Source organism: Helianthus annuus, chromosome 15 (genome assembly GCF_002127325.2).
Source record: "Helianthus annuus cultivar XRQ/B chromosome 15, HanXRQr2.0-SUNRISE, whole genome shotgun sequence".
Classification (NCBI taxonomy): Eukaryota; Viridiplantae; Streptophyta; class Magnoliopsida; order Asterales; family Asteraceae; genus Helianthus; species Helianthus annuus.
In genome coordinates, this window is record NC_035447.2 from 120,795,996 (window position 1) to 120,868,084 (window position 72,089).

General features: G+C 39.3%; 2 protein-coding genes and 1 long non-coding RNA gene across 5 annotated transcripts; 2 read left to right on the forward strand and 1 right to left on the reverse strand.

Annotated features, from left to right (window-relative positions):
* Positions 1-2,072: 2,072 nt before the first annotated feature.
* LOC110912309 lies at positions 2,073-4,801 on the reverse strand. Of its 3 annotated transcripts, XR_002577829.2 has the most exons (7): positions 4,626-4,801; positions 4,446-4,489; positions 3,300-3,395; positions 3,121-3,215; positions 2,681-3,022; positions 2,280-2,522; positions 2,073-2,198 (listed from the first exon to the last, which is right to left on the reverse strand). It is a non-coding gene; the product is annotated as an uncharacterized LOC110912309 (long non-coding RNA). The 3 variants fall into 3 exon arrangements; XR_004880947.1 differs by having other exon boundaries at positions 2,073-2,522; XR_004880948.1 differs by lacking the exon at positions 4,446-4,489 and having other exon boundaries at positions 2,073-2,522.
* Positions 4,802-23,969: 19,168 nt separating this feature from the next.
* LOC110914106 lies at positions 23,970-24,884 on the forward strand. The gene has a single exon (XM_022158927.1). The coding sequence runs from the start codon at positions 23,970-23,972 to the stop codon at positions 24,882-24,884; it is 915 nt and encodes a 304-aa protein (XP_022014619.1).
* Positions 24,885-28,964: 4,080 nt separating this feature from the next.
* LOC110914107 lies at positions 28,965-29,627 on the forward strand. Its single transcript, XM_022158928.1, has one exon. It carries the CDS (start codon positions 28,965-28,967, stop codon positions 29,625-29,627), a length of 663 nt encoding a protein of 220 aa, XP_022014620.1.
* Positions 29,628-72,089: the final 42,462 nt, after the last annotated feature.

Genomic DNA, 72,089 nt, shown 5'->3' on the forward strand with positions numbered 1-72,089 from the left:
AGTTATACAGGAAACAAATGCCAACATATTACTAAAACACACAAGTGTTCCAAAAACAAAACATAAATAATAAACGTTCAAGATGAGCAACGAGTACAAGGTCTAAATGAGACCGAAGTGTCTAATGGAGTTAGAACACTTGTAGGTTGACTCACGTTTGGAAACTCGTTGCTAGAATATCCCTCTCAAGAGCGCAAAGCTGTGAGTTCATGTCCCCCTTTTCTCTTAACTGTTTTCGAATTTATAACTCTCGGAGGGTAGAATACATGTCTCAATGGTATGATTTAGCTAGGGAATGAACTGTTAGATCATGTGAGTGAATAGTAATCTCTCTTAAGTGCCATTAATCTTGTATAAGACCGAAGACAAAAGTGGTAGATCTATTGGGTGTAACGAGCCCCACTCTTTGGTCCTTGTGTGGCCCATGTAGTGCTTTTGTTGTTCTGACCGGGTAGACCGGAGGAAATTCACTAGGGTTGAGTGCTTCCTATGTCGCCACACATATTAATGTCCTTGCAAAACATTTATGATCTGTTCATAGACGCTACACATACCTGTTTGTTTTAAAAGATCTCTCACATGTTTAAAGGTTTAATTGGAACTCACTCAAAACACATGAACTCGCTCAACTTTTGTTGATGTTTTCAAACTTACATGTATTTCAGGAAACTAGTGGGATCTTGGTACCGGTGTTTACTATGAAGCTTCTGGATTAACAAGTTATCGATGTCATCCTGTTGTAGGGTTTGGTCCATATATCTCATCTTCAATGAGATATAGGACGCAAAGCCTTACGTTTTAGAACTTATGTCGTACTAGTTTGTTGTAAAAACTGAAACTTATGTTGGTTTGTATCTTAAGCAACTAATGATGTGTGGTATTTTAAATTATGTTAATGGATGAACATCGTATGTTTTAATCATGTAGTTGGTTACTATTATCGTATGCAATGAAAACTAATCAAGTTCACACCGCACACTTCCGCTAATGAATGGGTGTGACAGAGGAACCATGACCTGTGGGAAGGTGAGCGCTTGGCGGATTCAAATTGCTCGTTCAATTCAATCGAACGTATTTATTTACGTTTAATATTTTGTTTATTATGTAGGGTATTTCTAAGTTTATGTAGTTTTTTTAGGTTAATATTGTGTAGGTTTTTTTGTTGTGTGTTGTTTATTAATTATTATATTATTTATGTGAGTTTTTAAATTAATATATTACATCATTGGTGTGAATTTTTTTTATTTTAAGAATAAACCGTTTAAAGGGGCCTAGTTGCTCGTCTGATGCTAGTTTGGAAATTTGGACTTGGCAACCAAACTTTGGAGTCGGACGAGGGTCCACTACAAGAAAACTGGGTTTTTAGTACGCGCAAAAGCGTCCTAAAATGCTATTTTATAGGACCTTTCATTTAATAGGACCAACGGGGAAAGCGTTTCATGTAAAGGGGTCGTAATAAGTCACGGAACTAAAAAAGCGTCCTAACATCTCAAATAAGATTATGAAACCAATTTTATGGTCGCATAATATGTCTTTGAACAACCAAAACAGTGTCCTAATAAAAACATATTAGGACACTTTTACGATGTTCTAACATGTGCTTCCATACTTTTAATCTTTTGATACACTTATAAGCGTCCTTATAAATTAATTAATAGGACCCTTATGATGTAACATTATAGCTAATTTAGTACCAAGAAAATGGTCCTAATATACCAAATAAGATTATGAAACCAATTTTATGGTCGCATAATATGTCTATAGACAACTTAAATAGCGTCCTAAAAAGAACATATTAGGACACTTTTACAATGTTCCAATATGTGATTACCTACTTTTAATCTTTTGATACACATCCAAGCGTCCTTAAAAATTAATTTATAGGACCCTTATGATGTAACGTTATAGCTAATTTAATATCAAGAAAATGGTCCTAACATCCCAGATAAGATTATAAAACCAATTTTATAAACAGACAATCAACATATAACATCCTAATAGTTATTGTATAACATCAACTAATGAAAGAATCATTATATTTCAAATAAGCATGTTCATAACAAAAATACTAATCATAAATAAGTTATAACATTATCTAACATAAAGTCTTAACATTTAACAAAGAAATTAAAAGTAATTAAAGAAATAAGAAGCATAAAATCTTGAGTCATCAAGCGTCCTCAATCCTCATGTACTACCTACAAATAAACCATCCATGTATAAGCATTAAGTTTCATGATATTAAAATTATTTGTATCACAAGGTTAACAAATACATACCGAGATGAATGGATAGGGCCATGCAATTGATGTACCAATACAATCTTGAATTGTAGAAAATAAACTATATGGTCTTACCAAGTTTTCATCTTTTTTTATTGGTACTTGAACGTTTACCTTACACCATTCTGGTCTAATCTCTGTACCACCAACTAGATCATTTGGGTCCAAGCTCTGGACCCTTCCTCTTGCTACAGTCTCGGTAGAGTTTAGAAAGCTTTTGAGGAGAACTTTATCTCCGACCTAGATATTAGTTTTCAACAAATATTTATTAAACTCTAGTCATAATAGTGCAAAAAATCATTTTACAAAAAAATTAATAAAGTTTTACATTAGCAGGCTAACATTTTTATAGAAAAACTAAGGAAAATTGGTTTTTAAAGATTTATATAGAAAAATACCCGTAAACGTTGATGTCCATTGGTTACATTGGGGAAATGTTGTGATGCAAGAGGTTGAACACTGGAACCACCCCTCGACCCTTCCATCTCTGATACTTGGGGTCGTATCTGGACCACAGTACTAGTAAGTTCTTCACATTAAGACTTCAATTGGATGTTTTCTCTATGACATACCGAACGACTTGGTATTACACCCCAAACATCAGCAGCGTGAACACCCAGACCATACATAACCGCATCACCATTTCGATCATTACCCATTACCTTAGAAAAAAAATCATCTGGTCCAGGCTTATCGATCGAGCACTCGGGAAGATTAGAACTAAGTTGTTGCATTTGTGCCTATATTACTCATAGTAACAAAAATAAGGTATGTATTTTTAACAGCATCAAGAACACATAGAAAAATATGTGTATGAATATATGAGCATATTACTTACAATTGCATTTGAAGCTTCCAAATTTTTGGTAGTTCCATCTTTGGATAATATGCACGAAACATTTCCAATCGACTTGGATCTTGTCCCTTAGATGCCTGTTTGAAAAAAAAAAAGAAAATAAGTATTAACAATGAATATCGACAGGTTACATTAACAATTGCACTAACTCATACAATCACCTTTAGCTCTTCACGAACTCGAGCATAACTTTTTTTACCCGTTACTTGAACCATCTTCTTCTTTGCTCGATTCGCCATGTTTTTTTCGCTTACTAGCTTTAGTAGACAAGTGAAATTTCAGAATGGGAAATAAACTAATGTTATTTAAAATGAATTTTAAAAATTAAACCCCAAAAAGGCCAAAAACCGGCCTTATCAAGGATCGAACTCGTGACCTTCGTTACGTGTGCACACAGCTCGACCAATTGGGCTATGTGTCTAACCTGTTCGTTTCATGATTTTAATTATACATATATAGAATCCAAGTTGTTTCATGTTCTGGTTTTAATACAAAAGGTTATAATGTGCAGCGACAAGTATGGGACGGGACTCGAACCCGAGCCCTTTGTGTATTGTATCAGCATCAAACAACCACTATGCCAAGATGGCAGACGTGGTTTACTTTGCTTTTTTTTTTAATTCATTTTAGCACAATAATAGTTTGCCATCTTCAAACAACATAAAAGGAATACAAGCATGCGACTGTTTGATCCTTAATCACCAACATACGTGGTAACGGCATTATCATCCTCGCTTGAACTCTATATGTCAATACATTCACCTAGAAGCTTAATATCATAAAGAATTCTACTTCTGCACGAACTGTAACATGAAGATTCATTTTTCTTATTAATGGATTCAGACCTTCAACATCACATACAAACAACTAACTGTAACATAAACTGAAGTACTGAACACACAATCGATCTGAAAGCTTGTAAATCCCTAAGGTACTTGCCTAACTAGCTAATCATGAACTGAACACACAGTCGAGTTATTAAATTAACAAAATCATCACAAACAACCTACATATTTTCAACCTATTACCATATATATCTAGATTTTGAGAAGAAATTTGGAAGAGCATACATATTTCACCGGTCTCTGTGCATGTAGAAACAAGTACTCATCAAAACCCTAGGTTATACAACAACTAAATCTCATAATTATGATGTTACACTTCACTTCCAATTATAAATTTCTTCTACAACATAAGTATTACCGGTGACTAATGCCCACCAGACCATACATAACATTTTTAACAACCAGAGCTTGAAGTTCAATAGCGATATCAGTAACCATTCTTAGGTTAAAAAAGTAACCTACCTACTGCAAGATCCTTTCAGCAATAACAGGTACTCACCAAAACCCTAGGTTACATAACAACAAAACCACATAAAAACACAGTAGGACCAAGATCAATAAAAGGATTATAAAATTAGTTAAATGAATCAAAGCAACTAAATCTATATGATAGAATCCAAAACAAATTGAAAACTTAGAAACCTGCACAAAGCTTTAAATTTATTGAATAGCTTCTATTGAACCACTTGTAACTGGCGATTGAATAATCCGGCGATTGAATCACAAATAATCACCGAAAGCTAGATAAACGCCGTTAGTGGTGGAATTGAGTTTATGCGGTTTGAGAGTGGAGAGGGAAACTCAAAATTTTAGGGCAGTTGCCGCTAATCTCAAGTCTGATATACATTATTATTTTTATTTTTTTTTCAAATATTACATAAACTATATGAGACACTACCATAAATAGGGATGACAATCAAACCCGAACCCGCTGAGTAAACCCGAAACCTGATACATTTGGAACGGGTTTGGGGTCGGTTAATCGGGTTTGGGAATAGTTTTTATTTTTTTCACGGGTTTGGGACGGGTTTGGGATTCAGTGATATACCCATTTACCCGATAAAGTGTATCCGTTTACCCGATTGTATACCCGATATGATTTCTTTTATATTAATAAATATGTATATATATGATACATCCATTTTTTACACATATAGGTATTCTATTCCATATACATTGTAGTTATTTAATATTTATAATGACAATACAATATGTAATCGGTTAGTAGTTACCCGATAGATACCCAATGGGTTTTGAGATGAGGATACCCAACGAGTAATCTTTTTGAATTAATGGGTTTACCCGAAACCCACGGGTATACCCGATACCCGATGGGTATTTACCCGCTAGAAACCCGACGGGTTTTGGGACGAGTTTAGGACAAGCTTATCTAACTGGGTTTGAGTTTGAGATTACCTAAAACCGTCCCAAACCCGACCAATTGTCATCCCTAACCATAAACTTTGTATTACAATAATAATTTATTATAACAAATTCATTTAAGTCATATAAGGCTCCACGAAGGCTCCACGGTGTGGGCAACCCCCCTCCGTCCCAGTGCGGCGGCGCCGCCCCCCATTTCGCCCCCCACCACCGTCGTCCTAAACGTCGAGTTGGAGACGGGCCTCCCCCTCTTTCACACACCTATACATACAATATATACATATATATTTTAGCCCCATCCAACAATTCCTTACCTCCATCCTCTTTGTCCCATCCTCACACCCGATCTACGTGGCGCCTACGTGACGGATCATCCTCCAAGGGAGGACCATCACCATACCGCATAGCCTAATGGTCGATAATAGTGAAATATGGTTAAACACGGTAAAAATTGCCACACATGAGTATAGGACCCATTAATTAGTCGATATAATTGTCAAGCACGTGTTGTTTTCTGGTGTATTCTCACCCTTAAATAATAATATTAAATAGTAATTTTCATTATACATGTTATTAGAATAGAATTATATATATATATATATATAGGGTAGGGTTCATACGAGAACCAATATGAACACAACCAAAATAAACCCACTCTACCATCACCCAAAAATTTAAACACCCACTCCCTCCCCACCACAAACCAAAAACCTATCCCCCCTCCAAAAAAGAAAAAAACACCTAGGTAGTGTTTGGTATGCAGGAATGAGAGATGGAATGAAACGGATGATTACGAGGGAATGAAGAAAAGGGTGTTTGGTTGGTCAATGGAATGGAATCACCCATTGCAAAAGGCATTCCATTCCCTCAAAATCATTCCTTCCACCCCTCATGTTTTTTTTCCATTCCAATCCCCTCTTGCACCATTCATCAACAATACCATTACCCACCACCTTCGCCACAACATACCACCACCACCATCCATCACTGACGCCATCGCCGCCACCCGCCACCACCTCACCCTGACAGCCACCGCCGCCGCCGCCACCCACTCGCCACCGTTATCACCCACAGCTGTGACCAACCGCCAGCGCCACTCGTCGCCGCCGCCCACCACCTTCGTCGACGCCACCACCGCCACCACTAATCGTCGTCGCCGCCACCAACCACCACCTCTGCTGCCACCCACCACCAACGACCACCTTGCCGCCACCACCACTCGTCGTCACCGCCGCACCACCACTTGCCGCCGCCACCACCACCCATCGCCGCCGTCGACACCCACCACCGCCACCTATAACCACCCACAATCACTACCTTCGACCACCACCACCACTCACCGCTGCTTTTATTACTCCGTTTTTCTTGCCTAGCGAATAATACACAATAATCATTTATTTCATTAACACATGTTAACCAAACAAGACATGGAATGGTAATGATCCATTGCATTCTCTCGTCCATTCCATTACCTTTTCACATTCATTTCCTTCGTTCATTCATTTCATTACCCCATACCAAACAGACCCCTAATCCCCATCCCACCCCCAAAAAACCTAAACTCCACATCCCAAAAACCTAAACCCTAAAGCTAAACACAAAACTAAATGCTAACGTTTAAATTACAAAACTAGTTATTTGAATAACATGTATCGAATAAATTTATTATTAGTAATATAATTTATAAATTTATTATTAACAATAATAACTAACAAAGTTACTTATTTAGCAACACACTAGGATTATACTAAGTTATTTATGAAGTTAAATCGATAACATTAACTAATACAAAAACGGATGACATGTTAGGTTTGAAAAGGCAATGAAATATAGTTATTTTGAAATCATATCCTTTATCATTTTCCCTAATTGTTTTGAAGATTTCCAATTTATCATTATCCAATGAAGCCACCTCTCTTTTCTTTTTTTCTTTTCTATAGATTTTGAATAAATTCTACCTTAACGTTATTTTCAATGACAATTCTACGATATCTCAAACCATTTGAGCAACGGTAACCTTAATTAAACAGCAATGACTCTAAAATTAACCAATAATAATAATTGTAATTAACCAATAATGACCCTAACTCTAGATAACCATGACCAATAATGATCCTAACTTAACTCCAATAACGATAAGCATGTGATTTGATGTAGATTCTAATGGCAAAAAAAGAATAAAAAAACTGGTACCATATATAAAGTGTCATTAAAAACCTATTTTAGTGGCATAGAAACTAAATGCCACTAAAAGGAGTGCTAAACAAGTATAAGCATAGCATACAAAAGTGCCATTAAAAACCTAAATTAGCGGCATAAAATGTATATGCCATCAAAAACGTGTGCCACTAAATGGCATTTTTTTTGTAGTGATCCTTATGTACTTTAATATAATATAATGGTGTAACCATGGGATTTGGATGGTGTATACCCCAACACCTTGCTCGGTTTTAATTTATGAATGAAAGCTTGAGTGGCCCCTTCAAAAAAAAAAATTGATTGAGTTTGTGTCCCATTTTCAACCAGAGAAAACCACAACCCAGGGTGAAAATGAATGTAGCAGGTTGAATGATGAAACTTTAGTTTCAAAATTATTGTTTGTTTACTACCATCCCGTGTAATCACGGGTCAATAACCTAGTGTTATTATAAAACTTTAGTGAATAAACGTCTTATAAAACTTATGTTTTACGACTCAAATATCAAGTATCCTATTACGGTGTATTGTAATAACACCATAATGATTAAGCGACCTATAAAGGTTAAAGTTATAAGACCCTAGTGTCAAGTTTCCTATTAAGTTATGTTATAATAGAACTCTAGCGAATAAGCGTCCTATAAAATTGATGTTTTATGACTCAAATATCAGGTGACCTATTAAAGTGTATTATAATAACACCACAATGATTAAGCGTCCTATAAAGGTTAATTTATAAAACCCAAGTGTCAAGTGTCTTTTTAAGTTATATTATAATAAAACACTAGCGAATAAGCGTCCTATAAAACTAATGTTTTATAACTCAAATATCAAGTGTCCTATTACAGTGTATAGAATAACACCACAATGATTAAGCATCCTATAAAGTGTAAAGTTATAAGGCCCAAGTGTCAAGTGTCCTATTAAGTTAAGTTATAATATGACTTCGACTAGAAAAGGTCCTATAACATTGAACATTTATGACTTAGCTACAACGTGTCCTATTAAGTTATATTATAATAGGACCCCAGAAGATCAAGTGCCCTAATACAGTACCACATAATGGGACACTAACAATTAAATGTCTTATAAAGTACTTTATTAGGATCTACATTTTAAGTGTCCTATTAAATTATATGATAATAGGACCCCAAAAAGCTATCCATCCTATTAAATAGGTTTTAGGACACCGGTTTAGTAGAGTATATTATAAAAAGACCCCAAAAGTTCATTAGTCCTATTAAATAGTTTTTTAGGACCCTATTTTACAAGCGTCCCACAAAAAAGGTCCTAAAAAGCCATTTTTGTTGTAGTGGTCACAATGTAAGGCTGCACGGTGTGGGCTTCGGCCTTGGACCGTCCCCCACTGGTGTCGGCCCCCTCTCCATTCCCCCCCCTCCAACGGCTTCCTAGGCGTCTCCATCCAGACGTTTCCGACGTCCCTCCCCCTCTCTCACACACCTATACATACAACTTGTATATATATATTAGGATCAAACCCCCATTTCCTTAGTTTCATCCCATTTACCCCATCCTCACACCCATCCTACGTGGCGCTTACGTGGCGGATCATCCTCCAAGGGAGGATCATCACCATACTGCATAGCCTAAGAAGATAAAGGGTGGAAGTCTTTTGGATGTCACGTTGTTTCCAGATGAGGGGAGCATCACATTGTGGTGTTCTTAGGGTTATGTTAAATGTTGAAGAGGTATGGTCCCAAATCAGTACACACTTGGCATAGGGACCACACCATTTTTTCCAGCTTGGCGCCTAAATCAGCTGAATGCATCCAGAAGCTTCTAGAAGCTTCTGGAAGAAATCACAGGTGACAAAAAAGATGCTCCTCACGACATAAAGGACAACACGTGTCACCTATAATAGAACTCTAACTAGACCTGCAAGATATTTGGAGGACAATCCGACAGCTAGTACGAATGAGAGCCCAACTGGATCGAATAGGCGCGCACCACATCATACACAAGACTAACAGCGGAACAGGGGACAGAAAGGATATTCCCCTTGGTAGGACAGCTGGCACCTACGGGCTAGCTACCAAATCTCCTCCTCCTCCTTCATCCTTCGGCTATAAATAGAAGACTCCCCCTTTAGGTTTAGGGATTCTGCTCTCTCACTACTTACTCTTAACACACACTATTCTCCTCAGAACAATACTTATTCTCACACCGGAGGGTGGTCACAAGGAGAACCCCCTATTCCCCTCCTTGTGGCGAGTCACCGGTATTCTGTTTTGCAGGATATCAGCTAACGGCGAGTGGAGGAAGAGATTGAACCTTATTACACGATACAGCCCAGCTGGGATAACCTTGCGTTAACTAGTGTTTCATCATTTTCGTCTCTTTTCTCTTTGAAAACACTCTTTAATGGCTGAACAAAACTCCTCTTTTCACATTGACGGAGAAAACTCTCCGTTTGGACCGGCTATGGACAATGTTCACGTCCAAGGCCACCAAAGGGACGAGGCCGTCAGGGAGGAGTTAGGAAATACCGAAATCCCTGATTTCTTTGGAAGTGCTTCCCGGGTGATCAATCAGACAACTCTCGGAGCTCAAAACCCAAGCCACGGTGCTGGCCCCTCAGCACCATCGGCACCAGCACAACCAAATGTCTCAGCATTATTGGGATTACCAGAAGGAGAAACTCTTACTTCCTGGTATACCAAGCAAGAAGCTACACTGAATTTGGTCTACGCGCAACTAAGCGCACAGCAAGCGTTGCTCCAAGCGCAAGCTCTTCCAGCTCCTTTTGTAACTCCGGCTCAAAGACAGACAAGTACCCTTACTCCGCAACATGCACACACGCACGCACAGACTCAACAGCATGAAAGATCATCCACCATAAGGAGGCAAAGCGTGCATGACATACGCGATACATATGCTGAAACGGAGAGCAACTATGAACAATACACTCAGCAACAAAAGAAACCCCCATTGCACAGCCGGCTAGGATCGTGCAACATCAACAAAGAATAGGAGCACAACAATGAAGAAGAGGATTCTACCTACAGTCAGGAATCCTACCAGAGAATAAAGCAGAAGCTAGGAGGATACAACACAAAGCTTTGCACTATCAGATGTCCGACGACATCTTGTATCGAAGACCTTACCTGGAACCCTTGCTTCGCGGTGTAGACCCTAAAGATGCTAATTATTTGATCCGAGAATTGCATGAAGGGATTTGTGGAATCCATGCAGGTCCTAGAATGGTGGTAGCTAAGGTGATGAACGCAGGGTACTACTGGCCAGGGATGCAGCTGGACGCAGTAAAAGTGTTAAGGAAATGCAACGGATGTCAAAGGCATGCACCTAAAACCCTGCGCCCCAAGAATGAGCTAGTCCCAGTTACAACAGCATGGCTGTGACAACTCGTATTTCCAAACCGATATTTGTACCTTGACGTAACGTATGTGCACGATATGTGATCTTATGCAAGTGAATGATTGTATGAATGTTACGTGAATTGTATTAATTGATTTAATGCATGTTAGGTTATGTGAATATGCATGTGTTTTCTTGAACCGAACCACACAACACACGTAAACCCAAGTCGCACAAGCCCATCTGGGCCACTTAGTTACATTACACACGGGCCACTGTAATGCATGTCATGGACAAGAACTAAACGAGCCCATTACATCCCTTGTGTGATTTCATTAAAACCTTGGCCCAAAGCCTTAGATCACCGGCCCACTTGTGTGTAAACGAACAAAATTGTAGCCGGCCCACACTTGTTTTAAGTATTAACCTTATAAACTCATGAACGTAAAGCATGTTACAAAAAATTACATATCACAACAAACCCTACTTTCCTACACGTGTGGCGGCAGTAGCAAGGCTATTGGTTTCGAGTTGCATATCACCTTGGCAGATTGTTTGATTAGTAATCCCTGCTTAGTCATTTCATGTTAGTGTGATAATGTTTGATTAGTTGTTGCCTGGGCCGATCAAGTGTATCACCTTGCTTGTATGATTATTGAATCTATGTTTGCTATGATACCGTGTGTGTGTGTGAATGATATTCTTGTGAACCGGATATGCATAATAATGTTAATCGACTATGAGGTGTTGTTTTCGGATCGCTAACTAGTTGATGTTCATTAATCGGTTACATGGTTGTGGAATCGGAATGGTATGATGCTGGTTAAATTGCTGTTATGATATGTGATTCGGATTATTAGCTTGATGATGTACTAGTAAATCGGATTATGCATGCAATCGGCTTGTACGAGGCTGTTAGGTTTTAAGGTTGGATCCGATTGAATATTGATTGGATGTGTTCTTGAAACATGATTAGGGTTCATATGAATTTCATGATAAAAACCATTATTCGATCGGTGATTGCATGATTTGAAGTTGTTAATGCTGAATTAATTAATAGGGATGAGAAATAGGAAACTGTTTAACTGATTGAAACCGATTACCATGATTTACGGCAATCGCTAACTAATCGCACAAGATCAGATTCTATAGAATCTGACCTGAACGCACAAGTGTAGTCGCACAAGTTTGATACAAACACATAATGCACAGATTACAACTAGTTATTGCATGATCGCACAAGACTGTGCCAATCGTACAAGTCTTGGGCCACACACAGATGATAACCAGTTGATGTTAATGGGCCGGACAGCCCAAGGCCTCACTCGCACAAGACTCTTAGTCGCATAAGATCAGATCGTACAATATCTGATCTGATCGCACAATGAGTTCAGCCGCACAAGAGATCCTCAGTCGCACATGAACTGTTGGATCGCACAAGTTGAGTTCTTTGCTAACTGTTGGGCCGGGTGTATATTTGGGCTGGGCTGGTCCGATCGCACAAATTCAGCGGATCGCACAAGTTACACATTTTCCTTTGGGCCGTATATGTTGGACTGTTTATCTATTTGGGCCGAGCAGCCCAAATCGTAATCGCACAACTGTTTGTATCGTACAAGGCTGTTAATTGTTATTTGGGCCGTATATGCCATTGAATCACTTATGATGTTGGGCCAGGAACTATGGGCTTATTAAATCGTACAAGTTTGGATATGTTATGACTGTTAACTTGTATTGCTTAACTGTTAAGTATTGCCATGATCTCTACGTGTTTGTAATGTGTTAACTTGTGTGAAACCATACGTGCTTTAAACAAACCTGACTCGTATGATAAACATGCTAGGACGTGGTTGATCACATTGTAGCTTAACTGAATCTTTTCGTGTATCTTACCGAGCAAACCAAGGTGAGTTCAATGCATTTTCTCAAGCATGCGTCCCGGTGGTTTGGGACAACTGGTAAACATTTGGAAGGGAAACTTTGGGTAAACAACTTAATCGGTTTTGGTTATTGAACATGGAATCTATCATCGGATTGCCTGGAGGGCAATGGGGGTGATTAGTTGATAGCGCTATTAGGTGGGAAACCTCACAACGGGCCGTAAGGACGGGCGTGAACTAATTATCTGGGTATGGCTATGGTTGTTAGAGGCACACTCCTCGGATACATATGGGCACACTCCCTAGGGTATCTAACGAAGGCAACATAGCAATCGGTCGTTAAGGGGTACCCACTCCCCGGATACACATGGGCACACTCCCTAGGGTATCTAACATGAGCAACATCGTAACGCAACATTGAATCGCATTAACATACATCTGGTAACTCAACACGTTAACAAAACCTTGAACTCACCAGCGTAGTCTGACACACTTGTTTGCATGCTTGTAGGTCATTAATGTTTGGAACATGGACTTGCTATCTGGGAGTGCTGGAGTGGTCATGGATCGAGACTCTTGGATTCACTTATAAACAATGCATTGATTTTGATTATTATTATGAAACGATTGCTAAACGATTACATGCTTCCGCTACACAACTTTTGAGAATTGATAACATGTTGACATCTTATTTTAGTAATTAATGTCATGACTTATTTAAATATTTATTATTGGTTCAATGTGATTGGTGGCTCGAACTCTGATGCGTAACACGCCTCGCGGGGTTTCCGCAGGTGGAATTTTGGGGGTGTTACAGTTGGTATCAGAGCCACTGGTTATAGTGAACTAGGTTTTAAAACATTTTTGTAAAACCAGACTATAACCGAACACCTTCGAAAATCGATCATGACACTCAGCTCCAGATTGCAAGGTTCGTCTTTCGTATACTCATTGTACTACGTAACTAGTGGACACTTACATATGATATTGCATGCTGGTGCACGTTAAACACGATAGTATGAACTTACGTATCCCTAGCACATGTTATATGACTGATAGGGTGGTAATTCCCTAAACATACGTGACTTATGTTATGTGATGCTCTTTGTTTACTATTCGAGTTGGGGGAACCATTCGACATGAGTTAGGAGGAGCTGAGATGAGCATGCAAATCACAATATTATTGTGGGTGCACACATAATAATAATGTGGGGTGCATGCGAGTCCTAGTGAGGCTTAACAAGTGAAGGAGGGGTTCCGCTCTGTTAATTGGTCAGTGTGAAACGTAACAAACTAATAGGAGTCATAACAGTGATCGTCTCCTACTCGAATGTGACTTTCTCACCTCTCTCTGAATCCTTTTGAAATCGCAATGTTATCGAGTATTACTTGAACGTCCCTTTGAACGCCTAGCGAACTAAGTAGAATGCTAGGTGCTTGTACGAACGTCCCTGAGTGGATGTTGCAGCGTCCATGATTGGTTTATACCCTTTTCTTTCCCCCTCACTCCTCCTTGTTGTTGGAACTCAATATACTCACATCTCAGACCTTGAAGGGCAGTCACACCTGCGACACTCTGGAAACCTACCGTGTTTTACCCAGTCAACTTGTGAGGACGATGGGCATAAGGGTAGATTCAGTACTCTACCGATTTCAGCATTTGAACGACTCCAATTATTGACAATGAACATCAACGATTTGACTCCAAACGAATCCTTAATTCTGGTCAGCAACTTATGGGAGCCGACTTTTATGAATCAATCGAAACGTAAACGATGACAATCGACCAGGATGTGGACTGTGTAACTTCCAACACAACGAGTAGCACCCTGGAACTTAGCACGAAATATGAAGAGATGGACATCGTTGGTGAAGGATCGTAGAGTCCTGTTTCGAGCAACAACGTTAGAAGCAACAACTATCGTGACATCAAGGTACTTGTGATAGTAGCTTACAGTATGGAAATGAAGGTGCCTACGGCATGTAATGGCAGTTGATAATTCAAGACGACAACAACCAAGGGAGCGATGACAGTATGGTAGAAATCCGTGTGATTGTAACAATAACACCGGCAGTGGTGCTCGCGAAAAGGGTATTTAGGATTGACGTGGGCGACGACAGGACAATAACAACATGGTAGTTTGGATGGGTAGCAAATCGCTTCGGCTCGATTCCGTTTAATCCTGATGCTTCTGGAAACCAAACCTGTCATGAAACCGGCTGATGGCAGGTCGGCGGAAACCGCATATGTTAGTTCGGATGCAAACACGATATTGCGGAGGACAGGCATTCGACACCGGCGTTACCTCTGCTATCCTTGGTAGTTACAGCGCAATAGTTAGTGTTGGTGGGTTATTAGGACATATCGCCCGGACGTACCCTGTGAGAAGAAATTTAGCGTCACTATATGCTCTAAAGTACCAGAGTGGTGAAAAGATTAGCATCATGTCAGTAATGACAACCTCGAAAGCGCCTATGGAAGGAGGACCTCACTGTATTAGCAACTATATCTAATGATCAGACTCAGTAAGATAGGATCGAGGACTCACCGATTGTTGTGACTCACCTCAAAGTGCAATTGGAGGAGCTTTCAGGTCTACTACCACAACTATTAGTCAGAAACTCCGTGATCTCACGATTAGAGGGAGCTCCGAATACTCATACTCTTACCGCCTTACACCAGGAGGATTGTAAGAACTGTAAAATCTACTGCGAGAACTGTTGAACAGGAGTTTTGTCGAACCTAATTCTCACTTTGGGAAGCCCTAGTTATATCCGTGAAGATAAGCCTTTTTGTGTGTACATACCAATTATCGAGCACCCATCGAGACGACAGTTGAGAACCATTTACCGCGGCTATGTATCGAAAACCGATCAACTAGTTACAAGAGACGAGCTTTCATTCAAGGATTAAGTTACGAGCGCATTATTATCAGATGGAAACCCAAGGGGAGAAAGTTCTTAAAGAAGCTTACCAGACGCAATTCGGCCATACAACTTTGTACTCCATGACCTTTAGACTGATCATCACACCAGCAGCCTCATGGATCATGCGAACCGCCCATGCGATTGGGTGACATTTTGAACCCTTTTCAGGAGAAAAGAACATCATGGACAACTTCGTATCTTATTTGAGAGCTCCTGAGGGAGGCGCCACACCGCGCGAAGTCTTGATAAAAGTAACTTCTGAATGCGAGATGTACCCTTTTTGGGTCACATAACCAACGAAGTGGGAATGCACGTGAATCTCGCCAAGATACATCCTGTTAGAAACTGACCGACACCAAAGGTTCCTTCGGGGATGCAGCAACTCCTTGGCCTTGCTAGATACTATCGCAGCTTACTCACCGGACATTCGAAGGTGGCACAGCTTAAATCTCTTTAGTGCAGCAGGGTGTTGCGTTTGTGAAAGACAAACCAGCAAGGCGTCTTCTCCGCTTTTGAATTCCAACCCTACAGCTCACTGAGCATCATCTTTACCCGAGGGTGCGGGTGATTCAGTGGTATACCACGATGGTCCGAATTAAAGTCCCAGTTACACGCCGACGCAACACGAGAGAATAACGACTTACGTAATGAAATTACAAAAAAAAGAACTGCATGACACACAACTGGTGGTGGAAACCGTGGTCTTTGAAGTTACACGGAGGCATTACTTGGAAACCGTGATTTCATTAAAACCTTGGCCCAAAGCCTTAGATCACCGGCCCACTTGTGTGTAAACGAACAAAATTGTAGCCGGCCCACACTTGTTTTAAGTATTAACCTTATAAACTCATGAACGTAAAGCATGTTACAAAAAATTACATATCACAACAAACCCTACTTTCCTACACGTGTGGCGGCAGTAGCAAGGCTATTGGTTTCGAGTTGCATATCACCTTGGCAGATTGTTTGGTTAGTAATCCCTACTTAGTCATTTCATGTTAGTGTGATAATGTTTGATTAGTTGTTGCCCGGGCCGATCAAGTGTATCACCTTGCTTGTATGATTATTGAATCTATGTTTGCTATGATACCGTGTGTGTGTGTGAATGATATTCTTGTGAACCGGATATGCATAATAATGTTAATCGACTATGAGGTGTTGTTTTCGGATCGCTAACTAGTTGATGTTCATTAATCGGTTACATGGTTGTGGAATCGGAATGGTATGATGCTAGTTAAATTGCTGTTATGATATGTGATTCGGATTATTAGCTTGATGATGTACTAGTAAATCGGATTATGCATGCAATCGGCTTGTACGAGGCTGTTAGGTTTTAAGGTTGGATCCGATTGAATATTGATTGGATGTGTTCTTGAAACATGATTAGGGTTCATATGAATTTCATGATAAAAACCATTGTTCGATCGGTGATTGCATGATTTGAAGTTGTTAATGCTGAATTAATTAATAGGGATGAGAAATAGGAAACTGTTTAACTGATTGAAACCGATTACCATGATTTACGGCAATCACTAACTAATCGCACAAGATCAGATTGTATAGAATCTGACCTGAACGCACAAGTGTAGTCGCACAAGTTTGATACAAACACATAATGCACAGATTACAACTAGTTATTGCATGATCGCACAAGACTGTGCCAATCGTACAAGTCTTGGGCCACACACAGATGATAACCAGTTGATGTTAATGGGCCGGACAGCCCAAGGCCTCACTCGCACAAGACTCTTAGTCGCATAAGATCAGATCGTACAATATCTGATCTGATCGCACAATGAGTTCAGCCGCACTAGAGATCCTCAGTCGCACATGAACTGTTGGATCGCACAAGTTGAGTTGTTTGTTAACTGTTGGGCCGGGTGTATATTTGGGCTGGGCTGGTCCGATCGCACAAATTCAGCGGATCGCACAAGTTACACATTTTCCTTTGGGCCGTATATGTTGGACTGTTTATCTATTTGGGCCGAGCAGCCCAAATCGTAATCGCACAACTGTTTGTATCGTACAAGGCTGTTAATTGTTATTTGGGCCGTATATGCCATTGAATCACTTATGATGTTGGGCCAGGAACTATGGGCTTATTAAATCGTACAAGTTTGGATATGTTATGACTGTTAACTTGTATTGCTTAACTGTTAAGTATTGCCATGATCTCTACGTGTTTGTAATGTGTTAACTTGTGTGAAACCATACATGCTTTAACCAAACCTGACTCGTATGATAAACATGCTAGGACGTGGTTGATCACATTGTAGCTTAACTGAATCTTTTTGTGTATCTTACCGAGCAAACCAAGGTGAGTTCAATGCATTTTCTCAAGCATGCGTCCCGGTGGTTTGGGACAAATGGTAAACATTTGGAAGGGAAACTTTGGGTAAACAACTTAATCGGTTTTGGTTATTGAACATGGAATCTATCATCGGATTGCCTGGAGGGCAATGGGGGTGATTAGTTGATAGCGCTATTAGGTGGGAAACCTCACACCGGGCCGTAAGGACGGGCGTGAACTAATTATCTGGGTATGGCTATGGTTGTTAGAGGCACACTCCTCGGATACATATGGGCACACTCCCCAGGGTATCTAACGAAGGCAACATAGCAATCGGTCGTTAAGGGGTACCCACTCCCCGGATACACATGGGCACACTCCCTAGGGTATCTAACATGAGCAACATCGTAACGCAACATTGAATCGCATTAACATACATCTGGTAACTCAACACGTTAACAAAACCTTGAACTCACCAGCGTAGTCTGACACACTTGTTTGCATGCTTGTAGGTCATTAACGTTTGGAACATGGACTTGCTATCTGGGAGTGCTGGAGTGGTCATGGATCGAGACTCTTGGATTCACTTATAAACAATGCATTGATTTTGATTATTATTATGAAACGATTGCTAAACGATTACATGCTTCCGCTACACAACTTTTGAGAATTGATAACATGTTGACATCTTATTTTAGTAATTAATGTCATGACTTATTTAAATATTTATTATTGGTTCAATGTGATTGATGGCTCGAACTCTGATGCGTAACACGCCTCGCGGGGTTTCCGCAGGTGGAATTTTGGGGGTGTTACAATGGCCATTTCAACAATGGGGAACTGATATAGTTGGCCCTTTTCCTGAAGCCCCTGGTGCAGTAAAATTCATCATAGTTGCAGTCGACTATTTCACCAAATGGGTAAAGGCGAAGGCGTTAGCATCCACAACAGCAATGGTGGTAAGGAGGTTTATTTGGGAGCAAATCATCTGCCAATTCGAGTTACCCTAATGGCACAAATTTAGCGGCAGAAGATCTCCAAAACTTGTTCAAGGAATTGAAAATTGAGCATACCTTATCCTCGGTGGCACACCCGCAAGGGAATGGCTAGGTCAAAGCAGTGAACTAAAGCATCGTAGATGGAATCAAAGCTCGACTCGGAACTCAAAGAAGGGGATGGGTGGACGAATTACCCAGCATTCTGTAGGCCCATCGAACAATGCCGAAAACAAGCAATGGGGAAACCCCATTTAGCTTGGTATATGGGTCAGAAGTTGTCGTACCGGCAGAGATTGGCCTGCCATCTCCACGAATGTTAGTGATGAATGTTGTGAACAATGAAGAGCAGCGAAGATTAGATCTAGACCTCCTTGAGGAAAGGAGAGAGATGGCAGCAATTAATGAAGTAAAATACAAGACGAAATTAGAGAAATATTACAACAGTAAGATCCGGATCTGCACCTTCAATCATGGAGATTACGTCTTTAGAGACAATGAAGCCTCCAATGCGGAGCGACTGGGAAAGTTGGCCACAAAATGGGAAGGACCCTATATTGGGGACAAGGTCCTAGGCAAAGGTGCATATCAGTTGCGCACCCTAGATTACAAAGAAGTCTCAAGGACGTGGAATGCTCAACAACTAAGGAAGTGTTATATGTAACGAGCAAGTGTTCTTTTTCTATGTAAGGCCCTAGGCCCAACACGTGCATCTTAAATACAAGAAGTGATGACTACCTTACATGTTACCTTTTAATCGATGAATTTTTGTTACAAATGCATATATTACTTTGGGTGCACACGAAAACATCGTTGGCACAACAACAGAAAACATTGTAAGACCTCCAAGGCTCATCACGACCAATTGCACAACTGGTTCAATTACACACAATATACATGTCAGTCAACCATTCACTTCGTAAACCCACGAACACACGAAAACATCGTTGCCAAGGCAGTATGAACATTGTAGACCTCCAAGGTCGATGTAACACAATAACCTGTCAACGATTACTTCATAACATTTCAGGAATACGTGAAGAAAGCGTTGGCATAATTACAGCGAAAAACATTGTAGACCTCCAAGGCTCGTCACGACCAAGTGCACAGCCGGGTCAACAAAACACAATAACCTGTCGTAGCCACCATTCATTCGCAACACCTGCTCAAAGCAATTATTATATGCACAAATTGTAATGTAAGCAAATTTACACAAACAACGTAAAAAGAACCACACCATAACATATGCATCACCAAACAAAATTGTGACAGTCATACAGACATCACATTACCACGAACATAGTTACATAATGTTTGGAAAAGTAAAAGCAGGAGTTAATTGTTTGGTTACAAGGTCCGAAGACCGATTCACGGCATGCAAGCTGGTAAGAAACAAAGTTAAGGCTGGTGGCTAGAACTAGCATCATCGGTTGCAGCATCAGTGTCTTCAAGAACTTTCTTTAAGTGTAGGATCGAGGATTCGTCCAAATGAGTCAATCAGAGTCAGATCTAGTTTCTAGAAAGGCGGAATCAGACTTGAAACCGTCAATCAGTGTTAGAATAGGAGTAGAAGAGTAGAAAGTCACTTTAAACATTGATGTGCTGAATATGGTCTAATAAAAACTAACCTAATCTAGACACCCTAGTTTTAAATTTATAAACTAAGACTCTCTAAATGCTAGACCACTGACAGGCAAGTGTACCTATCATACGTAGTAAAGCCTAATGAAGTCCAAGTATCGAACCCACGAGACACTAGCGACGCTAACTAGACTCTGACTCAACTAATTACTTAACTGGTTGATTTGATTTGATTGGATTTTGGGGTTTTAACTAATTAAACTAAAGGAATTAACTAAGACGAACTAGACTACCTAGACGCAAGTTGAAAGCTACTAAGGTGAAATCAAGGATGAGAAAGTACTACCCAGGTTTGGAATCCTATTCGTGACTATCGGTTTTCTGTCGGCAATGGTAACTATGATGGAACCATGTTCTAATAATATGACACTCTAAGACTAAAGACAGGTTGAATCTCCTCTCGGTCTCATCAACTTATCCTAAGGTATAAAGGTCAAATAAAGCTCACTGGTCTGGGTTGGATCACCTCTCGATCTCTCCAACAATACTAAAGTACCGAAAGACTGGATCTCCTCTCGGTCTCACTAATCACAATACACCCTAGAGTGCATGGGGTAACCTAAAACCACTTGACAAGACTTAGGAAAACAAATAATACTAGGGCACTTAGACAGATCTCCTCCCGGTCTCACTGCACTTAAATACCTAGCACCAAAGAAAATCCCAACTAGTTATCTCCTCCCAGTCTCAAGAATAGGTAGAACACTAAACTCCTTTAAATTATCAAACAAAGTTCCTATGGAATACGTGCACCATAAACCATCAACTAGTTACAAACACAAAGTAGGTAACCTAACATGCATCTATACATGAAAGACATTCACAAAGACACATGAGGAACGATTTAACGATAATAAATTAGAATAAAGCACGCACACACATCTAGCCAATTATTATTAGGTCTCTTACTTTAATATTAATCCATCAATAAATTACCAAAGCCGAAAGATTACCGATTAAAACAAATATTCATCACAAACCCGGGTAGAAAAATAAGTTTAGCCAAGAAACATAATCAGGAACAAGAAACAAATATCAAACCATAAATGATCCATAGTATCAAGTTTGAGAAACACAAAGTAAAAACAAACTGAATAACTAACGGATTATAGTTGACCCGATTCTTCAATAAAGCTTGATTCTTGATCCGTATGACTTCTTCTCCTCTCTCTCTCTGCCCTTCGACCTTTTTCTTTCTGCCGTCCGTTTCTGTCTCTCCCTTCTTTTCGTCCCTGCCTTCGTATCAACAATATGTATCCGTTTTCATAATGCCCTACATTATCATGCTTCACATTTCCTTCTGGGCCAAGCAACTTGTTAAAGGGTGTTGGGCCTACTTGCGAAAATCCAACAACCCAAATACCAACTAATGAAAAATGGATGGTGGCCTCTGTTGATGTTTTATGAGAATAATACCCCAATAAATACTCATCAACACTAGAGTATGAATGGACCATCATTTTCTTTATTGTCCATTAATGTCTTTTGTAACTCTAATGGATTTCCATCCCAAACCTTTAATTCTTTTGTCCACCTCAATTCTTTACTAGATTGCTTCAAAAAAGGACATCTAGAAACATATGAGATGCGACCCCAAGGGCTCTGAAAATGACGGGTAGGGCTCGGTTTAGGGTTGATCAATGGTATGATGTGCCAGTCAAGCATGGTCGGAGATCGAAGGATCAAGGAGAAACGTCTACTAACATTAAGGTTTCGAAGTTTTTTGTTTCTAATCTTCCAGAAAGGTGTTCATCTGCAGATCTGGTAAAAGTGTTGAAGGGTTATGGAGAGATTCAAGGAACGTATATCGTAAGAAAGTACGACAAACTTGGCAAGAGGTTTGGTTTCGCTTCTTTTCGGAATGTGAGGGATCTGGAGAGGCTTCAGAATGACCTTCAAGACGTGTGGATTGGGAGTTACAAACTATTTATTGTTCTCGCTAGGTTCGTTGATGGGTCGAAGGTTCAATCGAAGGTTAAAGGTTAAAGGAGGTGGAGAAGATCGATTTGGTTAATGTAGTACAGGAGCAGGGGGCTAAGAAGGCAGGGCCGACGGGGGTCGGTCAAAGGTCTTTTAGGGACACACTTCTTGATCTTGAGCCGGATAAGTGGTCCATGGATTTTTCAGTGGCGGCGGATGTCGTGACTAGGTCCACTTGGAATGGGTTTGGATTAGTTGGAAGGGTTAAAGACTTTACATCCTTGACAAGTTTAAGGATTTGGCTCTCTCAGGCTATTAACATTAAGGTACGAATTAAATACTTGGGAGGTTTTCATGTCGTTCTTGTCTTTGAATCCAATGAAGAAAAGGGATGGTTTATTGAGAAAAAGTAATTATGGGAGAATGTTTTTCTATCATTAGAAGCATGGGAAGGTCAAATCGTGGATTTTGAACGTATTGCATGGATTAAGGTGTATGAGGTTCCTTTTTGCTTAAACGTTGATCATGTGATTAATGGCATTGGTGAAAGGTTCGGTGAAGTTGTTCAACTTCCGGTGTCATCGGAAGCCGACGAGGACTTATCTTATATTTTAGTTGGTATTTTGTGTAAATCAGTGCAAAGGATCAATCATTGTTTTAATATGTCTTGGAAGTCTAAGGCATTTCCTATTGTTGTGGAAGAGGATACTGGGGATTGGACACCCGATTGTTTGTCTGACGATGATGAGTATGATTACGACGATGAAGGAGTTCAAGACGATGTCAGAATGGGTATGGGTTCGGATGACTCCAGTGCTGGGGACATAGGAGGTAGTCATAATGGGGAATTTATGGTAGGATCGGATTTGGAGAAGGGTGGTCAATTTTCCAATAATAAGGAGGATAATAATGATAGTATCCCTACAATTCAGGATACGTTTTCAACGCACTTTCTAGAAGGGAGGAATAAGAATGATGGTTTAAAAAAGAAAAGGAAGGGTTTTAGCAAAAAGGCTAGAAGAAAGAGTTCTTGTTCTCCACTAGGCAAGGATAGGCCCAAGAAAAGGGCCCGTGAGGGAGATGACTATTTTGATTTGGACAGATTTATCTTTGGTGATAACAGAAGCCCAACTCCAATAGTAAAAGAGACTGAGTTGGATTCCGCCCAAGAGGTATTTCTTACTCCTGACTTAAACAAAGTTGTCCAGCAAGCTGAAGGGGGTATTATGGTGGACAATTCGGTGGAGATTGAAAATGGTTCACAGGTGGATGGTGCGAGCCATGCGATAGAGGCCAATGAAACAATTCGGTTGGGGCGTCAGTTGGGTGTGACTGATATTAGTAGTTTTGAGGATTCAATTGTGAATCTGGTTCGGGAAGAAGGTTCTCAATTGGTGGATCAATGATTTTTTTCTCAATGAATATTAGGGGGTTGGGGTCCGATAATAAAAGCAGTTGGGTTCGGAGTCTTAGAAACAATAATGAGGTGGGTTTTGTCATGCTACAGGAGACGCAATTTATTTCCGTCGACGGTTTAGATATGGGGAGGTTTGGGGGGAATAATGATTTTCATTATGAGTGGGTTGCTTCTTCTGGGCGTTCAGGAGGATTAGTTTCTATATGGGATCCGAAGAGACTTGTGAACACGGTGGTGGTAAAGCATGCTAATTTTTTGATCGTTTCGGGTACCATTAAGGATAATGGCAAGTTTGTGTCATGTGTTAATGCTTATATTCCTCATAATTTGAATGATAAGCGTCGGGTTTGGAATGTTATGAGGACTGCGATTGGGTCCGGTGAGCATTATGTGGTGGTGGGGGGTGATTTCAATTGTGTGCGTCACAAAGACGAAAGAAGAAATTCTAAGTTCAACGCGGTGGCTTCGGAGGAATTTAATGACTTTATTGAAGATATTGGAGTTTGCGAGTATGCTCTACGTGGTCGTAAGTTTACATTCTGTGCTGGGAACAAATTAAGTCGCATTGACCGCATTTTTGTTTCTTCTAATTTTTTTAATGAGTGGCCCAACGCGGAGTACCGGGCGCTTCCTCGAGAGTACTCGGACCATTGTCCGTTAATCCTTAAGGTGGTGTCTAGAAATTTTGGAGCGAAACCATTCCGCTTTTTCAATTCATGGTTATGTCGGGAAGGTATCGAGGAGGTGGTCTCTAGGGCGTTGTCTTTAGAAGACGAGTTGGGTGGTAAGCCGGATGAACAGTTTATGAACAAACTGAAAAGAGTCAAATGTGGTATTAAAAATTGGCTCAAGGTTGTTAAGTTTAAAGAAAGGGAGGAGGAAGATTGCTTGAAAAAAGAGGTGTTCGATTTATAGGAGGTTTTGGATACTTGTGATCTTTCAGAAGAAGAGACCTAGATATTTGAAAAGATTACGAAGTATTGAATTTTTTAGAAACCAAGATTTGAAACAAAAATCCCGGGTTAAGTGGGCGAAGGAAGGAGATGCAAACACGGCTTTTTTCCATGGATCGATAAATAATCGGAAGGTGTCCAATGTTATTCCTGGTCTTATAATCGATGGGACTTGGGAAACTAGGCCGACTATGTCACACCCCCAAAAATCCACCCGCGGAGTACCACCGCTTGGAGGCGTGACGTGACCAGGATCAAGCCACCAATCATATCGAACATAGTAAGTAATAAATGTAAATCAACCATCAATATGAAAGGTGTTCAAAACAAGACATATTAAGTGTTTAGCGGAAGCATAAATATAAACCCAATGTAAGTAATAAGTTTCCAACGGTCATAAGTGTTTATCAAAACCTCCATGATCCCTGTCCACAACGACTGTGCCTCCCGTGCAAGCTCCATGTATACCTAAGGTCCTGCAAGGCATGTAACAGAGAGAGTCAACAACTAGTTGAGCGAGTTCACAGTTGGTTTGTTCAGTTATAGTAATCGCAGTGTAAATCGTATGTTCGTTTCGTAATCCAAGTATCGTATGTGTTTGTATCGCAGCCCTCTAGGCATGTGTGCGAAGTTTAGTGGGGGTTTCCCAAGTATTCTAGACTAGGTATATTTGTATCGCAGCCCACCCAGCATATGTGCGAAGTTTAGCGTATGGTTCGCGGCCATTCCAGGCATGTATGCGAAGATTAGTTCTATTATCGCAGCCATTCCCGGCGTGTGTGCGAAGAGAAGTATTTGTATCACTAGTCTAGCAGTATCTATCAATAATCCTCCCTCTCCCAAGGCCTTAAGTACAAGTAATCGTCCAAAAACCCTTTCCCGACCCTGGGAACCCATGCCTTAGTAAGGGTGTGAACTCACCTTGGTTTTGCTCGGCAGATACACAGAAAAGTTCAATTAAGCTATATGGTGGTCAGCCACGTCCTACCATGGTTACCATACAAGTTAGGTTCGTATTCAAGTAGTGCACGTATGTTCTACATATATAATTATGGCAGATCAACAACAGTACAGTCACGTAAACAATGTCCAAGTATGCGGCCCAAATGGTTGGGCTCGTAACAGTGTGCAAAGTCCAAAACAGTGTGCACGTGTTCATGGTCTCGAGTCGAGACTAGAGATCTCGAGTCGAGACAGTGCGGTCTCGAGTTGTGCTGGCCTCCAGGTCTCGAGTCGCAACAAGGAGGTCTCGGGTCATCATGTACTAGTCGAGACTACACGGTCTCGAGTCGCAACCGGACCCGCAACCGTGGTCTCGGGTTGTGCTGTTTGTGTCGGTGTTGTGGTCTCGAGTCGAGACTAGGAGTTCTCGACTCACAACCTGTGTCGAGACTAAGCATGTGTAACAGATTTCCTTATTTGCAGCTCATGATTTCCGTAACAATTGCTAACAGTTTTGGCAGTTTCACAATCAGATCAAATCACAATCATTCAACATTCAAACATGTTCATACCACCGCAAACATCATCAATCCAAGAACAGTAAAACAATATCATAAGGGACACATAATCGGATCATATGATTAATGAATTTAAAGACTATCATGCACCCTAACCACTCCAACTTGATTAATTTAGTAATGATCATACTCATACATGTAGCAGCCGAATATAGATATCCATTCGGTTCTAGATCATGCAAATCCGATTTATATGAACATCATCACATCTCTTAGTTCTAAACCAAATACATAATATCATCGATAAAACATTACTAACATGAAACCCTAGTTCGTAACATGACATCAAACATAGCAAGCAATCAAGAATTTACACTAACCAGAAAACCGAGAAGCCTAGATTGCTCGAGATGGTTGGTTTCGGATGAGGGCTGCCGTCGCACAAGGGGGAGAGTTCTAGGGTTTGTGTGTGTGTGCTCTTGATTGCAAATTGTGAGAAGTAAAAGACCCCAAAGATGTGTGTATGCGTGAACATATATCCGGTTTGGTGGGGTGGGCCGAGTCCAAGCATAGTGAGCCGAGAGAGAGGTGTGTTCGGCCCAAAGGTTTGTGTGGTTGGGCCAGTGTTGTGCGACTAAACTTATGATATCACATGCAAACACGTAACACATGGTATAACAATACATAATATTCCATTACCAACAAACACGTCAACTAGTCATGTATAGTCCAAACAAGTTACATCGAAGCACACAAAAATACGAGTTGTCACAGACTATGATCAAGAGGGAAGTTCTTCGTTTCTTTCGTAATAAGTTCGCGGAAGATTTGGTGGTGCGGCCCAAGTTGGAGTGTTATGGGTTGAAGTGCTTGAATTCTATAGAAGCGAACAATTTGGTGGTGCCCTTCAAGGATGGGAAATCAAAGACGCGGTTATCTCGTGTGGGAGTGATAAAGCTCCCGGGCCAGACGGTTTCAATTTCCGGTTTGTTAAAAAATTCTGGTCATTGTTTGCGCATGATTTTAATGTTATTTTTCAGGATTTTTACAATACCGGCCGGATTAGTCGTGGGGTTGGTTTGTCTTTTATTACGTTGATCCCTAAAGTTAGTGACCCGGTGACATTGGGAGAGTATCGGCCCATTAATTTAATTGGGATAGTTAGTAAAACTATTTCCAAAGTTCTTGCAAATAGATTAAAGATAGTCATGGGCTCTCTGATCAACGAAACTCAATCGGCGTTTATTGAAGGAAGGTATATTCTTGACGGGCCTTTAATTATGAGTGAGACTTTGGCATGGGTGAAACAAAGCGGCAAACGGGTTTTCTTGTTTAAAATTGATTTTGAAAAATCCTACGACAATGTGAATTGGGGCTTCTTGTTGATGGTTATGCGGCAAATGGGGTTTCCCGAGGTTTGGGTTTTGTGGATCCAAGGTGTGTTAAATTCGGCTAGGTCGTCTATCCTAGTCAATGGGTCTCCCGCATTTGAGTTTTCTTGTGGTAAAGGTATGAGACAGGGTGATCCTATATCTCCTTTCTTATTTATTATAGTTTTGGAGGCTTTGCCGGGGCTCGTTAAGAAGGCGTGTGACGATGGGTTGTTTAAAGGGGTTGACCTTCCTAATAACGGACCATGTTTATCCCATTTGTTATTTGCTGATGATGCTATGATTATGGGAGAGTGGTCGGACTCAAATTTTAAGGTTCTTAGAAGAATTTTGTGAATTTTTTACTTGTGTTCGGGCTTAAAAATAAATATCAACAAGTCGACTCTTTATGGTGTGGGTAAGAATGTAGAAGAGGTTAGAGAGAAGGCCGAAGAGTTGGGTTGTTGTTCGGGTATCGTGCCATTCAAGTACCTTGGGATTCAAGTTGGCGCTAACATGAGTAGGATTAATAGCTGGAACCCGGTTGTGGAAGTTTTCAAGAAGAGACTATCGAGATGGAAAGCTAAGGTTCTCTCCATAGGAGGAAGGGTTGTTCTTATAAAATCCGTTTTGGAGAGCCTTCTGTGTTATTATTTCTCTTTATTTAAAGCTCCGGCTGGGGTAATTAACAAACTGGAAGCGTTGATTAGAAAATTTTTATGGGGAGGTAACTCGGAAGTTAATAAAGTTCATTGGGTGGGGTGGGAGGTGGTTATTCGATCTAAGAAAAATGGTGGCCTTGGGTTGTCTAGTTTGGACGTTAGTAATAATGCGTTATTACTCAAATGAGTTTGGAGATATAGAAAGGCGGTGGATGCTATGTGGAGGAAGGTTATAGACTCCATTCATGGGTCTGTTAGGATTGGGCAATCGGTTCCGTGTAAGGCTAATGTGAGGGGTGTTTGGGGCAAGATTGTTACTAGTGGGTCTCGGCTATTGATTAATGGCTCATATTTTAATTCCTTAATCCAAGGGAAGGTGCGTAATGGGTTGCTCATTAAGTTTTGGATAGATCCCTGGATAAGCAACACTCCTTTAAAGAATATGTTTCCGGATATTTTTCGGCTCGAAAAGAATAAATGGTGTTTGATCACAAACAGAATCAGGCAGAATGGTGTTATGTCCTGGGATTAGAAGTCATATCCGAGCACTATGCAGGAGTTGGACCAGCTTATTAGTTGTCATCGGATGGTGTCGGGGACTGTTCTTAACGAGTATGAGGATTCGTGGCTGTGGAATAATCAACTAAAGAATCTTTCGGTTCAGGATATTAAAGGATGGGTCCGAAGTGGCACGTCACAGGAGCTGGTCAGCACGTTCCGTTGGTGTAGATGGTTGCCGGCCAAGTGTAATATATTCATGTGGAGAGCTTGTTTAGATCGGATTCCTACGAAGGTGGCGTTGAGACGAAGAAATATTGTTACAGGAGATAGCCTTTGTGTTTTTTGTGATAACGCTGAAGAAACGGTCGACCACTTATTGACGGAATGCAGGTTCGTTCAAGGAGTTTGGAGTGGGATTGCACATTGGTGTCACCTTCCGCCGATTTTCCTGTTTTCTACCCAAGACGTGCAGGCTTTGGTTGATCATGTGGGTTGCCCGAGCAGAAAGAAGGAGGTGATTTTGGGCATTTTGGTCATAACATGTTGGCGTATTTGGAAGGCGAGAAACGAGAAGGCTTTCAAGATGATAAATGTGAAGATTGCTCAAGTTATTTCGGACATCAAATCGTTGAGTTTTCTGTGGTATTCTAGTAGTGGCAAAGATAGTGTGGACTGGGCGGGTTGGCATTCTTTTAGTTTTGATGTAATGTAATTCCGTTGTACTGTGGCTATCTCCGCCTTGGAGATAGTCTGTTCTGTTTGGTTCTGAATGAAAGTGGCCCTTCAAAAAAAAACCTCAATTCTTTACTTTCTTTGTTCCCTACGAAGATTGACAAACAAGTTGAAAAATAATATTAATCACTTCATTAATTGATATTGATTAGAATAATCTTTAATGAATCCCTCATGAATTCTTCAAAACAAATTAATCACCAATTTCAACTATAAACATGATTTTCTAAATTGCAAATTTTCCCATGTAACACTTTTTTATATTAATTGTATTGTTTTAGTTCCTTTTCATTTAGAACCATCAAACTTCAAATATGAACCAAATAATCGAGTGGATTTTAATAAAAACAACCCAAAAACTATTCAAAAATGTAGGAAATATATATATAAAATATGTATAATTTAGACCACATCAAACATGTTCTTCATTGATTTTAGACGTTTTGGTACAGAGAGAATCGGACAGCAGTTCGGTACAAAATTCTCCAGAATGTTACAAATGAAGAACACTACTAGCCTATTTATAGACCTGCCAGACCGTACGGGATAACATACCCAGACCGCACAAGCTGGACAAGCTCACTTCATGCAACCTGACCAATCAGGTCGTGCGACCTGACCAATCAAGTCGTGCGTCCTGGCCAAAACACATACTTAACTTTTACATTTTAACCTATTACATATAAATGACACAACATAGACTGATGGCACAGGCGATAGACATTATACATCAACAAACTCCCCCTTGGATATTGCCGCAATCTTCAGTCAGTCGGTCTTCAAAACATTCTTCACAAAGACTTGAAAAATTCTTCCCTTTGCTTCGGCTTTTTCAATAACGCTTTCCTGAGCTGTTCCTTTTCTTTAGCAGCTCTCTTTTTTTCCTCAGCTAGCTTTTGCCTCCATGTAGCTCGAGCGATTTTGTCTTTTTCTTCACGCTCTTTTCTCCTCTTTTCTGCTTTCAAAAACTCTTCTCTTTCAATCTCTCTCCAGCTTGTTAACCACATATTTTCAGAATTTATACCCTTTTGAAAACATATTGTAGCAACCTTCTGAAACTGCAGAGCTTGTTCTCTATCTTCTGCCTTATATCCAATCTTGTTCACAAACAGACATTCAACATCCTTTGCAGAACAATTTACTATCCACATCGGATCATACAGGTGAATATTTCTGATTTCATTCCCAACTCCGTACACAATCACTGCTTCGGTCGTCATGCAACTATAAACCCAGCATACAAACCCTTCATGAAAATTTTGTTCCATCTTTGGCAATGGAATATTCTTCATCACCCTAGGCTTCTTGATCTTCAGAATTGTTTCCACAATACCTGTAACAGGATCCTTCCTCTTGACTTTCTTAGGATAATGTGGCTTCCAGTGTCTAAATTTCTGAAGGCTTCAAATTTCATCAAGCCCCACGTTGGCATATCATGAACTCTGACTGGATATGATAATGTTCTGACTTGGGACAACTCTTCAACATCCCACCAAGGTAGAGACATTATATCTTGAATATATTGGAAATATTGAACACCAAGTTCTCTTCTAATAGCATAAGCGTTGACTTGTGGCAAGTACCCCCAGCTTATGATATCACCCAGAGAAACATCTCTATCCCTTCTGTAATACTGTAGTGGTCTTTTGTATTTTCTTTCTGTATCCTTCCTGAACCACTTCTTTCATTCTTCATGTTGTTCTTCTTTAGACATTTCTCTAAAACTCTTACTCTTAACACTTTCAGCAACTTTTCTTCTCAATTCATCCTCATTTTCTTGGCTGAATAACTCAGCGAGAGTTGGAAAGCTAGAAGTATCAAAATTAACATTCTCAGACTGATCATCATTGCTCCAGTCTTCTACTTCCACTTTATCATAATTATCAGCTTCTTCAACATACTTGTACTGATATGCAGGTTGATGATTGATATCAAACTCGTTTAACTCCTCTTCAAAATCGAAGTTAAACTCACTTTCTTCAATATCCATCATCTTAATGATCTCAGCTCTAGTGTAAGTATGCAATACCTCACCTTCCTTTACATCATGTTCATGACGTAGAATCAAACCTGCACCCTGATCAACAATCTCATCAACATTTTCAGCATCACCATGCTCCCCCTCTCCTCCTGCATTTTCTGGTTCTTCGTTTGCATTGTCTTGAAGATACTCATCAATATTATCTTTTTGTGACGCTTCAGTTACTTTTATACCAGAATTACCTTGATCAGCATCATCATTTCCATCATCATCATTATCGCAATGAACAGAATATACTTCATCTGCGTCATCCTTCATATTATCATCTTCATCTTCTTCATCATCTTTGATCTTAATCATACCAGATACTGAAGTTAATGGACAAGGAGCTGGAATAGACGATTCTAGAACTTTTGTCGGGGATTTCGGCTTAGTCAGAACAATTTCCCTTTCAGTCACTTGAACATCATCTTCAGCTAGAACATCTTTACCTTTATCTTTCATCCCAGCTTCTATTTCAGCTTCACGTCTTGCTCTTACTTCTGCAAGTTCTATCTCTTCAAACCTTTGTTCAATCGGCTTACCAATCAAATCTTCCAACACTTTCTTTAACATATACTCTTCATGTTCCTTTTTAGCATTCTTGGCTTCTAATTCTTGATTTTTCAACTTGAAGTACTCATTCTGCTCATCCCTTCGAGACTTTTCTTCTTCCAAGTCAGCTATTCGAGCTTTCAGAATGTCTATGTCGACTTGTGTTGGTGCACGGAATGTCTATTGACTTCGTCTGCATTAAGTCTTAGGTCAAGTTAGGTCAAGATTGGAGCTTGAGAGTCAAATTAGGAGGTTTAGCTTATGTGTACATAGGTTAGAAATAGTTCCTCTTTCATGTACATGTGTAGAAATAGTTCCGCTTATGTGTCAAAAAGGTTTCGCTTATATGGTTATATGGTAGTTTTGCTTATCTGTCATATAAGCGAAACCACAAGGACTATATAAGGCAGTCATGAGCGAAACCTGACAGTAGTTCATGTATGTTGGAGCGGAACTAGGTCATTGCTACGGTAACGAAACTCTGTCAAATTGTAATCAGAAAGCATCAATAGAGAGGAAATTAAAGAGGAATAGCTGTGTAACTTCATGGTCATTGATTCCGCCTTCGTATGTGAAGATGAACGTTCTCAACTGACTGTTTAGGGTCGCAACACGGTCCAACAAGTGGTATCAGAGCTCAGGACGAGGAGTTCATACTACTACAGCTTGAATCTACAGAATTCTCACATTTCTACTCACTTTCTCTCATACTTTTTCGATTTAAACTGGTTCCTACGGTTGAAATGGCTTGATTTTTGAGCATAACGTGCGAAACACTGTAATAACAAACCCTAGAAAGTTTCAGGTTAAAACACGGATTAAAAATGGTCGAAATCAGTTAAAAACATAGTTCCGCTTTTACGAACATCGAAGGTTTCGCTCGAAAATCATAGTTGAGATCAAAGGTTTCGCTCGAAAGCACATTATAGTGTCGCTTTTACGGTACTTTCGCTCGAAATATCAAGTTAGTTCCGCTTATTCGAACAAGTTAGTTCCGCTTATTCGAACAAGTTAGTTCCGCTTATTCGAGCAAGTTAGTTCCGCTTATTCGAACAAGTTAGTTCCGCTCATTCGTACAGTGAGTAGTTCCGCTTATTTGGACACTGATAGTTCCACTTATTTGGACATCGATAGTTCCACTTATTCGGACACTGATAGTTCCACTTATTCGGACACTGATAGTTCCACTTATTTGGACATTATCATTTTCACTTATACAGACAACTATAGTTCCGCTCATACGGACAACTATAGTTTCGCTTATTCAGACACAACCTGATTTCGCTTATTTGTCAAATACTAGTTTCGCTTTTGTGACATAAAATCAGATTTCGCTTATTTGTCAAAATTTGATTTCGCTTTTTTGTTATCAAAAAGCTGATTTCGCTTATTTGTCATTGTGTTTCAAAAGTTTGAAAATTTTTCTAAGTGTTTGCTGAATTTTCAGGTAATTCACAAATATAAGTTCATGGCAAATAAAGAACCTATCCCGTGGAAAGACAACCGTACTGAAGAGCAGAAGTATAGATACAGAAAAATGATTGCTGAAAATAGAATAATTAGAATTTCTGGTATCTATCTGGAAGCGAAAAGAGCGAGAAGATGGGATCCAAACAGGGAGTGTTATCTTGATGAGTATGGAAATATTGCGATCGATCATAAAACTTTGGATCTGGAAGCCATAATCAAGGAGTTAAAAGATGAGGATGAGTATTGGCAGAACAAATGGTGGGGAACTGGAGACGAGAAAGAGAAAGAAGAGAAAGAGAAGAAAGAAAAAGAGAAGAAAGAAAAAGAAGAGAAAAAGATGAATGGAAAATGTTTGAATTGTGAAAAATCAGAAGCAGACAGTGTGAAACTCTTGAAGGATGTGGAGAGTTTGACATTGGAAAACAATACTCTAAAGATCGAGAAGAAGGCTGATAATGAACAGATTCTGGAGTTGCGCTTGAACTGTGAAAACCTAAAATCTGAGAATGATAAACTATTAAATGATTTGAACAGTTTGACATCAGAAAACAAAATTTTGAAAGAAAATGAAAAAGATTTTGAAAGCAAAAGAAAATCTTCAGAAGATGAAGATTTCTGGATAAAACTGGAAAACAAAAATTTGAAAGAAAATGAAACAAGATTTCAAGAACAGTTAAAAGTTTTGGAAAATGAAAAATCTGTTCTTGAAAATCTTAAAATTGAAAATAAAAATTCAATCAAGTTCTATCTTGAAAGAATATCTCAGCTTGAAAATGAAGCTGAGAATTCAAGAAACAAGATTGATGAACTTGAAAAGAAATTGAAAGGTTTTATCACTTCATCAGACATGTTGAATTTTCCTTGTCGAAAACCGATCTATTCAGTTCCAATAAGTGACAAGGCCACAAATTTTGACAAAGTCAAAATTGAAGATTGTGATGATAAATCTGATAATGAAACAGAAAAAGAAGAAATAAGAAAAACATTTTTGAAATTAAATGAAATGTTTAAAAATACTGTTTTACATTCTACTGAGAAAGGTGAATGTTCAACGCAAAAACCTGTAAAGAAGAATGTGGAACAGAAACAGAAAGATAAAAAGTCGAAAAATTTTCAAAAAGAAAAGAAAAGCTTATCAGATCAATCATCCAATCACAATAAAAAATCACAAAAATTTAAAAATCAAAACTCAAAAATAGTTGGTAATAAGTGGTGCAGGTTTGACCACAGTGCTTCAAAGTCAAATCCAGCTTTTCGGAGGAGTGATGACTACCACAAAGTCAGACAATGCTATGATCTGAGCGTTTGGGGTGAAGGTGGTACATGGTATGATAACAGGGTGTGTTACAACTGTGGTTATCAAGGACACATTGCTATTAATTGCCAAAGATGGAATTATGAGACGAGAAGATACTTTAACTGTCAAATTCGAGGCCACATTGCCAGAGATTGCCCAATGAGATCTAAGGGAAGATCGAGGGCTGAATCTCAGAAAATGGCAAAGAAACCAGTCAACGTCAAGCCCAAAGAACAGAAGGTTCAAGAACCTAAAGTTCAGGAAACAAAAGTAAAACTTTCTCACGGGCAAAAAGACAGACTGCGAAAGAAGAGGAAGAAGGCCAGAGAGTATCTGGAAAGGATTTTATCTTCGGGTTCACCGGACAGGTTGAATAAGAGTTCTGATGAATCAACTCACTTGATTGCAAAATCAAGCAAGATGAATTCATCAGATACAAATCTGAGGACAAAAGAGAGAAAGGAGAAAAAGAAAGGTGTCGGCGATGAATCTGACAGATCAAAGTCAGACAAGCCACATTCAGGCAATGATTCTGGTGTGTCGAAACCAGAAGAGCCAGTTGTTAAGGTAAAAACTGTCAAACCCAAGGATGGTCAGGCTTGGGTGAATTTGTTTAAATGAAAAACCCTGACTTGCCGGAGTTCCCAGGTTGGTAAGCGTGGAACATGAATCGGCATATTTCTTGAGAAATTTCACTATGGTGATCTTTCGCCTTACATGTGGTAAATCAGGGACATTAAGTTGTACTTGATTTTCTACAAGTGATGTTTGAGATTTAAAACTGATATTGTAAAATCTGTTTGTTTAAAGGAGAACAATATGATGAAATAACCCCGAATTTGTAAAAAGACAAACAAAACTATGTTTCCGGAAAAACCATTTTGATTAAAACAAACTTAAGTGTTTTGAAATCTAAAATGGGAAAATAGTTTGTTGTCAGGGGGAGTTCTGATTGTTTATGCTAGATGGATGGAGAATTGAAGCAATTTGATATCAGTTTGTCATGTTTCTTGTACAGTTTGTTTTCAAATTTTCCCAGAAAATCAAAATTGAAACATATTTTGATTTTAGGGGGAGAAAATTTAAAAAAAAAATTAGAAAATTTGAAAATGCCAAAAACATTGAAAAATTTAAAAAAAATGAGTTTTTGTTGAAACAAGAGGAAATGATAGAAAATCAGTGGACTATCACAACATGCTAAGGAAATGAATTGTCAAATGTGATAAACGATCTTACTAAAGAGGTGACGATAGGCTATGGTAGACTAGTAGATTTGCGATAACGATACAAACATAAAGAAAAAGCCTAGTTCTAGTGGAAAACATGATCAAAAGCATAGTACTTAGTTTTGTCCTTCTTGATTGTGTAACTACTCAGTAATTGCTGAATGCTTAAAGAGCATAAAAACCGGTCAGTTTGTGAACTTTCACAACTTGCTGAAAAAGTCGTTGTGATTGTGCATTTTATTTTGCAAAGATTTAAACTTGTTTTATTTCTTTATTTTGTTTAAGCATTGGACATCCTCTGCGTATACGTGAGTATCGACCTGGATGTTATTGCCTAAACGTTCTGCTTTATTTTCTTTGGTGTTTCGTTTAAGCTTTGGATCACCTCTGCGTACGGAAGTATCGACCTGGTGGGTAAAGCCTAAACAACTTCAACTTATTTTTATTTTCTTATTTTGTTTAAACATTGGACTTTCTCTGCGTATACGGAAGTATCGACCTGATTGTTAATGTTTAAACATTCTGCTTTGTTTTCGCACATATCACAGTTGATGAAAGTTTAAAGGCATTACTTGACTTAGTGTATTGCATGATGAGGGATATGCTGAGATCGTGGGGTCCATAAGAATTTAGTGCAAAATTAATATATCTTAACATATCGGTAAGCATTTCGAAAGTTTTTAGATTGAGTTTAAGAGGACAACTATATCGTCAATCTATGTGAATCGTTTAGAACTTAAAATGATTAAAGCTTAACGGTGCTTGTGATTTGTCTCATAAACTGATATGATCCTCTTACACAAACTTATAAAAATATTGTTTGTATATACTTGTTTTACTGCATTTCATTCAAAACAAAAATTCAAAAAAGATTTTCGTTAACTGATGTTGAAGAGCTGATATTCAAAATTCGAGTGCTAAACATGATGAACAGGATTGGGAGAATATGTTGAAAACTTTGAATGTCATATACAAATGTTTTGTAAGGTTGTATGCTTAGTTAATCAAAGTCATTCATTTGAACTTGATGTAACTATACAGATTGATGAATTAATGATTTCTACCAGTAAGTTTCTTAAATCTAACTGTTATAAATTTATGAAACTTATGTTGAGGTGGAGAATGTGCAAGTTAAACAGGTTTTGGAATTCATTATTCCCAACGAAAGCTAACTGTCAAAGCTTGAACCAGATCAAGACCTCAGACTCTAGCATATCGAGAGGGGGAGTCTGTGAAAGGGGGAGTCTGGATCAACAATCGAAGGGAAGATGGAAGATATAGTCAGGTAATGATCCTGAAGCCTGTGAAGATAGAGTGCTTATGATGAGAAGACAGAGAATTGGAGAAAAGACCAAGACTGAAGACTCGGGGCTGAAGACTTCGTCAACATCCAAGGGGGAGTCTGTTGGTGCACGGAATGTCTGTTGACTTCGTCTGCATTAAGTCTTAGGTCAAGTTAGGTCAAGATTGGAGCTTGAGAGTCAAATTAGGAGGTTTAGCTTATGTGTACATAGGTTAGAAATAGTTCCGCTTTTATGTACATGTGTAGAAATAGTTCCGCTTATGTGTCAAAAAGGTTTTGCTTATATGGTTATATGGTAGTTTCGCTTATCTGTCATGACGACTAAGCGAAACCACATGGACTATATAAGGCAATCATGAGCGAAACCTGACAGTAGTTCATGTATGTTGGAGCGGAACTAGGTCATTGCTACGGTAACGAAACTCTGTCAAATTGTAATCAGAAAGCATCAATAGAGAGGAAATTAAAGAGGAATAGCTGTGTAACTTCATATGCATTGATTCCGCCTTCGTATGTGAAGATGAACGTTCTCAACTGACTGTTTAGGGTCGCAACACGGTCCAACAACATTATCAGCTTGAATCTTTTTCAACAAACATGAATTATCAGATTCAACATACTTAACATGTTCCTCTAACTTCTTTTTCTCACTTAACAACTCATTCACCTTCTTTTGCAACTTCTTCACAAGATCATCATTCACAAAGCTAAAATCATCAAGCTCTTCAAGAACTGTACTCTCTTGAATATGTGGGAAATTTTCGAAACCAGATGATCCAGGAGTAGTATGAACTGGCGGTTGTGTGGTTGGTGATGCTTGTTGGATGTGAGGTGATGTTATTGGTGGTTGTTCATGAATAGGTAATGAAATATGATGTTGTAGTGGTGATTGTGGTGACTGAAAAGGATCAGGTGATGGTTGTCGTGGTGGTGGTGATATTGGTTGATTTTGTGGTGGTGATGGTGGTTTAGATTGTGGTTCTAGTGGTGGATTTATTTTCAGCTTGAATTTTAACTTTCGCGCTGCTGGAGTTTCGACACGTTTTCTTGATGTTGATTTCTTTCTACCTCCTGAAGATGGTGATTTTACAACCTGAACATTCTCTGGTGGAACATATGTTTCATCATCATCATCCGAACTCCTCTTTCTCTTCTTTTGTTTCTCTCCATCTTTTGGATCATAGTTTTCTCTGATCCAACGTTCAACTTGAGCATCAATATCAACTTCTGAATCAGATGAACTCTCCTCTTCATCATCAACTACTATCTTACTAGCTGATTTCTCAGCTTCTAAAGTATCATCAATATCTTTCAACAACTGCTCAGTTTCAGGAGTTAACGGTTCATGATCTTTTTCAACATTAGCTTCTGTCTCATATACTTCTGGTTCATCAACCAGCAATGTTTCAACCGCTTTCTTTTTACGTTTCTTCTATGGTTGAGAAGATGATCCTTTTTCAGCTTGGACTTTCGGCGTAGGATTTCTCTTTCCACCTTTTTTCTTCTTTTTTGTTTCTACTTTTGTATACCAATCATTTCGAGCTTCACAGAAATCTTCTGTGACAACCCTCGCTAAATCAGGTTTCCGTACGACTTAATTAATATTTGATTTCTGCTTAATTACTATGCTTACTTGAAATTATGAATAAACTGCTACTTGAATGCTGATACATGTACTTGCTTATATCATACTTTACTTGCTGTCACGCCATGTTCTGCTTACAGCACCTTAGTGACAACCTTGATGCACCAAAAGCACAGTAGCACAATGAACGGATAACCTATTGAACATGCTGTCATAGTTAGCACCAGGCAGGTACTGCCTCTAAGGCCTGTATGAGCCCGAGATAGTGTACTACACTAGGAGAGAGTGTAGGGATACAAGGGTTGTAGAACTGCGTCTCTAGGGATAAGTTACAATGACTGGATGTGCCTAAAACGTACACTAAGCACAAAACTCAGCACTTTAATAAACAATTCAGCTTTTAGCTAGCTAATAAAGTGCCAAAACAAGAGAAAAATATTACTAGACACTTTCCAAAGTGTCGGGAATAAGTTGTGTCACTAAAAACGGTATTAACGACATTTTAAAGCTTTGTTAAACGCTTTAACGGATTACTATCCAACCGAACAACCGGACTTTACCCGGAACATGAAAATATTGCCATTAACACTATTTATCTTTTTCTGAGCCAGTTAGGGTCCCTGAATGCCCTAACACCCGCCATAAAGCACAACACACTACTAACCAGGTTAAGCACTTAACTAACCTAATCTAACCTAACTATAAACTAACTAACACTTGAAATCCAACCAAGAACCCCCCCCCCTTGGCCGATTTCGGTCACATTGTGACCACCATGGTACAACATTTTCATTATTTTATTATCTTTGGTCCCATATCAAGAGAACATGAAGTCCATTGGATCTTAACTCTAACTTTGTCTATAAGTAGCACCATTTACACATATGATCATTTTCATTCACAACTCAACTCACAAACTCTCCCTCTCTCTCTCTAGAAGGCTTCGGCCGAACACCCCCTATATCATTCCTCCATCTTTCGATTCCCTTCATCACATTCCAAGTTCATACAAACGTCAAGGATCCCGTATAAGGAGGCTTGGTGCATTCGGAGCTCAAAGGACCTCACTCTATTGCTTTTATCCTCTCATTTTGCGCCTAGATTCTTCCCTAGCCTCGAGCTAGTAGTAAGTTGCTTAAATCACCTTCTCGAACTATTTTAAGATGGTTAATATGACTTGTAACGGTTAAAACTCGTAATATTACAAGATGACACATAAAAGGCTACTAAAAACACTAATATTGATGGTTAAAAGCTTGTTTGTTGTGTAAATCTTGTAGTGTTTGATTTGTGTGGTTATTTGGACCCGATCTGTGTTGTGGTAGCTCGGATCATCATTTAACCCGGATTGGTCATGATCATAGATCATGACATAAGGATGTTTTGGAAGTAACAAGGGTTAAAAGATGAAACTCTACCACACGCGAATCATGAACTTGTGTAAAAGTGATTTTACTTACAAAATAGTGTTTAAAACTAGTAGATCTACGGATCTACAAGTGGTATTTTCAAAGAACCAAGTATAAAAGAAATCATGTTTTCCTAAGGATGGATCTTACGTTAACAAGAATGATTTTTAGAACACACAAATGTGTAAACACTTGTGTAGCACAAAATTTCGACAAAATAACAATTTTTGTAAAATTTACAAGAAGATGTGAAGACGGGATTTCTTTAAAAGCAAGGTTTTTACGAGATCGGATTGCTTTATATAAAGATCCGCTAAAAGTAATGGGATTTACTTCATAATTTTAGAAAACTACAAGTTCATGTGATTTATGCGATTTACATATTTATTAACTAGTTTGTTGTGTTGAATATTGTTTTGGTTAAATAAGAAAAATGGTTGATTTGATTTATAAAAAGAAAATGATACGCTTGAAAGCGTGGCCACCTCCAGTTACAGAGGAAACTCTGGCGAAATTTTTCCAAAACCTAACACTTAGAATTATTTTCACTATAAGTGTTAGAAATACTTTTCGACATGTTTTCAAAATGTAAGTTTCGCCACGACTATATTTACAAATATCGGAGGTGGGATTTTCACAAAATAAAACGTGATAAATATATTTAGTAAATATATTTTTCACAACGTTACTTGTTAATTATTTGTGAAGATACTTAAATATTATTTTTAGGGTGAAAATAATATTATCGAACGTTAACGAATCCAAAATAATACAAACGCTTTCACGATAAACATATAAGTTACACCGGTAATTATCATTACCACTTGATCGTTAAAACGTAACTTACGCATTTTAAGGAAATATTTTTGAACGCGTAATTTTTGTTAAAGTATTATTTTGGGAAAATTATGTGAAATAAAAATATAATATTTTTTGAGAAAAATATTTATATTTTAGAATTAGAAATAAAATATATTTTAAGTGGGACTTAATAATATATTTCGAACGCACATGTATTAAATCCCCCATCCTAGGGAAGGAAAATAATTACCAAGTATGCACAGAATGTAAACACGAAATAGTTGTCTAACTATTTCCTAAAACGTAAACCATAAAGCTAAGGCACGGCCGTCCGTCTAATAGAGTTAGTACATGTAGGTCGTTGCACAGCTGCTTGACTTGGAGACATACTTGGTAGAGACGCACTACTATGAGTTCATGCCCCCCTTTTCTCTTAACTGTTTTCAGTTTTCTAAACTGCGGGGGTGAAATACATGTTACTATGATTACGAATATTTCTTACATGGTATGGTTAGCGTAAGGAGGGTTATTATTTAGATCATGTGAATTGGGTAGGCGGAAACTTGAGGTCATTAATCCTCAGGGTAGGACCGAGGGGCAGGAGCGGTAGATCTATCTGGGTGTAGCGAGCCCAGCCCTAGGCCCAGCATAACGGACCTCGGGGTGACTTTGTACCCATCGCATAAGTCTGCTAGGTTTGAGCCTTCCTACTTGCACTTCACACATATCAATGGCCTTGCAAACCATTGGTGATCTCTTTTTCCTTATTTGCTACATACCAGGATTTTATACTTACAAAGGTTTTACATACTCACTACACATGAACTTGCTCAACAATTTTTGTTGATTTTTCCAACTTACATGTATTTCAGGTAATTAAGGATCTGGCATGGTATGATACATTTTCTCGCTGCGTAAAAGAAATAAGGTCATCCAAGTTTAGGGGTCGTGGCTCTTGCCTGGACGAGCCACCGCTTTTAAACTACGTCTACTTTATGGTTGTGGTTTTGAGTTCTGAACAATGTTATTATGTTATTAGGTTGTAACTCCCGTTGCGTGTGTCGGTACTTTAAAAACAATGTTGTGGTACTTTTATTTTGAAACTTAAATCAATGGATGATCTTGCATGACTTTATTTTCATATAGCTTTGTTATGATTAAGCTATGGTATTAAGAAGTCACACCAAATTAACCACGCTTCCGCAAAGCCAGGGTGTGACAGCTTGGTATCAGAGCTCTGATCATAGCGAACTAGGATTCCTTCTCGAGTCTAGACTATGATCACTAGGGCTCTCACGAAAACATTTTTTTTACTGCATACCACTTAAGTCCAGATCCAAAACGTTTTTACAAACAAATGTTGAGCACATTTATATATTATTTTTAGGCTCAGTCTTGGAGGCTGAGGCTCGGTCTTGGAGACCGAGGCTCGATCTAAGAGATCGAGGTAGATGGCTAGTAAGACTAGGAAGAGTAGGCTCAGTCCTGGAGGCTGAGGCTCGGTCTTGGAGACCGAAGCTCGATCTAAGAGATCGAGGTAGATGGCTAGTGAGACTAGGAAGAGCAGGCTCAGTCTTGGAGGCTGAGGCTCGGTCTTGGAGGCCGAGGCTCGATCTAAGAGATCGAGGTAGATGATAGAGCAGTCTTAGAGGCTGGGAGAATTTGGCTAGTGGGACTAGGAGAACTATTTGATTGCTTAACTGGTGACTAATGTGTTTATTTGATTATGTGATTTATTATTTGTGCATGTGTGTGCTTGTGTTACAAGACGGCATGGCATCCTCTTCAGATACTGAAGTGACGGACACCTCGGATCCTTTAGCAATCGTGTCAGACGATGAGATTATGACAGAAAGGGAGGTACACACTTCGGATACTACCAACACGGACAATGAAGACTTCCAGCCATTTGCACTGCCCGATGTCGAGGATGAGCCCGCTGATAGCCCTATCGCTGGGGATTCGCCGTTCGCGGTGATCCCTGCCCCTATACCTCTTGTCGCTTACCCTATTGTTGATATGCCCCTGGACGTAGGCGCTGACGACGACGTCGACTTGTTGATGAGGACCCACTCAAGGGTGACATGGAGGGCGAGACCCTCATTGCTGCCGGTGATCTTCTACTCCTCGCTGATGGCCCTTTGGCCGGGGACCTACCGCTTGTAGAGACCCCTGCTCCCATACCTTTGGCCGTTTATCCTGCCTACGATATGCTTCTCGACGCTGACGCTGATGGCGATGTCGATCCGTTTAATGACGAGCCCCTAGAGGATGATGTTCAGGGCGAGGCCCTTCTAGCCGCTGGAGATCTTTTGTTGCTCGCAGATGCTCCCGCAGAGGGGTTACCTGCTCACTCACCGGTCCTGGACTCCTTCGAGTCTGTGGCTGCCGCACCTTCACACACTCGAAGTGTGCAGCACTTTTCTCACGAATCAGATCCTGATAGAGCATCCTCTGTTGCCCTTGCTCCTAGCTTTGCTTTCGATCACGATGTTGAGGAGAATTCCGATCCTGTCTTTCCCCCAGGATTCGACCCAGATCAGGAGATCGAGTTTATACCACTGGATCAGCCTATGGAGGACCCGGTTGACCCAGTTGGCCCAGTTGACCCCATTGACCATGCATTCGATTTTAGATGCCGTAGCCCCCGAGCCAGTGGCTGCTCCAGACCCCGTATTCGAGCATGACCCTATTCGTGCAGTTATACTCACTGTGGATCCTTTGATTGATAGTGTACCTATCGATGACCATTCCATTGTTGCTCCACTGCTGGAGGATGAGCATGCTGTTGATGCTCATGTTGATGCCCCTCACATTGCTGATGTTCCTGACTCTGTGCCTGTACAGTTCAATCATACGCTTCTTGCGGCCCAAGTTGATCCTCGATACGCGCACACCCGCAGTGGGTGGATAGAAGATGGCAATAGTTACCCACCTTTGGAGTTTCCTGTGACACTCCCTTGTGACTCCTGTTTCAGCCCCTGTTCCAGTTCCTATGGATGCACCTTTGCTTCCCACACTCACCACTGATACTCACCACACCGCTACATGACCGGAGCCTGTACTTGAGCCAGCTACTACACCATTGAGACGGCTTGATATTGCGCCTGCTGAACCTACACCTATACTTGATCACGATCCTGTTTCTTTTCAGTCTGCCAGACGTTGCACCCCTTATATCTATCTGCATCAGGCAACCCCCCCCCATTTGTGGAGAGGTTCATTTTTCCCTTGTGAAGAACGACGCCCGTTGCGCCATCGTGCCTAACACTCTCCGTCAGGACGTACCCGCGCCTAGCAGAGATGCTCCAGGCCGCACCACTTGCTACAGTCACCACTACAACGCTCGATAAGCCAATTGGATGGTGCCTACAAACGCACTATGCTAACTATGAACCCTTACCATTTCTCACATTATGAAAAACACACCTAGGATACGTTGCTTCAGTAACGTCAACTGCAGTTGAGAATATGAGTAGTTGAACGTTGAAGCTTGAGCTGACACCACGAAGGGCAACTTCAAATGCAAAACATTACCTAACTAAAACATGAGTTAAGGGTCTACATCACAAGACAGCATATTGTCTGAAAACTTTGAGTAAAACACCACGTCCTACACCAGCATGCCTTAATCCGCCACGTACATCAGGATCCCTTTTATGCTCTTGACCTCTGATATTCCACCATCCTCAGGATTTCGATACTCGTTCCTTAACCATTAAGCAGCAAATCAGTTGACCACTTCGAGGAACATACAAGTCGCGGAGGAATTCAAGCATATCGATAGTTTACTTTTCTTTCCTCCCCCACCTTAGTCACCAGAAATGTTGATATCTGGATAACGCAGATTGCGTTACGATTGGGTAGAGACCCCAAGATTGTGGAGATTTGTGAGGACCACGTCTAACTACGCAATTTAGATATGCTGATATACTTGTTGGGAAAGGGTAGGGAGACCCGGTGACCCTGGTAATGTGATACCTTTTGTAAGACAATGAAATTGTAGATGAAAAACGATGGGAACCAATTGTCATAAAGCATGTGCTAAAACATTATGGCCAATAATCAACGAAAGCTCAGTCGCCATGTCATTACTAAATGCGATCAATAACGCCCATGTGCGTACCAAAAACTTTAATACTACATGTTCACTTGCTATACTTTCATTAAACGAAACCCTCAAATTACGTACGAACGTTATGATTTTGATGCAATGTGCTTACCCGTATAATGAAAACCTAATCATAAGATGAGATCCCAATATAACGGGAATGTGCTATGACTAAGAAACACGTGTTTGTTTGATATACTTTCGGTAAACATGATTCCAATTACTTGCTTGGTAAATTGCGTGATGTGTAATATGATGACTTAAACATGTGTGATACATGTGTTCCAAACGACTATTTACGTTCCCTGAATAGAAGAGACCTAACTAACAGGAACTTCTTCCTAGAAGATGTCGCATCAAGAGATCACCCGACTGACTGAGGCAGAATGGTTAGCGCACGCCTCTCGAGTCAGAGCTCGGCACGAGGTTCTTCGCTACAAACATGGCGAAGGTGCCTTAGGGAGAAACCTACCTAACGGTAATGTTTAAGTCACCTAAGACACATTACGACATGTTTGGAAAGTCCCCAAAGTGCCTTGCTAATACCCTTTTGTGATGGTGAATTCTTGGATACAGGTTGTACCTACCAGCATTTCCTAGAATGCAACCCTCTGAATTTCGGTGGCATGGGAGGTGCCATAGCATTTGTAAAATGGGCTGAGAATGTGGATGCCGTTGTGCGTATGAGTGGTTGCACGCCAGAGCAGCAAGTCCCGTACATTTCCGGAATGCTACAAGATGGAGCTCTATTATGGTGGGACCGTAAGGTTCAAGAATTAGGCGAGGCTGTAGCATACGCGATGTCATGGAGCGAGCTGAAAGAAATAATGCGTAAGGAGTACTGTTCTCAAAAGGATATCCAAGGGCTGGAACTAGAGTTCTGGGAGCTACAGAAGGAAGGTCCAGATGTGGTGAAGCACGTGAAAAGGCTTTACGATTTGTCGCGAGTCGTTCCGTACCTAGTGGAACCCGAGTTGAAGAGAATGGAGCAATCCATTTGGGAACTGACACCTCAGGCCTTGAGCTTGATGGTGGTATCGACGCCGCCATCACCCGTGATTGCCCATGTGATAAGACTGGAGCTCACTAAGGAAGCACTTAGGCTGGTGAAACTTTCGATCCCGGACGAGAAGAAGGAAACACCAGTGGAGACATCTGGAAAGAACAAAAGAAAGCTTGGTAAATTTCAGGGAGGTGATCAGGCAAATGAAAAGAAAAGAGCCAAAAAGGAAAGATGTACCTGGGTAATCTACCTAAGTGTGAAGTATGCCAGCGCCATCATAACGGGAAGTGCGGTAATAGGAAGTGTGACAACTGTGGTAAAAGGGGACACGAATGGGAAACGTGTTGGCAGGAGATGAAAAGAGAAAAGGAAGGTTATAACTGCGGTGGTTTGGGGCACCTTGGAAAGGATTGCCCAAGGGAGATTAACCAAGACCATGAAGGAGCATCCAACACCGAAGCTAGTGAAGCATGCCAGGATCCAGAGATGGTCGCCTGTACGTTCTCTATCAACCCAAAGTCTTGCATTCACGTTATTTGATAACGGTGCCGACCATTGTCTCGCATCTCATGAATTTAGGAATCTACTTAAGTTAGTAGAGAGTAAGTTAGTCGACCCACTCTTAATGAGGCTAGTTAATAAACGACCTCGACATAGTAACTAGGATGAACCCGCGATCGAGCAACCAAGCGGAAAATCGTTACCCGCGTCCCGGAGTCGAATGACGAAGCAATCATGACTCACGAGGAAAGATACGCCTCTACAAACTACAAATTGCATGAAGGCATGAAGGAGGTTGTGGAAAGAATAAGTTGTTTCTGGCTCATGTCGGGGACGGGAGGAGCCGAAGAACTAAGCACGAAGGTCTCCTTAGTACAACAAAATGCCCTAAGGTTTCCCCCGAGGATTTGCCATAATGTTCTCTCCCACGGCTAATCCTGTTCATATCAGCTAAATTCCCGGCGTTGCACCAGCAGTCAATACCCCCTTAACGACTTATATCTTCGGAAACGCAAGGATTGACAGTGAAGCTTCAGAAGTTGATAGAGAAGGAAGATAACAGACCAAAAATCCCCTGTTGGGAAAACCCCATATCTGCTCGTCAAAAAGAAGGATGATGAGTTTCAAGTAAGCGTCAGCTACCAGGAACCGAACAAGCTAACCTACCAGAATCAGTGACTCTTGCTAAAAATTAGCGGACCTCTTATACAACTGACTATGAAAACCCAACTACTACTACACGACTGATCGACAATCGAGCATCGTCAGAGAATATACCAGGATGAAATTGTGGGACAATGATCGTGCTTAAACATAAACAAAATACTGCTTCCTACACAATGTATAAACCAGATTCACACGAGGTGTGGAATCCAGAAAGACTAGAAGCCTTACATCTAGGAACCATATCTGTCAACTCAATCAAACATCATTAACTTGACCAACTTGTCATTGCAATTAATAAACCCGAAAGTACTTAAATTTTCTTCCGTTGAAGTCTTCACCTTCACATCTAACAAGTAGAAATTTGCATTTCTGCTCCCCTCAAGTAGTTGCATCGCGTTGTTTTCCTTCGCTAAGAGCGAATGCACGTTTGCTTCATATATTTGGTCACTTCTTCGTAAGAACACATCACTTCATAACCCATGCACCATTTGCTACGCATGTGGTTTCATTTCGAATAAACGCTTCATGAATGTTCAAACATTACGTTGTCAAATCTAATTACTAGTTGTGATTCGAATGACCTACATGTTTGTCGTTGTTGACTCTTCTGATATCAAGTCAACACACTTGTTGAAACTACCTTCTTTCAAGTTACATGTTTGCTATCATGTCAAGATCTCCTTGTCGATATGTACGTTTATTGTTTGGTTACGTCGAAACTAGGTTCAACTGCTTAAACTTATCCAGTTCACATGTTTAAATTGAGACGTTATATGATGCATTGAGAGCATCATATTCCAATACTTTGGCACAGATTCTTTTGTTTCAGATCGTAGTAGACTTATTTGGTCTATGACTCCACTAAATCGCTGATAGATTTCTATACCTTACAGTGATACGTTCACAGAACTGAAGCTTGCGCTTATCTGACTACTCATTTCGTACACGGATTTAATTGATTATTTGGCAACTTGCCCTAAATCCGTCTTCTTCATCACAACTAAATCACTCTCGACACACACTTGCGTGCTGGGTCAAAAAGTACATAAATTCATTTTATATCATGGGTACCCCCCCCCCCTAATGATTCCCTCGTTATCAATCAAACGCCTTGCTGTACTTAGTTTCGTCTTCCGGCTTGTTTCGGTACACTTTCATCTGGTTCCAAACTCGGTGATTTTTGTTCAGTCACCACTATTTCGAATCTTGTCATTACGATACCTTGTGGTGACATTACAAACTTGTAGCTTTTGCTAATCATGGCCAATCGTTCCACGCAAAATACATAAACTTTTGTTGACTTGTCATTTACATATTCCTGATGCAACTACAAATAAAAGCAAGGATATACCAGGTTCGTCTGTATCCATTCGGTGTATCCTCACAGTTCAAAAGGTTCAAACACACTGAACCTTGCCACTCGTCTACTTGGGAGTTGATAGATCACTTTACCATATCATTTGAGTTGATAATTTCTGAATTCTCTTAGAGGGTGCTATGTTTCGTGAAGACTCGCTGGGAGACTGCGATCGGTCATTTGAGGATTTTATTGGTTGAAAACTCCTCTCTTGTGGACCCCTGCTAGCTGGAATGCATTAGGCTATACGTAAAGTACGTTTTGTACTTCTAACATCAACTGCTAAGAGCACCCACCTTCTTAACCCTAGGGTGCGGATTGTTAAATATTCTTGGAACCACCAAGTGTGAGTAAGCTTTGATGCGATTTGATGACTATCTACCTCGATGTTATACTTGTGTGACGTGACCAAAAGGAGTTAAGGTAGTACAAATTTCGAGGACGAAATTTCTTTAACGGGGGAGAATGTGACAACCCTCGCTAAATCAAGTTTCCGTACGACTTAATTAATATTTGATTTCTGCTTAATTACTGTGCTTACTTGAAATTATGAATAAACTGCTACTTGAATGCTGATACATGTACTTGCTTATATCATACTTTACTTGCTGTCACTCCATGTTCTGTGGGTTAACAACTTCTTGGATATACAGGTAACCCCTGAAATCTTGTTTGAAAGGTCCCTTATTCTGAGATACAAGGTCTTTATGCTCAGTGATATCTGGGGTATTATCCCGGGACTTCTGCTGAATGGAAGTTCTGACCTAGTCCCCAGATAATGCTTTCCGCAAAAGCTTTGAAATATAAGCTCGCCCTCAGCAAGCTGATGAAACAATAAAATTGATAGACGTTGTTGTTGTAATCAAAAGATCCTCTAAAGGGGACACACCAAAAAGTCGATCCGTCATCTCTCTGCTGAACGGAAGTTCTGACCTGAGCTCTCACGGTTTCGCACCTAACCACTGACAGATATCATCTGTGGTATACTCACCTGTAAGACTGAATATTGGGATCTGGATACGGGAGTATATTCAAGTAGTGGGACACACGAATAAGTTCAAGTGTTTAAAACATTAATATCGTATCTCGGATCAATTGAAGTTTGTGTGAAAATTTTAGTGGACAAATATACTGACAATCTAGGTGAATTGTTTAGAGCTTAAAATGTAATCAGCTTAACGGTGTTGGTGACATGTCTCATAAACTGATATGATCCTCTTGCGCAAACTCACAAAAATATTGTCTGTAAACATTTCATTTCTGCATTTCAGTAGATTCTACAAGTGGTGTCATTTACTTTCTTTTAGAAAAATACAAAAAGATTTTGTGTGTGTTTTAGCATAAATTTTGATAAAGTCAAAAAGATTTTTGACAACAGATGTTGGAAAGCTGATTTTCAAAGTCTCAAAGTGCTAAACATGATGACATTGTTGTGAGGGGGAGAGTGTGCTTTAAATGTGAAAATACGTTTTTTTAATCATCAATTGGTTCATCAAAGAGAAAGTTATTAGGAGAGGGAGTCGTCTGATTATATCAGCGTGTTGGTGCATACGTTTATATTGGGAGTTGGTGTTGGTGCATTCGTTTATATTCAAATTGTTAAAAATGAAAATCTTACTTCTGGGTTAAGAATGTGCAGGCATAGCCAGGATTCAATCTTGAACCTGAAGATAGAGTGTCAGGTTCTGATACCCGAGTTTTTCTATGTTTTTAACAAGCCAGGCTGCGATCCCAGCAAATCAAGAGGGGGAGTCTGAAGGCATCAGAGTACGCAAAGTATGAGCCAGAGTATTCGATCTTGAGTCCTAAGCAGAAATAGAGCCAAGTTTCGATCTTGGAAGCTAAAGACTCTGTGGATAGAGCTTGAACCAGGTTTCGATTTCATGGACAAAGTTAAAGCCAGGCAACAATCTTGGTACATGAAGAGCCAGGCTGATCGATCCTGAGAAGCTGTGAGATGGAAAGCCAGACAACGATCCTGAAGCAGATGTTGCTGAAGAACCAAGAAATTCCAGCAAATTGTTAAAGGGGAGTCTGTTGATGAAGATAGAGAAAGAAAAGCCCAGAGACTGAATAAGATTGAAGATGCGAAGACATAGCATGATCTAAGTCTCGACGACTCGCCAACATCTGAGGGGGAGTCTGTTGGTGCATTCATCTGTCGACTTCGTCTTGTATCGAGTCTTAGATTGCATTGTATAGATTAGGGCACGTTTTAAGAGAAAATAGGAAAGTTTAGAGAGATAGAAGTCTGATTTCGCTCATAGGGTTTCATGTGTGATTTCGCCCGAAATCACTGAGCTGATTTCGCTCATATGGTTCTTGTGTAGCTTGGGGCGAAATCAAGACACTATATATAGGTGTCACTTGAGCGAAATCAGTAACGGTTGCCTTGTATTCCACGCCAAGGTGCTGCCGGTGTGAAGACTGCTTGTATTTGTGTTTCAATCAATACAATCAGTTGTTTAAGTGAAGAATCAGTTGTTTCTAGCTTTGTTTCTTTTTTTTCCGCACCTGAAACAGAGTAGAACACCTCTGAACGACTCATTCGGGTCAAATCGCGATCCTACAATTGGTATCAGAGCTTCAGGAGGAGGAGTTCTGCAGAGATTAGCTGGATTTCATCAAGATTTCTTACTTCTACACCTTCTTTCTTTACCAGAACGAGATTTTACGGACAAAACCTGCTCAAAATTTCACAGATAATAGATAATTGGACATTAACAAACCCTGGAAAGTTTCACACTTAAAATCGGACTAAAAATGGACTAAATTTGATCCCGAGTTGATTTCGCTCGAACAGGTTATTCCTGATTTCGCTTATAGCTGCAAAGACTTGCTGATTTCGCTCCAATCTCAGTTCTGATTTCGCTCCTGGGTCACATAAGTTGAGAGATTTCGCTTCTGATTGCATATTGATTTCGCTCAAGGGTGTCTAAACTCTTAATTTCGCTCCTGGGATACAAAAACTGGGATTTCGCTCCAAATTGAAGTCTAATTTCGCTCCAGTGTTACAAGTTCCTGATTTCGCTTCTGCAAACACCCTGATTTCGCTTCAAGAAGACATCAAGCCTGATTTCGCTTTTGTGAATACTGTAATTTCGCTCCAAAGTCACTGTTTTTGAACAACATGTTGACAAATCATGGATACCGAGTTCTATAACGCGTTTGCTACACCGTCTAGCCCGTCTATCATTGCACAAGCCATGAGTTTAGAAAACGAAACGGGAACTACACAAAAGCCCCCGAAATTGATGAGTATTGAAGAATATTACGGGTGGAAAGACAGATTCGAAAATTAGGTTCAGGCAAACCATCTTAGGTCTTGGGAATGTATACTGAAAAAATATGTGTTGCCTCGAACAGATTTGCAGGTTATCAAATATTTATCAGAGTTTACTGATCAAGAACGGGTTATATATAAAGCCGAAAAGATGATGATCAGTCTGCTTCAGCAAGCTATCAAAGAAAACATCTTCATTTTGCTACAACATGACAAAACTGCAAAATCAATCTGGGATGCACTTAAGGTTAAATTTGAGGGAAGTAAAAATATGATAAAGAGCAAAAAGGTGCTGCTCAAGAAAGAGTTTGATTTGTTCAGTAGCTTACTGGGAGAGGATACGAAGAAGTTGATAGAACGATACTGCCACTTAGTGCGATCCATGTCAATGTTGAGTATCACAAAAGATCGTGAAGAGTGGGTGGACAAGTTAGCGGATGCGTTACTGCAGAAAGAGTGGGGAACGTATTTGATGATTCTGAAAAATACGGGTGTTTATGACGGGCTAACGATTTCTCAGTTTATAGAAAAGATCGAGAGTCAGGACTTGGAACAGCAGAAGATCGCTAGGATCAACAGTCCGAGTGGTCAACAGGACGTAAAGATGTACTACAAAGGTAGTGTTCCGGTTCCAGAAGCTGAGAGAAGTCCGAAAATCCAGACGGTTTTTAGTGCTGGGGATTCAACAGAAAAGGTTGATCAGAGTTCAAACAAAAGCAGCAGTGGATTCTCATCATTTCCTAGTATCAATCCAAAAGAGTCAACTACAAGTTTTCATTCTCAAAGCACGAAAACTGGAAGTGGTTATGTGATCCAGTTCAACATCGCTTTGAATCTTCCAGAAGGTCAAAGTTTTTCCCAAGAAGCTGCAAAAGACCACATGGCTTTACTCGGTTCTGTGTTGTTATCGTATGAAGGTCTAGTTGCTGGTCGGATCGGAAATCCTATGCTCATAAAGGAGGATTACGATCAAATAGACGCCGAAGAGATGGAACTGATGGATATCAAATGGTGTCTAGCGAGTGTTCTCAGACGAGCAGAAAAGTTCAAGCTTATTACTGGGAGAAATGACTTTCTCGATGCTCATGTATCTACTTTAGGTTTTGATAAATCTAAAGTTACTTGTTTTTGATGTAGGGAGAAAAGCCATTTCAAGCGAGAGTGCAAGAACAGGGAAGCTAGTGGTGCTCAGAATCCGTTCGGAAAAGATGATTACTACCGGAAAGCCATTTATCAATAGGTTGGTCAACAGCAAGAATCACAGACGGCTCATGGTAGGAAGATTGAGGATTCAAAGAGAGCGTGTTTGGTGGATTTTAACTGGAACAATTACATATCACCTGAAAGCAAAGCATGTATAGTCGATCAAGATGATGAAAGACTACCTGAAGGCTTCAGCTGGGATATGTTTATTGATGAAAAGGGAGAGTTCAAAGCTTTCATCGCTAAGATTGTTAGAGAACCAGACATGTTTGCCACATGGATGAAGTCTATTGGTGAGACTGTGAAGAGTGTGGAAGAAAAGTCTGTTGTTTCTGATGAAAGCTCAGAAAGTGTTGAGGAAAGCTCACAGAGTTCAGATGAGAGTGTTTAAAATGATGCAAGCTCAGAAAAGGAAGTTGTTTTTGATCAAACACCATCAGATTCTGGTTTATCAGATGCTGATTCTCAAAAATCTGTACAGTTTGATCAGTCACCAGTTGATGACAGCAGTGATGATGAGGAAGAGAAACATATCAATGTTGCAAAATCTCATCTTTCTCCTGAAAGTTTTCATTTCTATTTTGCAGATCGCATGGAGAAACTTAAGGAGAAACAAGCTGCTAAAGAACAACAACAAATGAAAACTGAAGATGTTGTTCAGAATGAGAACATTGAAAGTGTTGCTGAGGAGATGGTTGAGACTGAGAAAGTAAAGGTAGAAGAAAAGGTGAAAGAAGAAGAAAAAGTGGTTGAAGTGGTGAAAACAATCGAAGTAGAAAAGATTGTTGAAGTCATCAAGCCTTGCACGAAGTGTCTTGAAGATTGCAAAGAATGTGCAGCAGAAGATGAGATAATTGCTGAGTATGAGAAGAAGAAGGAGCAGTTGCTGTTCAACCTCAACTATGTGAAAGAATCTTATGATGTCTTGAACAAAACAGTAACTGGTCTCCAAAAGACAAATTCAGAAAGAGAACAAGCACTAACGATGATGAATGTTGTGATTATGACAAAGCAGAAAGCTATCAATTTTTACATAGAAGAGAGTGCTAAGTGGAAGCAAGAGTTGGAAACAGAAAAGATCGAGAATGAGAGAATTAGACATTTATTACAAAGTTATTCTAGTTCTGATTATCTCATTCATCGTATTTACCCAACTGTTGCAGGTATGGAAGCTTTTCAAGATGACAAGCCGAAGAAAAAGGATACTGGTAAGAAACCGACTGTTAGCTATAACAAGTGTCCACCTCCAATTTGGGAAGGATATTCTCCTAGAAAACCAAACGAGGAGCAACTTGTAAAAGCAGTCAATATAAAGCTAAACACCGACACAACTGATGAATTACCAGAAAACATTGACGTCACGTTTACCTCGTCTGACACTGATCATGAGTCTGAGTTAATCAAAAAGGTGGTCGATCAGGTGTTGGATACTGATGAGGAGTCCGAGTCAAAGTCTGAGTCTGGAGGGTAAAATTCGTCAGTCAACAGTCCAAAGTTGTCGGTTAAACGGTCTTATAGTAAAGAATTTTTATTATCAAAAGCAAATTTGGATGATGAAACATTTGAAGTAGCATACACTTTAAATGATTCTGACAAATTATACTCTGACAAAGAGTTTCCAGTAAGAAGTGTTCGTTTTGACATGATCAAAAAGGTTTTCAAAATGACAGAAATTAATATTTCTGATATAAAAGATTTAAATCTTACAGGAAAACCTAAAAAGTACACTTCAAGAGTTCAACAACGTTTAAACAAGAAAAAGGGTTACAATTCTGGTCCTGGTTTTCAAAAGAAACCAAACCAAAATCGTAGCTACAAAAAGAAAGTTCTTGGTTTTGTTCCTCCAGAAAATCATAAAAATGAGAAAAATTCAAAAACTAAAACAGAATTTGTTTCAGGTGGAAGTTCAGCAGATGAGCAGAAGAAACCGTTCTGGAGACAATCAAATCAGGAGTTTCTTGCTGAAAAGAAGAAAAATGGAACTGAAGTGTTTCATCCAAATGAAACTCGAACCTGTTACAAATGCAATGAAGCTGGTCACATTGCATGGAACTGTCCGAAAAATGCCAAAACAAAACAGGGAGTTTCTAAGAAATTGAAAGAAAAAGTTGTTGATGTTGAACCACCAATCGAAAAATTTAAGATTTTTGAAAACTCAACTTTTGAGATTGGTGAGTGTTCTAAAAAGAATGTTTATAAACAGAAAGCCGAAGACAACCAAGTGTGGGTTGTTATAAAGGTTAATGAGAAAGTCGACGATGAATCTGGTTCCACAAAGCCAGAAGAGGCACAGGTTGAGTTGAAAATTACTATAAGTGATAATGAATTTCCATCACTAAAGTTTGAAGAGATTAAAAAGAAAGTTGGTAAAGTAGAAATCTCGAATCAGTTTTACACAGAGAAAACTAAGTTTGATGTCGAGAAAACAATCAATGGGAATGTAAAGAAAATTTTTGGGAAAATGCTGAATGGGAAAGCAAAGGGGGTTAAAGATTTTTATGCGACTAAAAAGGCAACTTACAACCCCACTGCGCAAGAATTGAAAACCATCAAGTCTGAAAAGACTTGGATGGAAGTTTGTTTCCCTTGAAGTCGTAGGACTATGCCGGAGATCCCAAGTTTATATCGTGGCATCATTCATGTTTTTGATGAGTTTGTTTGAAAATTTTTGAAAGTTGTTAAAAATTTACAGGGTAAAGGACTACGCCGGAGCTTCCAGATTGGTAAGTACGAAGCAGGAATCGGTATCCTGATTGGTAAAGTGATTTACGTAGATGTAACATTCCTACAAGTGGTATTATTTGGTTATACCTACAAGTGGTATTGTTTGTGATCTTACAATTGGTACAGAGGTTGCTTGATTGCAAATCGGTAAATCAGGGACATTAAGTTGTACTTGAATTACTACATAGGCGTAAAGGACAAAGATGATGAACCATATCCCCATACTTAACAAGTGGTAAACCTACAAGTGGTAAAAGCAAACTCATTTTCCGGAAAAATCACTTTGATTAAAACAAACTTAAGTGTTTTGAAATCTAAATGAGAAAATGGTTTGTTGAAAGGAGGAGCTCGGATTGTTTATGCATTAGTGGATGGCGAATTGATGCAATTCGATGTCAGTTGTCAAGTTTCTGTATAGTTTTACAATTGGGTCAAGAGTTTTAGTTTGTTTTCAAATTTTTCGTTAATGTGTTTGCATTTTAGGGGGAGTAGAAAATTTTTAGAAAATCCAAAAACATTAGAAAATTTGAAAAAGACAAAATCATGATAAAATCAAAAACGAGTTTTGTTGTCAAAAGAGGAAATGATAGTACATCAGTAGACTGTCACAACATGCTAAAGAAATGTAAAGATAAAATGTGATAAACAATCTCACTGAGGATATGCCAGTAGGTTTTTACACATTTAGTAAATTGTGACGAGATATAAACATAAAAATTTCAAACTTGCTTGTTCTGTGGGTTAACAACTTCTTGGATATATAGGTAACCCCTGAAATCTTGTTTGAAAGGTCCCTTATTCTGAGATACTAGGTCTTTATGCTCAGTGATATCTGGGGTATTATCCCGGGACTTCTGCTGAATGGAAGTTCTGACCTAGTCCCCAGATAATGCTTTCCGCAAAAGCTTTGAAATATAAGCTCGCCCTCAGCAAGCTGATGAAACAATAAAATTGATAGTCTCTGTTGTTGTAATCAAAAGATCCTCTAAAGGGGACACACCGAAAAGTCGAGCCGTCATCTCTCTACTGAACGGAAGTTCTGACCTGAGCTCTCACGGTTTCGCACCTAACCCCTGACAGATATCATCTGTGGTATACTCACCTGTAAGACTGAATATTGGGATCTGGATACGGGAGTATATTCAAGTAGTGGGACACACGAATAAGTTCAAGTGTTTAAAACGTTAACATCGTATCTCGGATCAATTGAAGTTTATGTGAAAATTTTAGTGGACAAATATACTGACAATCTAGGTGAATTGTTTAGAGCTTAAAATGTAATCAGCTTAACGGTGATGGTGACATGTCTCATAAACTGCTATGATCCTCTTGCGCAAACTCACAAAAATATTGTCTGTAAATGTAGGATCGTTTGCTGACCCGAACGAGTCGTTCAGAGGTTATCTCTTGCGTTTCAGATGCGGAATAATAAGAAATACAATTAGAAGTAGCTTGTTCTCCTTTCTAACTGCTTGTTTTATTGATATTAAACGTTTTACAGCTCGATCTTCACACCGGCAGAGCTTCGGCGTGGAATTTCACATACACGTTACGAGAATCGCTCAAGCAACACCTATATATAGGCTGCTAGCTCCGCTCATATGTCACATGATCATATGAGCGGTCCAGATACGTTCACAAAAGCGATCCACACTTGACACATAAGCGATCCAGGCACCTCATGACCCTATGAGCGATCCTAGGCTATAAACCCTATACAAACTCTTGTTTTCTCGTAAAACGTGCCCTATGCTATACAATACGATGTAAGACCTGATCCTAGACACCTAGACGGAATCAACAGATGTAGTGCACCAACAGACTCCCCCTCAGATGTTGATGGAGTCGAATATCAAGCACTGTCTCCGTGTCTTCACATCTTCAGTCTTAATCAGTCTCTGGGCTTCCTCTTTCTCTCTATCTTCAGACTCCCCCTCTTGATTTACTGGTATTCTTTTGTTCTTCAGTAACATCTTCAGGATCGTCATCTGATCTTCACAAGCTTTCAGAATCGAATAACCTGGCTCTAAAAACACTTTAATTCTCTTGATCAGATCTCTTGATTCCTTAAATTCATTAGCATCAACAATAAACGTGATCTTCAGGATCAAAATCTGTCTCTACTCATCCTTTCAGGATCGATCAGCCTGGTTCTAACAGATCTTCAGGAATCGAAACTTGGCTACCTGTACAATCTCAACCCCGAAATAAATTTCTTTCACAAATATTTCAAACAATTTTGTACCATCACATGACTCTCATATACATTAATCAAACATATAATTGTGTACCAACACAAACTCTCTCTCAACTATCTATGATGAACCACCTGAAGAAGGTTAGATTAACGAAAACAGTTAGATTTACACAAACACTCTTCAAATGCTGTTCATCATGCTTAGCACTCGGAATTTTGAAAATCAGTTGTCCAACATCAGTTGTCGAAAATCTTTTTGACTTTTTCAAAATTATGCTAAAACACACACAAAATCTTTTTGGATTTTCTGAGAGAAATTACCTGACACCACTTGAAAACAAAATTATACAGAAATATAATATTTACATACAATATTTTTTGTGAGTTCGTGCAAGAGGATCATATCAGTTTATGAGACAAATCACCAACACCGTTAAGCTTGATTTCATTTTAAGCTTTACACAATTTACCTACATTGTCAGTATGTTTGTCCTCTTAAATTCTCAACACAAATTTCAATCAATTCGAGATACGATATTAATGTTTTAGAGACTTAAACTTAATTGTGTATCACTCCACTTGAATATACTCCTGTATCCAGATCCCAAATATTCAGTCTTACAGGTGAATATACCACAGCTGATATCTGTAAAGGGGTTAGGTGCGAAACCGTGAGAGCTCAAGTCAGAACTTCCGTTCAGCAGAGAGATGACGGCTCGACTTTTGGTGGGTCCCCTTTAGAGGATCTTTTGAATTACAACAGCAATGACTATCAATTTTATTGTTTAATCAGATTGCTGAGGGCGGCGCTTTTTCAAGCATTTGCAGAAAATATTATCCGGGGACTAGGTCAGTACTTCAATACAGCAGAAGTCCCGGGATAATACCCCAGATATCACTGAGCATAAAGACCTAGTATCTCAGAATATGGGACCTTTCAAACAAGATTTCGGGGGTTACCCATATATTCAAGAATAGTTACCCACGAATCAAGCAAGTTTGAATTTAGGTTTATATCTCGTTTCAATTTACTAAATGTGTGAAAATCTACTGACACATCCGCAGTAAGATTGTTTAACACTTTTTAGACTTTTCAATTCTTTAGCGTGTCGTGATAATCCACTGATGTACTATCATTTCCTCTTTTTCTCAACAAAAACTCATTTTTTGAATTTTATCATGTTTTTGACTTTTTCAAATTTTCAAATGTTTTTGGATTTTCTGAAATTTCCCTACTCCCCCTAAAATGCAAACACATTTTAAAGAAAATTTGAAAACTTCTAGACTCTTGACCCACTAGAAACAAGAAAAGTAAAACAAACTGTACAGAAACTTGACAACCGACACTGAATCACATCAAATCGCCATTCACTAGGCATAAACAATCTGAACTCCCCCTATAACAAACCATTTTCTCATTTAGATTTCAAAACACTTAAGTTTGTTTTAATCAAAATGACTTTTTCGGAAAATGAATTTGTGTTGATAACAACCATTTGTAGGTCTATTCTTTTTAAAACTGGGGATGTGGTTCATCATCTTGTCTATCTTTTGCCATGAATAATAAATCAAGTACAATTTAATGTCCCTGATTTACCATTTGCATTTAAGAACCTTCTGTACCACTTGTAAATGTAACCTCTTCAAAGTATACAAACATCTCAAAATTTAACCACAAATACCACTTGTGGGATCAAGATTACCACTTGTAGGAATGTTACGTCTACATCACCATTTTATCAATCAGGATGCCGATTCCTGCTTCTCACCTACCAACCTGGAAGCTCTGGCGTAGTCCTTTCACCTGCAAAATCCAAAACACTATTCAAAATTTTTCAAACAAACTTATCAAATACTAGAAAGATGCCGATTCCTGATCCACGATATAAACTTGGGGTCTCCGGCGTAGTCCTTCAACTATCATGGAAAACAAACTTTCAACCAAGTCTTTTCAGACTTGATGGCCTTTAGTTCCTAAGCTGTAGGGTTGTATGTTGCCTTTTTAGTAGCATAAAAATCTTTAACCCCCTTAGCTCTTCCACTCAACATTTTCCCAAAAATCTTTTTCACATTCCCGTTGAATGTTTTCTCGACATCAAATTCATCCTTTTCTTTATAAAACTGATCAGAAATCTCAGTTTTTCCCACTTTCTTCTTTACTTCCTCAAACTTCAATGATGGAAAATCCTCATCATTCACTGAAATCTTCTTCTTCACCTGTGGCTCTTCTGGCTTTGTGGAACCAGATTCATCGCTGACATTTACTTCACTTTTCTTCGCAACCCATACCTGGTTGTCTTTTCCTTTCTTTTTGTAAAAATTCTTTTCCGAACACTCGCCAACCTCAAATTTTGAATTTTCAAAAAATTTAGATCCATTGGTTGGTGTGTCAACATCAACAACTTTCTCTTTCAACTTCTGAGAAACTCCCTGTTTTGATTGTGCACTTTTTGAGCAATTCCATGCAATGTGACCAGCTTCATTGCATCTATAACAGGTTCTTGTCTCTCTTAGATAACATATATCAGCTCCATCCTTTTTTCTCTCAGCAAGAAACTCTTTATTAGACTGTCTCCAGAACGGTTTCTGCTGTTCCTCCTCAGCACTTCCACCTGATACAAATTCAGATTTTGTTTTAGAATTTTTCATGTTTTTATCATTTTCTGGTGGAATAAAACCAAGACCTTTCTTTTTATAGCTACGATTCTGATTAGGTTTCTTTGGAAAACCAGGACCAGAGTTGTAACCTTTTTTCTTGTTTAAACGTTGCTGAACTCTAGAAGTATATTTTTTAGATTTTTCAAAACTTTTCAAAACTTTTAATTCTGGAATATTCACCTCTATAAGTTTGAAAGTTTTGTTTATTAGTTCCGTTTTAATACTCATTATTGGGAACTCTTTATTGTAATATAATTTGTCCGAACCATTCAAAGTATACACTACTTCGAATGTTTCATCATTCAAATCTGCCTTTGACAATAAAAATTCTTTACTATAAGACCGTTTTTCCGACGAATTTTGACTGTTGACTGACAACTTTGGCTTTCCAGACCCAGATTTCAACTCAGACTCCTCATCAGTATCCAACACCTGATCGACCACCTTTTTAATTAATTCAGACTCATGATCGGTATCGGACGAGGTAAACGTGACATCGATGTTGTCTGGTAAAACGTCAGTTGTGTCGGTTTTTAACTTTATATTGACTGCTTTCTCAAGTTGCTCCTCATTTGGTTTCCTAGGAGAATACCCATCCCAAATTGGAGGCGGACACTTGTTATATCTAACAATCGGTTTCTTACCACAGTCTTTTTTCTTCTTTGGCTTTTCGTCTTGAAACGCTTCCAAACCTGCAACAGTTGGGTAAACACGATCAATGAGATAATCAGAAGTAGTATAGCTTAACAATAACCGCCTAATTCTCTCATTTTCAATCTTTTCAGTTTCCAACTCTTGCTTCCATTTGGCACTCTCTTCAATGTAGAAATTTATAGCTTTTTGCTTGACATTAAAGTTGCATTCATCATTGTCAGCGCCTGTTCTCTTTCTGAGTTTGTTGTTTGGAGACCAGTTACTGTTTTGTTCAACACGTCATACGATTCCTTCACATAATTGAGATTGAACAGTAACTGCTCCTTCTTTTTCTCATACTCAGCTATGATGTCATCTTTTGATGCACAATTCTTACAAGCTTCCAAGCACTTCTCACACGGCTTGACCACTTCAACAATCTTCTCAACTTCGATTGTTTTAATAACTTCAACCACGTTTTCTTTTTCTTTCACAACCTCAGTAATCTTCTCAGCAACATTCTCAGCGTTTTGAATATCACCTTCAGATTCAGCTTGTTGTTCCCTAGCAGCTCGTTTCTCTTTCAGTTTCTCCATTCGTTCTGCAAAATAAAAATGAAAACTTTTAGGAGAAAGATGAGATTTAGCAACATTCATATGTTTTTCTTCCTCAACATCACTGCTACTATCAACTGGTGACTGATCAAACTGTACAGATTTTTCAGAATCATCATCAGAAACACCAGAATCAGACGGTGTTTTATCAAATACAACTGCTTTTTCTGAAACAATTTCATTCTGTACACTCTCATCAGAACTCGATAAACTCTCATCTAAACCCTGTAAAACTTCATCTGAACTTTCAGAAACATCCCCAGAATGTTCTGAAAGTTTATCAATACTGTCTGAACTTTCAGATGACACAGACTTTTCATCTTCACTAGACACATTCACACCAATTGATTTCATCCAAGTAGCAAACAAATCTGGCTCTCGGACGATTTTGGCAATGAAAGCTTTAAACTCTCCCTTCTTATCCACAAACATATCCCAACTGAAACCTTCTGGTAGTTTCTCATCATCTTGATCGATAATGCGTGCTGCTGTGGCTTCAGATGATATGTAATCACTCCAGCTGAAATCTACCAAACATGCTCTTTTGAAGTCTTCAATCTTTCTCCCGTGAGCTGTCTGTGGTTCTTGGGATTGACCAACTTGCTGATAGATAGCTTTGCGATAGTAGTCATCTTTCCCGAATGGATTCTGTGCTCCGCTAGCTTCTCTTCCTTTGCACTCCCGCTTGAAATGGCCTTTCTCCCTGCATCGAAAACAAGTAACTTTAGATTTATCAAAACCTAAAGTAGAGACATGTGCATCAAGAAAGTCATTTCTCCCGGTAATGGTTTTGAATTTCTCAGCTCGTCGAAGAACACTAGCAAGACACCATTTGATATCCATTAGTTCCATTTCCTCGGCGTCTATTTGATCATAATCCTCTTTGGTAAGCATAGGATTTCCGATCCGACCAGCAACAAGACCTTCATAGGATAACAAAACTGAACCCAGAAGTGCCATGTGGTCTTTAGCAGTGTCTTCAGAGAAGCTTTGACCTTCTGGAAGGTTGAGAGCTATGTTGCACTGAATTATGTATCCATTTCCGGTTTTTGTACTCTGAGACTGAAAACTAGTGTTAGTCTCTTTCGGATTCACACTTGGAAACGATGAAAACCCACTGCTACTCTTGTTCGAAATCTGATCAACTTTCTCAGATGAATCACCAGCACTGAAAGCGGTTTGAATCTTTGGGCTTCTTTCAGCTTCAGAAACTGGAATACTACCTTTATAGTACATTTTAACATCCTGTTGACCACTCGGTTTATTCATCCTGGCTATCTTCTGTTGTTCCAGATCCTGTCCCTCTATTTTCTCAATAAACTGACCAATTGTTAGTTTGTCATAAACACCCGTGTTTTTCAGTATCAGCAAATACGTTCCCCACTCTTTCTGAGGTAACGCATCAGCCAACTTATCAACCCATTCCTCACGACCTTTTTCAACTCCCAACATCGATAACGATCGCACCAAGTGACAGTATCTCTCAATTAGCTTTTTAGTATCCTCTCCCGGCAAACTGCTAAACAAATCAAATTCTTTTTTAAGCAATGCCTTCTTGCTTTTGATCATACTTTCACTACCCTCGAATTTTACTTTAAGAGCATCCCAAATTGATTTAGCAGTTTTGTCGTGCTGTAGCAAAATGAATATATCTTCTTTAATCGCCTGCTGTAACAGACTGATCATCATTTTCTCTGCTTTGTACATTGCACGTTCTTGTTCTGAGAATTCGGATATTTGTTTAATAACTTGCAATTCTGTTCGAGGCAATGTGTATTTTTCCAATATGCACTCCCATGATCTGAGATGATTTGCTTGAACCCAGTTTTCAAAGCGATCTTTCCACCCGTAGTATTCTTCAATACTCATCAGTTTCGGGGGTTTCTGGGTGGTTCCCGTCTCGTTTTCAAGATTCATGGCTTGAGCAATCGCAGCTGGTGATGACGGTGTTGCAAACGCATTGTAGAACTCGGAATCCATACTGACTTAACACGTTTTTCAATGCAGATGACAGAAAAGCGATCCAAAAATATCCTTTGGAGCGGTCCAGTAACAATGTCCGTTCGAGCGAACCAGAGACTGTTCGTTTGAGCGGTCCAAGATTGTTTGAATGAGCGGTTCAAGATTGTTCGAAAGAGCGGTCCAAGATTGTTCGTTCGAGCGGTCCAAGATACTAATTTGGAGCGAACCAGAACCAAAAATGTACGAATAAGCGGTCCAAAACGTGATCTAAGAGCGGTTCACGATGACGTCACTTCGAGCGGTCCACATATCGAACATGTTTTGACTTGTTAAAACTTCGAATTTTGACTTCAAACTTTCCAGGATTTATCTCGATACTATTGCGCACAAGCTGTGAAAATTTGAGCGAATTCCGACCGTGAAATCTTCCCGAATCAATAAAAGAAGGTGTAGAAGTAAGAAGAAATGATGATAAACAGCTACAATCTGCAGAAAACCTCCTCCCAAGCTCTGATACCACTTGTAGGATCGTTTGCTGACCCGAACGAGTCGTTCAGAGGTTATCTCTTGCGTTTCAGATGCGGAATAATAAGAAATACAAGTAGAAGTAGCTTGTTCTCCTTTCTAACTGCTTGTTTTATTGATATTAAACGTTTTACAGCTCGATCTTCACACCGGCAGAGCTTCGGCATGGAATTTCACATACACGTTACGAGAATCGCTCAAGCAACACCTATATATAGGCTGCTAGCTCCGCTCATATGTCACATGATCATATGAGCGGTCCAGATACGTTCACAAAAGCGATCCACACTTGACACATAAGCGATCCAGGCACCTCATGACCCTATGAGCGATCCTAGGCTATAAACCCTATACAAACTCTTGTTTTCTCGTAAAACGTGCCCTATGCTATACAATACGATGTAAGACCTGATCCTAGACACCTAGACGGAATCAACAGATGTAGTGCACCAACAGTAAATATTTCATTTCTGCATTTCAGTAGATTCTACAAGTGGTGTCATTTACTTCCTTTTAGAAAAATACAAAAAGATTTTATGTGTGTTTTAGCATAAATTTTGAAAAAGTCAAAAAGATTTTTGACAACAGATGTTGGAAAGCTGATTTTCAAAGTCTCAAAGTGCTAAACATGATGACATTGTTGTGAGGGGGAGAGTGTGCTTTAAATGTGAAAATATGTTTTTTAATCATCAATTGGTTCATCAAAGAGAAAGTTATTAGGAGAGGGAGTCGTCTGATTATATCAGCGTGTTGGTGCATACGTTTATATTGGGAGTTGGTGTTGGTGCATTCGTTTATATTCAAATTGTTAAAAATGAAAATCTTACTTCTGGGTTAAGAATGTGCAGGCATAGCCAGGATTCGATCTTGAACCTGAAGATAGAGTGCCAGGTTCTGATACCTGAGTTTTTCTATGTTTTTAACAAGCCAGGCTGCGATCCCAGCAAATCAAGAGGGGGAGTCTGAAGGCATCCGAGTACGCAAAGTATGAGCCAGAGTATTCGATCTTGAGTCCTGAGCAGAAATAGAGCCAAGTTTCGATCTTGGAAGCTAAAGACTCTGTGGATAGAGCTTGAACCAGGTTTCGATTTCATGGACAAAGTTAAAGCCAGGCAACAATCTTGGTACATGAAGAGCCAGGCTGATCGATCCTGAGAAGCTGTGAGATGGAAAGCCAGACAACGATCCTGAAGCAGATGTTGCTGAAGAACCAAGAAATTCCAGCAAATTGTTAAAGGGGAGTCTGTTGATGAAGATAGAGAAAGAAAAGCCCAGAGACTGAATAAGATTGAAGATGCGAAGACATAGCATGATCTAAGTCTCGACGACTCGTCAACATCTGAGGGGGAGTCTGTTGGTGCATTCATCTGTCGACTTCGTCTTGTATCGAGTCTTAGATTGCATTGTATAGATTAGGGCACGTTTTAAGAGAAAATAGGAAAGTTTAGAGAGATAGAAGTCTGATTTCGCTCATAGGGTTTCATGTGTGATTTCGCCCGAAATCACTGAGCTGATTTCGCTCATATGGTTCTTGTGTAGCTTGGGGCGAAATCAAGACACTATATATAGGTGTCACTTGGGCGAAATCAGTAACGGTTGCCTTGTATTCCACGCCGAGGTGCTGCCGGTGTGAAGACTGCTTGTATTTGTGTTTCAATCAATACAATCAGTTGTTTAAGTGAAGAATCAGCTGTTTCTAGCTTTGTTTCTTGTTTTTCCGCACCTGAAACAGAGTAGAACGCCTCTGAACGACTCATTCGGGTCAGATCGCGATCCTACATAGACATTATGCATCAACATTAAGGTTTCCACTGTAACTCCATGACGCACCAACTTGTCAATTGCCTTTAAGATTCCAAACTCTATAAACTCATATTCTTGATGTTTGGAATTGTAGTTACCGGCACAGTCCACCTTAAAGAGCTCAAACTTATCATCTTTCTCTTTTGTAAGAGCCGCTGCTTTGCCTTCAGCATGCCCGTCTTTACGACCACTGTCGTATGCAGCACCACCAAGGTCAAACATGTATTTAACAAGTTCTTCCGACCTCATAAGGCGATCGACAATCTACACAAAGAAAGCAAGGATATATAAATACACAGAGTACAAAATGGGTTAAACAGTAAAGAAACTCACCAAAGGAACACCGCGTGTGAGCAACTACTTGCAGTCATCACCTAAGTCTTGAGACAACAGTTCAAGAGTTTTGTTCTGAGCCTGTTGCTCCTCAATCGTTCTCTCAAGCTCAGCAATACGCGCACGCACTTCCTCATTGCTCCTTTGGGTGACAAGGGCCTCAGATTCCTTTTCTTTGTATGCAGCAGAAAGACGATCGTACTCTTGGATCTCCTTGCTGCGTTCAGCATTTACCCTAATAACTTCATCACAAGCAGCCTTGAGCTCGCGGTTTGTCCTCTCACATGCTGCCACCCAATCCTTTTGGCGGTCAGCATTGAGTTTCTTCTCCTAACCTAGCTTCTCTTCGGCATCAGCTACTCTCCACATCAAGCCTTTCTTTTCGGAGTTAAAAGCCTCCCTCTCAACAGCAAATGATTTTCTGGCATTTTCAAACTCCATTATCTCTTCCCCCATAGACCGCCATTCTCGGAAAATTTCTTATGTGATGGAGAAAAAGTTCATACCTGATTGAACATGATCATCCAACAGATTGAAACGATTGCGGTTCTTTTGATACAGTATCTGTAGAACCAGTTTTGACACCGTTCGATTGCGTAACGAACGTTCAACGTGCGGAATCCGTGAACGTGCGTGACCGAACACACAATAACGTACTAGAACCGTGATTTTATTGAAGAATATGACGTGTACAATGAAAAATCACGTAGAGAGTACTTTCTCTCTCTAGACTTTCTCTCTCTAGACTTGAATCTCTAAATCACCAAAATGAGCAAAAAGTCTTAAACATTAAATCTAAGGCTCCTATTTATAGGCCTTGGAATTAATGAGATTTCTCATTAATTACCAAAATGTCACCTTGCTAATTCTATCTAAAATTACAATAAAAGCCTAGATTACTTCTGTTTCAGCTACGAAATAGATTGACGGAGGCGATAGACATTTATGCACTAACAATCTCCCCTTGGATATCGCCGCAGTCAATCTCGTAGCGTCTTGTCTTTCTCTTTCTCGAACAGAATCCCCGTGGATCTGTCTTCGAGCTTCCGTTGCTCCCCCTTTCGGTAGTCTCTTTCTTCAGGCTCCCCCTTTCGTCAAGCTTCCGTGCTTTTAGGATCGACGCCTGGCTTTCCGTAACAACAGAATCAGAAACCTACACATCTCAACCTCTCGTAAGACAAAATAATTTTGACTCTAAAAGAATTCACTCAAAATACTCAAACATATAACACACAATATTGTGATTCAAATTAATGAATCATCTAAACATTTGAGGATTATTTTCCAACTTCTCATCATCTTAACCAAACCAATTGTTCATCTTGTTTAGCCTTTGAGATTTTGAATATCAGCTTTTCAACATCAGTTGTCGAAAATCTTTTTGGATTTTTTCAATAATATGAAACATAAGAGCAAAAAACAATATTTAAACACAGAAATAAAATATGTACAAATACTATTTTTGTGAGTTTGTGTAAGAGGATCATATCAGTTTTTGAGACAAATCACTAGCACCGTTAAGCTTTAATCATTTTAAGTTCTAAACGATTCACGTTGATTGACGATATAGTTGTCCTCTTAAGCTCAATCTAAAAACTTTCGAAAATGCTTACCGATACGTTAAGGTATATTAATTATGCACTAAGTTCTTATGGACCCCACGATCTCAGCATATCCCCTCATCATGCAATACACTAACTCAAGTAATGCCTTTAAACTTTCATCAACTGTGATATGTGTGAAAATAAAGCAGAATGTTTAAACATTAACAATCAGGTCGATACTTCCGTATACGCAGAGAAAGTCCAATGTTTAAACAAAATAAGAAATAAAAATAAGTTGAAGTTGTTTAGGCTTTAACCACCAGGTCGATACTTCCGTATACGCAGAGGAGGTCCAAAGCTTAAACGAAACACCAAAGAAAATAAAGCAGAATGTTTAGGCAATAACATCCAGGTCGATACTCACGTATACGCAGAGGATGTCCAATGCTTAAACAAAATAAAGAAATAAACAAGTTTAAATCTTTGCAAAATGAAATGCACAATCACAGTGATTTTTCAGCAAAGTTGTGAAAGTTCACAAACTTAACCAATTTTTATGCTTTTTGGCATTCAGCGATTACTGAGTAGGTACACAATCACGAAGGACAAAACTAAGTACTATGCTTTCAATCATGTTTCCCACTAGAACTAGGCTTTTTCATTTAAGTTTGTATCGTTATCGCAAATCTACTAGTCTAGCTGAGCCTATCGTCACATCATTAGTGAGACCGTTTATCACATTTTACATTTCATTTCTTTAGCATGCTGTGATAGTCTAACCGATGTACTATCATTTCCTCTTGTCTCAACAAAACTCATTTTTGCTTTTTCAATGTTTTTGACATTTTCAAATTTTCTAATTTTTTTTAAAATTTTTCTCCCCCTAAAATCAAAATCTGTTTCAATTTTGATTTTCTGGGAAAATTTGAAAACAATAAATTGTACAAAGTAAAATGACAACTTGACGAGAATTGCTTCAATTCTCCATCCACTTGGCGTAAACAATCAGAACTCCCCCTGACAACAAACTATTTTCCCATTATGATTTCAAAACACTTAGGTTTGTTTTAATCAAAATGGTTTTTCCGGAAAATTAGTTTTGTGTGTCGTTTTATAAACTCGGGGTTTCATCACCTTGTTTTTCAAATTATCACTTGTAGAAAAGATGAATCAAGTACAACTTAATGTCCTTAATTTATCTTTTGAAAGTCGAAATATCACCGAAGTGAATTTCTCAAGAAAGATGCCGATTCCTACTCCCCGATTACCAACCTGGGAGTTCCGGCAAGTCAGGTTTTTCTATTTGAATAGTTTCACCCAAGCCTGACTGTCCTTGGGTGATTTTGAATTCTTGTTCAACAATGGTGGAAAATTTGCATCATCCATTGTTAAACCTGAATTCTCAACTTTTACCTCAACACATGGCTCTTCTGGTTTTGACAAACCAGAATCATTGCCTGCTTATGGCTTGTCTGACTTTGATGAGCCAGATTCATCGCCGACCATTTTCTTCTTCTTCTTTTCTTCTTTCGTCCTCAGATTTGTATCCGATGAATTCGTCTTGCTTGACTTTGCAATTGAGGGAGTCGATTCATCAGAACTCTTATTTTTACCAACAGATGTACCCGAGGACAAAATCCTTTCGAGATACTCTCGTGCTTTCTTCCTCTTTTTCCTCAGTCTGTCTTTCTGCCCCTGAGAAAGCTTCACTTTCTTTTCTAGAACTTTAGGTTCTTGAACCTTCTGTTCTTTGACTTTCTGTTCTGAAACTTTCAGTTCCTTGGGCTTTTCTTTGACTTTGACTGACTTTATCACCCTTTTCTGAGATATAGCCCTCGATCTTTCATTTGATCTCATTGGGCAATTTCTGGCAATGTGACCTTTGATTTGGCAGTTATAACATCTCCTCATCTCATAGCTCCAATTCTGGCAGTTAACAGCAATGTGTCCTTGATAACCACACCGGTAACACACTGTTATCGTACCATGTACCACTTTCACACCAAATGCTCAAAACAAAGCACTGTTTGGCTTGGTGATACTCCTTTTTCCTCTTGATTGCTGGATTTGACTTTTGAGCACTGTGGTCCGACCTGCACCACTTATTACCAACAATTTTTGAGTTTCATTTTCCAATTTTTGTGGTTTTTGATTTCGATTGGATGATCGATCTGATGAGCTTTTATTTTCTTTTTGTACATTTTTCAAATTTTTACCTTTTTGTTTTTGTTCCACTTTCTTCTTCAAAGGTTCTTGCTTAGAGCATTCTCCCTTTTCAGTCGATTGTAGAACAGTTTTCTGAAATTTTTCTTTTAATTTCAAAAAAAAAATTTGTTTTTCAATTTTTTCATTTTCATCATCAGATTTCTCATCGCAATCTTCAACTTTGACATTGTCAAAGTTTGTGACATCGTCACTTATTGGAACAGCATTGATCGGTTTTGGACAGGGGATATTCAAAAACTCAGATGATATCACAAAACCTTTCAATTTCTTTTCAAGCTCATTGATTTTCTTTCGAGCTTGCTCACCTTCTTTTTCAAGTTGAATAATCTTCTGAAGATGAGAATTTATCATTTTTTGCTTTTCAATGTTGTTTTTGCTAAACACATCTCTCCCATCTTCAAGAATTTTTATTTGACTTTGAAATTCTTTTTCCATTTTTAATTTTTCATTTTCTAAATTTTGTTTTTGATTTTTCAAAACATTTTCTGATTTTTTAAGATTTTCATTTTCTAATGACAAACTCTCTAAATCCCTCAAGAGTTTGGCATTTTCAGATTTCAGATTTTCACAATATAAGCACTTCTCGGTCATCTTTTCAGCTTCAGCTTTCTTCTCAACCTTGATAGCTGAAATTTCTTTAACCTGCTCCTCTTCCTCATGAACAATTTCTTCAGATTTGACTTTTACTTCAACAGTTGCTACTTCATGATTCTTCTCTCCTGAATCAGTCTTCAATTTTCTAATCTTTTGGAACTCAAGTTCTTGAGCTTGAATTTTCTCGACGAACGAGCTCAAATTGAAACTATAATAGTCACCGTTCTTCTTCCAAGCTAACAAATACGTTCCCCACACATCAATTGGTAAAGCATTCGCCAACTTCTCAACCAACGTCTCATCCATTTTGCTAATGTTCAAACGCTTCATCTCTAAGTATAGCTTGACAAACCTTTCGATCAACTCTCCAATTGATTCTCCCTTGATGCCTGTAAAATTATCAAATTTGTTCATTGCAATATAAATCTCAGAACCCATGGTATTAAAAGATTTACAAAGACAGTTTTTCAAACGATACGAAAATTCACACAATCTAAAATCCGTTCAATCTCTTTTTCAAAACAAATGAATCAGATGAATATCTGATAAACCGGTGACAACAGATCGGGTGAAGATTCGCTCGTGCGTGTATCCGATGCTTGACAAATACCTGAAACACAGACAAATAGAACTGATTAGGATCAAGTGAGTCAAACAAAATCAACTTTCAAAATCAGCAGGAGGGAGGGACAAAGAATAGAAATCATGACAGTTATCCAAGCTGTCCATCCTTGAACCCTGAACCAAATTCCACCGAGGAATATGGGGAAGGTGATCACAGGATGGATTATGAGTCATCCATGACCCACTTGCCCCCATTTTCGCAAACTCCGGACCCT

Bases quoted from the DNA above. Each gene is read 5' to 3' on its own strand.
- LOC110914106 (XM_022158927.1), top strand. From the start codon at position 23,970: ATGAATATTAGGGGGTTGGGGTCCGATAATAAAAGCAGTTGGGTTCGG.
- LOC110914107 (XM_022158928.1), top strand. From the start codon at position 28,965: ATGCAGGAGTTGGACCAGCTTATTAGTTGTCATCGGATGGTGTCGGGG.